Here is a 72089-nt window from a genome sequence, read left to right as displayed (position 1 = left end):
CCCTAATCTCCGAACCTCGTTACATCAGTTTGTTTGAGGTTTGTCTTCTTTTCCTTCGTTTCTACGTGTTATTTTCCGCTACGCTAACCTAGTTTATAGAAACGCGACGATTTGGTGTCGGCTATTCACACCCCCCCTCTCTAGCCTCCGTACGAAGGATCCTAACAAGTGGTATCAGAGCAAGGCGCGCTCTTCGTCGGATTAACACCCGTGGGAGCACAAGCTAGAGAATGGATCGACTCGGAGAAGACATCACGTTTCCACCCTTCTACGAGTGCTGCGACTTCGCGTATTGGAAGGTAAGAATGAGGTATTTTCTTATGACTAACCTTGAAAATTGGAGTTGTGTTCAATTAGGTTTCAAGCCTCCTATGGACAAGAAAGGAGAAACCCTAGAGAAGAAGGAGTGGACCAAGGAGCAAATCCACCAATCAACCATCAATGATGAGGTAACGAAAATCATTGAATTCTCTTTACCTAATGATGTTTTGTGTAGGATAGGTGGATATAACGATGCCAAGGAGTTGTGGAATAACTTGGCAAAGTTCCATGAGGAGAACTCTACTTCAAGTCATGAAGAGGAGTCAAGTGAGCCAAGGAGTTCACATCATGGAGGAATGGGTTTAGAAGTTGAGGGCCACTCAACATCTAAAGAAGAAGAGGAGAGTTCTTCTTCAAGTTCGGAGCAAGAAGAAGAAGCTTCTACCTCCGGAAGGGATGAAGGAGAGAGCATTCATCCATCCTCAAACCTAGGTAACTCAAGCATTTTAATTTCTAGCAAATTACACATAATGTGCTTTGAGTGTAGGGAATTTGGGCACTACAAGAGTAAGTGTCCAAAGAGGGTTAGGAAGATTCCACCGGCGCCAAAGGTCAAGAAAGCCGGAGTCCCGATACGCAAAGGCAAAGAGCACGTGGTGTGCTTTCAATGCAAGCGAAGGGGACATTATCGGAGTCAATGTCCGAGTGGGAGGCAATCTCACAAGGACAAGAGACCGAGTACGTCGATAGGGGGAGCTAAGGCAAACCCTAAGGTAACATTTAAGGCACATTCTTGCAATAATAATAAGACTCATGCTAGTAGTTTTATTGCAATTGTCAAGAATGATAAGCATGATAATCTTAGGAATCAATATATGTGCTTAGGAGCCAAACATGTAAGCCTAGATAAGGATAACACTAGGAAAGTCAACCCTAGAATTAACTCATCTAAGGCTAAGGAAAACCTAGGTAGGAATCCCAAATCAACTAGACATATGCCTAGGAATGCCTCAAAGAACAATGACAAATTAAAACTTGAGGTATTAGAGAAGGAGAATCAAGTCTTGAGGTCAAGACTTGATACTTTGGAAAAGGCTCTTAAGAACTTGGAGAAGTCATCTCTAGGGTTTAAGGGTCAAAAACTAATGTCCAAGGACAAGAAAGGTTTGGGTCATAAACCTAAGTCCCAAGTGGTCAAGCCCACTTATCATAATGTTCCATTCGATTATGGAACAAAATCTAGGGCTAGGAAGACCATCACCAAGGTCACAAGGGGAGTCACCCCTAGAGTTGATCTTGATGAGTCCCAAATGACCAAGGCTTTAAAGCCTAAGAGGGTCATTAGGAGGGTTGCTAGGGAAGTTATCTCTAGTGAATATTTAGTGAACCCAATGAGCTCAAATAGGTATTGGGTTCCTAGGAGCATCTTCTCTACCCCATAGATGGGTTAGAGAGTGTCAACTCCGATTAGAAGGGTAGTTAACCCAACTTTGAGGAAATTGACGCTCAAGGAGCATTTTCAAGGTTTTTTGGAACCTTTGAAAATGAAATGGAATATTTACTCCTTGGAATAGTAAAATGTGCCATCATGGAAAATGATGATGTTAATTTCAATTGGCACAATTTGGGAAAATCTAGAGAACTCTTGAGGAAAAATGAAACATGCCAAGATTTGAGGGTAAATTTGATCTTTAAGTGGCATGGATGAATCTAGAGTTCAAGAAGTGTCAAAATTAGGATTTTGGCATATTAGGGCAATCAAGGGTTAAAGCTTAAGTATTAGCTAAGGCTAAGGATACTTAGATAGGTAATCTAGGTATGTCTTATTCATGCTAAATCTTGCCATGATTATTTGCCCTCACATGTCATGACATCATGTTTAATTTTATCATTTGATATGTCATGATAAAGCTTAGGTTCTTTATATGTCATGCTTTAGTTAAGTTTCATACTTTATGCCATGACATCATGACATTGGCACATGTTTTCATTTATAATATTATTTCATGCCATGTCATCATCTCTTGCATTAATAATCAATGAAATTGATTTAAGGATAAAAGCACATTTTGATATTGAGATCAAATTGGTGTTTAGAAAATGCATGAGAACTTAGCCTAAGTTGACCTAAACTCATATCTCACATCAAAATTGACTTGAATGTGTTTGATACACCTTAGATGTGTGTGAGATATTAGGATGATGAGTTAGGATCAAGGTGCATAGTTCTTGTACCTAGATGAACCTAATTCACAATTGGGGGATCATAGGGAAAGCTTATGTACAAGTCATGTACATTTAGCCCTAAGATTATGGTCCTAAATTAAAAGGTTTAAAATCATTTTGAAATTGATTTGAAAAACCTTGATGAAGCTTTTTTAGTGATAGCATTCATCATTGAACAAAGTGATACAAAGTTTTTGAAACTTTGAGCTATTTCAAAACTTTTCAAACTTTGTATCAAGATTTGAAAATGGAAGTTATTTTCATAGAAAACTATTTTTCCTTGATAGTATATGCTATGAGGAATATATCCTCAAAATTTTATAATTTTTGGAATTTTCTGGAATTTGTTGTGAGTTTCTGAATTTTGGAGAAGGAAATCAGAACTCGAGTCTGTCCAAGGCTGGATCGGTCACTGGACCGATCCAGGGAAGGCTGGATCGGTCTGGGGACCGATCCAGAGGGGTCCTGATCAGGCGTGCTGAATTTGCTGAATTTCGACTGTGGTCTGAAATTTCAGCTGTGGAAGTTGAGTTTCGGGTTTCTAAAGGTTTGAAACTCTCCAAGACATTGTTGGTGCAATGGTCAAGGGGGAGTTGACTTTTAGGGGGAGTTTTTTTTACTCCTTAAGACTTTTGAGGATTAGTGATATGGGATTGTCACTAAGTTGAGTGTTGAGTTTAGTATCAAGGGGGAAATTAAGGGTTTCAATGAAAGGTATGGGACTTTCATTAGGAAGAAACTCTTGACCTTGATTCCCTCTTTTTGGTGTGTCAAAAAGGGGGAGAGATGTCCCAAGGGGGAGAGTGTAGGTTTTGGAAGAATGTTCAAGGAAGAACATTGAAAAACCTAAGTTAGGTTATCGGGTTAACCTAACTTGATTTTGGATTTTGTCAAACATCAAAAAGGGGGAGATTGTTGGTGCAACCTTAGGTCAAGGTTGACCTGGTTGACCTGACTCGAGTTGACCTGACTCGAGTTGTGTTTTGATGTTTGACGATGTTTGACGAGAAGAGAAGTTCTATTCTTGATGTTTGACAAGAATAGATGTTTGGGAGATTGTTGGTGCAACCGTAGGTCAAGGTTGACCTGGTTGACCTGATTCGGTGAAAAGTCTAAGTATGGAGACTTGACACTGGAAAAGTCCAAGTATGGAGACTTGACACGGGAAAAGTCCAAACAGGGAGTTTGGCGCAGGGAAAAGTCCTGGTGAGTGAAGCCAGGCAGATTGGAAATCCTGGTGAGTGAAGCCAGGTAAAAACCCTAGTAAGTGAAGCTAGGTGAAAGTCCTGGTGAGTGAAGCCGGGCAAGGGAAAATCCAGATGGATCAAGGGTGATCGGACATCTGGTGTTGGGAAGTCCAAGTAGATCAAGGGAGTGATCGGATACTTGGCACGAAGAGGAAAGTCCAAGTGGGTCAAAGGGATTGACCGGACACTTGGTGGGGAGTCTTAGCAGGTCAAGGGAGTGACCGGATGCTAAGCATGATGTACCAATAGGTCAAGGTTGACCGGATATTGGTTTGGAAGGTTTGGGACTTGGTTTGGGTAAAAACCAAGCTCTGGATCGGTCTGCAGACCGATCCAGCGATACGTTTGTGTATCTGATCGGTCTGGTGACCGATCAGATGACAAACAGAAGGCGATCATGGTTCTGTGGGCTTACTGATCGGTCTGGGGACCGATCATCTTGGAGCCTGATCGGTCCCCGGGACCGATCATCTTGGAGCCTGATCGGTCCCCGGGACCGATCAGGGACGCTACCACCTGAGGTGGGATCGGTCCGGGGACCGATCAGATTCCACACAGAGAGTTGGGCAACTCTCTGTGAAGCCTTCTGATCGGTCTGGGGACCGATCAGAACAGGGCCTGATCGGTCCCCACGACCGATCAGGAGGTTCCCTGATCGGTTCATGGACCGATCAGAGACGGAACAGAAGCGAAGGCTAGGGAATGGATCGGTCGGTGGACCGATCCACATGGAGCCTGATCGGTCCACAGACCGATCCAGGCACTAGCCGTTGCGACGCAACGGCTAGATTTCTTCTGTGTTTCTTCACTTTCTTCGCAGGTTATAAAAGGAGGGATGCTGCTGCGAGCCTCTTCTCTTTTTTTCCTTCTTCCTGTCCCTAAGTGCTGCTGTGCTTGAGCTTTGTTGAGCTCCTCCAAAGCTTCGCGTGAGCTTTTGGCTGGATCATCTGCTGTTGTAGGCGCTTGGAGCTGTTGCTTCTTCCAGTCGACGAGAAGGCAAGATTGTTTTTACACTTGTATTGTCTTCTGCTTTCTTGTATTTCCTGTACATTCATCTTGCTGTTGCAAGAGTATTGTGGCGAGGTTTCTCCACCCATAAGGAGTTATTTTTAGCCGATTTTCCGGGGACTCATCCACCGACGGACTGACTGGACTCGTCCACCTTACGGACACGCCGAGCAGTAGGAGCCCTAATCTCCGAACCTCGTTACATCAGTTTGTTTGAGGTTTGTCTTCTTTTCCTTCATTTCTACGTGTTATTTTCCGCTGCGCTAACCTAGTTTGTAGAAACGCGACGATTTGGTGTCGGCTATTCACACCCCCCTCTCTAGCCTCCGTACGAAGGATCCTAACAGATGACTGCGAGCAGAGATCTTCAAGCATCCCTTATTCATGAAATGGAAAGCCTCTAGCTGGCCGCCAAATCTAGAACCCGGGCCGAAGTTGCCCTCAAGCTGAAAGCTCAATCGGACTTCCAGAGCCAAGTTCACTATATTATCTATTTGAAGATGAAACACAAGGACGAGGTGACTCTCCTGAAAGAGGAAGGACAGATCAAATACGAGACCATTGGGCAACTAAAGCGCGCCATCGATCTTATTAAGGAAGATTTAACTAGAGCTCAAGCTCATCTGGCTAGAAAGGATCAAGCTTCTGGATCTGGCTCTAGCTGTAATATAAACCCTTAAAAAATGTACCCCTGATTAACAAAATAAAACCTGTTTCTTGTGTTCCACTCATGGTGTAGCCCCACACCCTATTGTTCAAGTATCATTATGTTTCTATAGAACACCTGCGTTTCTCTAATATTTCTAGCAAAAATAGCAACAATAATAAAGATAACTTGCTTACCCCATCTTCCTCTTACCTCATGACATATGAGCCCCCGGCCGGAGCAAATGAGACGCTTGAGAATGTGCCTGCGAAATTTCATATTTAGCAAGAACCATTGAAATATGGCTTACTGACCAGTCAGGCATGAGAACTTGGCTTGCTGTATTTTGCTTTGGCGAATATAAGGAGTACTGACCGAGAAAATCATTGCACCGACCGGGAAGGTCGTTGGGCGTGAGAGTCATGCTCACTTATAACTCGCACTTGGGCGAGAGTCTGGGACAGCCGACCGGTAAGGTCGTTGGGAGTGAGAGCCTTGCTCACTTATAACTCTCCCTGGGGTGAGAGTCTGGGACAGCCAACCGGTAAGGTCGTTGGGCGTGAGAGCATGCTCACTTATAACCCGCACTAGGTGAGAGTCTGGGACAACCGACGGGTAAGGTCGTTGGGCGTGAGAGCCTTGCTTACTTATAACTCGCACTGGGGCGAGAGTCTGGGACAACCGACCTGTAAGGTCGTTGGGCGTGAGAGCCTTGCTCACTTATAACTCGCACTAGGCGAGAGCTGGGACAACCGACCGGTAAGGTCGTTGGGCGTGAGAGCCTTGCTCACTTATAACTCGCACTGGGGCGAGAGTCTGGGACAACCGACCGGGAAGGTCGTTGGGCGTGAAAGCCTTGCTCACTTATAACTCACACTGGGGCGAGAGTCTGGGACAGCTGACTGGTAAGGTCGTTGGGCGTGAGAGCCTGTCTCACTTATAACTCGCCCTGGGGCGTGAGTCTGGGACGAGAGTCTGGGACAACCGACCAGGAAAGTCATTGGGTGTGAGAGTCTTGCTCACTTATAACTCACACCAGGGCGAGAGTCTGGGACAGCCGACCGGTAAGGTCGTTGGGCGTGAGAGCCTTGCTCACTTATAACTCGCACTAGGGCGAGAGTTTGGGACAGCCGACCGGTAAGGTCGTTGGGCGTGAGAGCCTTGCTCACTTATAACTCGCACTGGGGCGAGAGTCTGGGACAGCCGACCGAGAAGGTCGTTGGGCGTGAGAGCCTTTCTCACTTATAACTCGCACTCGGGCGAGAGTCTAGGACAACCAACCGGTAAGGTCGTTGGGCGTGAGAGCCTTGTTCACTTATAACTCGCACTGGGCGAGAGTTTGGGACAACCGACCGGTAAGGCCGTTGGGCGTGAGAGCCTTGCTCACTTATAACTCGTCCTGGGGCGAGAGTCTGGGACAGCTGACCGGTAAGGCCGTTGGGCGTGAGAGCCTTGCTCACTTATAACTCGCCCTGGGGCGAGTGTCTGGGACAGCCGACTGGTAAGGTCGTTGGGCGTGAGAACCTTGCTCACTTATAACTCACACTGGGGCGAGAGTCTGGGACAACCGACCGAGAAGGTCGTTGGGTGTGAGAGTCTTGCTCACTTATAACTCGCACTGGGGTGAGAGTCTGGGACAGCCAACCGGTAGGGTCGTTGGGCGTGAGAGTCTTGCTCACTTATAACTCGCCCTGGGGCGAGAGTCTGGGATAACCGACCGGTAAGGTCGTTGGGCGTGAGAGCCTTGTTCACTTGTAACTCGCACCGGGGCGAGACAACCCACCGGTAAGGTCGCTGGGCGTGAGAGCCTTGCTCACTTATAACTCGCACTAGGGCGAGAGTCTGGGATAGTCGACCGGTAAGGTCGTTGGGCGTGAGAGCCTTGCTCACTTATAACTCACCCTGGGGCGAGAGTCTGGGACAGCCGACCGGTAAGGTCGTTGGGCGTGAGAGCCTTGCTCACTTATAACTCGCACTGGGGCGAGAGTCTGGGACAGCCGACCGAGAATTCTTATGAAAACCCGTTCGAAAATAGATGTTGCTGACCTGGGGGTGATTTCCCGACCAGGATAGATGTTGCCGACCTGGGGGTGATTTCCCGACCAGGGATTGCTTGAAAAGTCTACTTCGACCTCGTCTGCAGGCAAGAGATATACAGTATCAGATGTATTATTAAGATAAAAATATTAAAATCTTACTCAACCCCTGGGAAAAGGATGTCTTGCGGCCTTGCCACATTCGAATTTATTTCCCGCCCCTTTTTTCACTGCTTTCTGAGAAAATTACGTGGCAGATGTTTCCGTACGCCCGCTTTATCTCATGATTTCCTTATCACGTCCATCATTAATACGCTTCTTAGGGGGGTGACACATGTCCCCTGCCTTTATTGCTTACGTCGTATGACGCCACCGACTCCACTCCTTTTTGTACACGACTTCCCAGAAGAGCATGTCGTTCTGTGATCGGACGACATTGGACGCTTTACCCAAAAATATACTCGACTTATCTTTCGATATTCCCTTGGTAAACCCCCTTTATAAGCCTGAAAGACAGTCCGCCGTCGTTGCCTTGAGCGTTTCGACTACCCTCGTCTCCTCGTTGCTTCACTATCTCTGGTGTCTTAGCCCTTCCCCTTCTCGACTCTTCACGCCTGGTGTTCTTCCCCTTCTCGACTGACCTCTTCTTCAACCTTCCTCATCTTGATAATGACGGACGGTAAGGCCTCTTTTTTGTATTCGTGCTACATTTCTGACATAGATGACCATGACCTATCGTGATTCGATCTAACCTGAGACTTAGTGAGGATTACGAGCTTTGAGTTCCCACACCTAACAAACATCCAGCAAACCCTCCTGAAGGCTTCATGACTGTTTTTAAAGACCAGCTTTTAGGAGGCCTTCGTTTTCCCATACATCCATTCATCTCCTCACTGAGCTGCTACTTTGGTATCTGTCCCTCTCAATTTGCTCCCAACTTCTTCAGGGATGTATGCGGTACCGTCATTCTATGCCGTATATATCAAATCCCCTTGACTGTTCAACTATTCCATCATTTTTATTCCTTCAAACGCTCTGATCCAAGGGTATTCATAGTACAGGCTAGACCTGGTTTTAAGTTCTTTTCTGATATGCCCTCTTCCAACAAAGGTTGGAAATCTCACTTTTTATTCATTAGATCACCTGACCCCTTGGTCGAGCCGACCCAATGGCACTCTGACCTTCCTACTACCCTCCCTGTGCACCAACATCAGTCCACCTACGATGCTGCTTCAGAAAAACTACAAGGCGTAAGCGTTAGCTTGTCTATAATACTTCTGGAAGGGTTTTTGTATCTTTTTGGGCTCAGCCCAGTTCCTGCGGAGATAGGGGCTCCCTTGGGTAAGACCCCGTTTTCCTCCTTGCTATTCTTCGCTAACTGAGATATCTCTCTTTCCCTTTGCAGAGGCTGTCATGCTCCGAGCTTATTCCTCAAATATAAAGCACTAATCTCTCGCTGTTTTGAGAGTCGTAAGCTTGGAGCTCAAACAAGGCTTGGCAGCTTCCTCACAGTCTGCCCCTCTTGCCTCGCCGTCTGCCCCACCTGCGTTAGCCCGAGAGGAAGCTTCCCCAACTCTCCCCTTGGATGCTGCTCCTGCGGAAGACCTTGCCACCTCGGAACAGGCCGAGGAAGAGCAAGCTGCTTCTCCCCCCTGCTAAACGATTACGGCTCCAGCGCAAAAGGAAGAGGGTTATTTCAGCGATTCAGGAGTCTCCTCCACCTCTTCCTTCTGGCCATCACTCAGCCGCAACTTCTCAATCTTCAGAAGTCAGGGCTGTTGCTCCCAACCGAGAGATTGCCTTGGGGCCAAAGGTTCCCATCCTGTCGCCCCGAATATCCACCCTAACACCCGGTCGGGATCCATCCCCCGAGCAGGTCACTCTTCCCGCTCAGGCCTTCTCTCCCGGGCAGATCCCTTTTCCTATAATTGAACAACCCGAGAGTTCTGCCACCTTATCCGCCTCACTTCCGGTAGCTACTCCGGCCTCCACTTCTTGACCCAGGGGGAAGATCTCCAAGAAATATGCCTTCACTGCCTCCTGGCGCCTGCCCTCCTCCACTGAGCCTGATGACGTCGAAGAAGCTACAGAAGATGATCTTTCTGCTGTCGGCCTGGTTCAATTACAGGGCAAGTTAGCCACGTCCTGGAGGGCAAGCAATCAGAAATTTTAAAACAATCCACCGTTGGAAGGGATGGACCAAGCTTCCCGCCAGATAGTTTCTGTGAGTTTTCTCTTACTAGGGCTCTTCCTCGGGAATTTCTTATAATCCCTCCTTGTATGCTACACGCAGGCCTATTCTGCCAGCCTTAGTGCACTTCAACACGTCGCCCACTTGCAGAGGGAGAATGAAGTGTTGAAGGCTCGTCTTCAGGAGTTGGAGCTGCCGCTCACACCTCGCGATCCCCTCAACCCGACCCCAGGGGACCTGGCGGGATATTTACGCTTGATTGGGGACTCTGCAGAGTCCGCCCGAAAAATCTCCCACGCGACTTTTGACAAGATAAAGACTTTGGAGGCGTCTCTGCAGACCAGCGAGTCCAAACTGGCTTCTGAGGCAGAGAGGTGTCGCTTGCTGGTAGTTGAGTTAGATGAGAAGGATGCCCGGTTGACCACCCTGTCCTCCGATCTGAAGAATCTACAAGAAAACCAAGAGGCTCTTCAGAAAAGTTTATCAGATGTCCAGGGTCATCTAGCTTCTAGTGCCGACCGGGAGAAGACCTTTCAAAGTCGCTGGGAGACCAGCCAAGCAACCCTCAAATCAATGCAGGCCGATCTTTTGAAAGCTCAAGAGAATGCTTCCCAAAGTCAAAAGATTTGACTTTGGCCCGAGCTAATGCTGAGAAGGCCCGGGCAGAACTGGCAAATTATCAAGCAGGAGAAGCTGATCGTCTAAGAGCGTATAGGTTATCCTACGTCTCATCTCCTTTCTTCCTGAGGAAGATTGGAGGTCTGATGAACCTTATGTTATGCTGTGGCGCGGCTGGCGGGGCTCGTCAAATGTTTGAGCAGGATCTGCTTCGCTCCGCCCCTTCAGAAGATTTCTTGGATACTGCTCGCCTGATGAACGAGCTTCCGGCCGGGTCATTTCCTTCCTTCAAAGATGACGATGATTTATTTCTCCTTCCCGAGCCTCCTGCTTATACTGAGCCTTGATGTGGCACTATATTTTGAACTTTAATGTAAAAATGAAACTGCCAAACTTTCGCTCAAACTATTTGCTTTGTAATTTCGGATTCGTCTTTGCCTTGGACTGTCTAACCTTCTTATGATATGTTAACCTTCTTATGATATGACATGACTGCTTGTTTTCGATCTTTCCTTAGCTCATTAGCTTCTTATTAGCTGCCTTGTTTGTTTCCCGACCGATATGAACCGTGGCAATATGGAGATGTACTTTGACCCTCTGGTTCAAGTTTTATCTAGCCCCGGTCGGGATTCCCTTTTTTACCCCGACCTGTTTTCCTTGCCTTTTTTGCTAACCGCTCAACTTGGCTGGGCAAATCACCCTGGTCTGTGTTTATATCCCGACCTGTTTAACTTGCCTTTTTCTGCTGACCGCTCAACTTGGCTGGGCAAATCACCCTGGTCTGCGTTTATATCCTAACATGTTTAACTTCCCTTTTTTTGCTGACCGCCATGGCTCAGCCATACCCCCTGATCTGTTCTTTCCACCGTAGTCCAGGTCAGGATAATTTCAGAGTGGGAAATCAAGGATTAAGACCAGACCGGGAATCATAGAACACTTTAAGACGGTTGCGTCTTTTCCTGAAACTCAACTCCTCGTACTTCGCGCCAACACTTTTTCAGATATACCCTCGGGCGTTATTTTCAAAGAAGATCCAACGACCCTCTTTACTCCCGCCAATTATTTTGCACCGATGAATGATGCCTGACGAAATTGCCCCTCTGCCCAGCGGCTATAAATAATCTCCTCTTGCTTTTGCCTCTCGACTTTGCGTGTTTTCTTCTTCCTTCCGCTTGAATCCAGTACTACTCCCGAATATCTATTTTTGCGTCGATAACTTCCCGCTTGATCTCTTCTCCTTCTATTTCTTTTCACATGGCATCCTCCTCCTATCTGTCTTCTTTGGCGGCGGTGTACTTTCCTGGCTCATCCACTTTCGACGAACTAGACCGGGATGATCTACGATATACCTATGGAGTTGGGGATAACACACATGTGACCATTCCCACCGAAATACATCAATTTTTTGCTCCTCCTGATGGATATTGCACCTTCTTTAAAGAACAATTTGTGGCCGGCCTTCGTCTTCCTCTTCACCCCTTCTTTTCTGACATGTGCCACCACTTCAAAATTCCACTGGGACAATTGACGCCGAATTCTATAAGGATCCTCTGTGGATTTGTAGTGCTCTGCGACGTATGCGAGCTGTCCTGGTCCGCCCCTTTGTTCCACTGTTTCTTCACCCTCCGGCAGCATGAAGAAGGCACATTCCGCTTCCAGCCTTGTCTTCGGACTGCTTTTTTCTCACCCCTACAATCTTCTGAACCAAACTGGAGGAGCAAATTCTTCTTCATTCGATTTTCCCTTGAAGTAGAGTGGCCCCTGCAATGGCAATCGTCACTTCCCCCGAGCCCGCCACTGGGGGATTTTCATCTTGATACATCCTATATAGAAGCTTCCTCTCGCTTAGCAGGATGACAACTGAACTTATTATTGTCTGAGGAATTGCTATCATACTTCCGCCTGAGCTATCTTACTCCTGAGACGCCTCAATCCCTGGGTAAGCTTCTCTTCTAGTTCTCTTATAACTTCATGCATTTTGTTCTTCTTACTGTAGTTGACCTCCTACTCTGTCTTATACAGCTGAAGTCTTAACCCGTGCTTCAGAGGTTCAACCTCTTCCTATAAGTGACATGGAGATAATGAGGCGCGGTCGAGTTATTTTAGAAAGGAGATCGCTCCCCTACTCGACCTCAACCCATGTCGGTGTGGCTTCCCCTGCAAATCCCCGACCTCGTCTTCCTCGCAGAGCCCCATCCACCGTCCGACCTGCTTCCTCTGCTCGTCCCACTTGTCCCAGTTCTGCCCCGACATCCTAGCATGTCGTCCCTGTTCGCCTCCGGGCCCCGCCTACAGCCCGGCCCTTCACCCCGACGCCTCTTCAATCCCTTAGTCCTTCACGACCAACCTCCAGCCCTGGTCGCGGCCGCGGTCAAAGATCAGCCAACGTACCTTACGCTAGCCCTGCCTTCAGTGAAGCTTCTCAAGCGGCTCGTCAGACACGTTCTGTAAACGACCGCTTGAATCGTGATGCCCCTTCTTCCTCGCGGTGTAGGGCTCGGCTGCCTTCTGAGGACTCTGACTCGGATGACCAGCCTTTGGCTCAAGGACTTCACCGCTGAGCCCCCAATCCCAGCCAAGACTCAGGCCCTTCCGCTGTTCCTCCTTCTTTGCCTCCTGTTACAACCCCAACTCCTGCTCCAAGCCCGGTAGATGTTTCCCCTGCTCCGCCCGAGGTTCAGGTCGAGCCTCCGCTAGCTCAACCTTCCACTTCGCAATAGCATCAGAGCACTGAAGCTGGCCCCTCGCATCGCCCTTCACCAGCTACCTCGCCTCCAGAGCCTTCTCAGGTGCCCCCTTCAGCTCCTTCTGGGTCAGCTGCTGGGCCTTCTGGCTCAGCTGCTGGGTCTTCCCAACCGTCGCCACCTGTTCCTCACTATTATCGTACTACTGCTCCTTCTAAGGCTGAGTTAAGGTCCCGGCAAGATGTTCCCACCAGTTGTTTGGCCACGTTATGGGAAGAAAGTATGCAACAAATGAAACTCTTGCCGCCACCTGCCTAGATGGATAAATTCTCTGAGCTGTATATCAAGGTAAGCTTCCATGATTACCACAACTATTATCCTCCCCGCTCTTATCGGTATTTCCTTTATGTCCCAGGCCTATGTATGTTGGTTGCTACTCGGAAAACCTAGAGGTTCCACTGTACAAAAATTTTGTACAAAGGTCTGAACCTTTTCCTAGCTACCATGTGTTCTTTTAAATTAAATTTTGGATCGCCTGCGGAACTTAACACGTTTGATCCAAAACTTAATCTATTCGTTCTTTTAGGTTTTGACTTGGGTCTCCTGCGGAACTTAACACGTTCGACCCAAATCACCTTAAGTTATTAATTCCATTAAATATTAATTTCCATAATTGGTTCCCAGTACTGACGTGGCGAGGCACATGGCCTTCTTGGATATGGGAGCAACCACCACCGACTAGACAAAACCTTTTATGGAAAGCTAATATTTAATTTCCTAAAATAACTTTAGGTTAACCGAAAAGAACAATCAAATCACAAGGGAAAGAAAAACAAAAGAACACTATATCGAAAACAAATTCGAAACTCTAGAATCATATGCCTCTTGTATTTAGTATTATTTCCAAAAATAACTAGTATGATGCGGAAACAAAAATTACTAGTTATACCTTTTAGAAAGACCTCTTGATCTTCTACAGATTCCTCTTCTAACCTCGGACGTTGTGTGGGCAACGATCTTCCGAGATGAGAACCACCAAGCACCTTCTTCTTCCTTACAAGTTTCGGCCATCAAAACTTCTCCTAGGATGAAGAGGTTCGGCCACCACCACCATGCTCCAAGGGATGCTAGAAAAGAGGCTTCTTTTCTCTCCTTCTTCTCCTTCTTAGATCCGGCCACCAAAGCTATCTCCACCATGAGAAGGTTTCGGCCACACAAAGGAGAGGAGAGGAAAGAAAGGGCCGGTCACACCCAAGGAGAAAAGAGAGGGAAAATAGAATAGAGTCGTTATCATTGAAGTCTCCTCTACCCCCTCTTTTATAATCCTTGGTCTTGGCAAATAAGGAAAATTTAATAAAAACTTCCTTAATTCTTTTGCCATTGAAAAGGAAAATTTATTTAATTAAAATAATTTTCTCTTTTCAAATTATAATGGCCCTCTTTCCCCAAAACAAGGAGAGTTTTAATTAAAACAAAATTAAAACTTCCTAATTTGTTTCTAGAAATTTATAAAATTTCTCCAATAATTTTAATCCCTTCATGATTGGTTAATAAAAGAAATTTTATAAATTAAAATCTTTCTTTTAAACATGTGGATAATTTCCAAAAGGAAAGTTATCTCTAAAATTAAAATCTCCTTTCAATCTACAAATAAGGAAAGATATTAAATCTTTTCTTAATCTTTTTAGAAACTAATAAAAGAGAATTTTTAATTTTTAAACTTTCTTTTAAATCATGAATATAATTAAAAGGAAAGTTTTTACCAAAATTAAAATCAACCTTTTAATCTACAAATAAGGAAAGAGATTTTAACTCTTCTCTTAATCTTTTGTAGAATCTTATAAAATGAAGGATTTAAATTTTTAAACTCTCTTTTAAATTATATTATCCGCATAAGAAAAATTTTAAAATTAAAATTCCTTTTTATTTTAATAGGGCCGGCCACATGAATTCACCCATGAACATACCCATGGCCGGCCCTAGCTTGGTCTCCAAGCTAGCTTGGCCGGCCCCTATAGGATGGGTAAGAAGGTGTGTATAGGTGGGTATAGTACTCTATAATTAAGAGGCTACGATAAGGACCGAGAGGATAAATTGGTTTTGGTCTCCCGATAAAATTAAGCATCCCGTGCTCGCCCCGAACACACAACTTAATTTTATCAATAATAATTCATTCCACTATAGAACTATTATTGAACTACCGCACCAATACCAAATTACATTTTGGGCTCCTTCTTATCATGAGTGTGTTAGTCTCCCTGTGTTTAAGATATCGAATGTCCACTAATTAAGTGAGTTACTGACAACTCATTTAATTAATATCTTAGTCCAAGAGTAGTACCACTCAACCTTATCATCATGTCGGACTAGGTCCACCTGCAGGGTTTAACATGACAATCCTTATGAGATCCTCTTGAGGACATTATCAACCTAGTATCTCTAGGGCACAGTTTCCTTCTATAATCAACAACACACACTATAAGTGATACCATTTCCCAACTTATCGGGTTTATTGATTCATCGAACTAAATCTCACCCATTAATAAATTAAAGAAATAAATATCAAATATATGTGCTTGTTATTATATTAGGATTAAGAGCACACACTTCCATAATAACCGAGGTCTTTGTTTCTTTATAAAATCAGTATAAAAGAAACGACCTCAAATGGTCCTACTCAATACACTCTAAGTGTGCTAGTGTAATTATACAGTCAAGATAAACTGATACCTAATTACACTACGACCTTCTAATGGTTTGTTCCTTTCCATTTTGGTCGTGAGCTACTGTTTATAATTTATAAGGTACTGATAACATGATCTTCTGTGTGTGACACCACACACCATGTTATCTACAATATAAATTAATTGAACAACTACATTTATCACAAATGTAGACATTTGACCAATGTGATTCTTATTTCTAGATAAATGTTTTATACCAAAAGCTAGGCTTTTAGTATACATTCTAACAGTGTAGAATCCCTGATAATAAACCAATCCTTTCATGCTGGCCATCATCAAAATAAGGTGCTGCGGGATATGGTGATAGAACTGGAGCTTCAATTGAATGACCCTGCGCAGGCTAATAATGCCTTGAGAGCTGAAATAAAGGACCTGACCAAAAGCAAGACCCATCTGGAAGTATCCTTAGCGCGGGCTAACCACAAGCTTAAAGGCCTTAAAGAAGAAAAAACCAAGTCGATGTCGTGCACCAGCAACGCATGGATCAACAAGCTTTGGTGCATCAACGAACCGTTGACCAGCTGACCCAGAAGCTACGGGCCGCCGAAACCTTAGCACAGGAGCAGGACAAGAAACTAAAATCCCAGGCGGCCTAATTAACGTCTCAAGTGGCAGAACTTCTGACAGCCCGGACTGAACTGGCTTAAGCCCGTGCTACTGCTGAAGGAGTGTCTACAGCCCTGGCTGTTTATAAGGAAGGGGAGAATGATCGATGCAAACAAAGCCGCGACCTGTACCTACGTTCTCCAGAGTTTTGTACATAAGCAGGACAACGCTTCTCCACATCTGTTATCTATGGTGCGGCCGGGGCTCTACGACAACTTTACGAGCAGGGCTACTTAAAATCAGCACCTCCTGCTAAGTTTTTAGACCATGACCAGATCCTTAAAGAGATCCCGGATGACATCTTTGCTCCCTTTAAATGATCCTTATTCACCGCCTGTACATAATGTAACTTAAAGACTTCCTGCGAAATACTTTATTTCTTTTCTTAATGCACATCCATTTGCACCTTGAAGTTTACTTTGCTAAAAAATTTTAGTCTGTCGAAAGAAACATTAGGATATACAATCTCCACTTTAACATATCCTCTTACCGCACTATCCGATCTACTTTTAGCCCCGGCCTGTTACCCCGACCTGTCAAACATTTGTTAGCCCGGTTTCTTCTTCTTTATATGACTCTTTAGACTCGGTAAGGTCGTAAGTAGTTAGCGCTCCACGGTCGGTCTAGCTTCTTGCCCTAGTTGTTGGTTGCTACTCGGAAAACCTAGAGGTTCCACTGTACAAAAATTTTGTACAAAGGTTTGAACCTTTTCCTAGCTACCATGTGTTCTTTTAAATTAAATTTTGGATCGCCTGCGAAACTTAACACGTTTGATCCAAAACTTAATCTATTCGTTCTTTTAGGTTTTGACTTGGGTCTCCTGCGGAACTTAACACGTTCGACCCAAATCACCTTAAGTTATTAATTCCATTAAATATTAATTTCCATAATTGGTTCCCAGTACTGACGTGGCGAGGCACATGGCCTTCTTGGATATGGGAGCAACCACCACCGACTAGACAAAACCTTTTATGGAAAGCTAATATTTAATTTCCTAAAATAACTTTAGGTTAACCGAAAAGAACAAACAAATCACAAGGGAAAGAAAAACAAAAGAACACTATATCGAAAACAAATTCGAAACTCTAGAATCATATGCCTCTTGTATTTAGTATTATTTCCAAAAATAACTAGTATGATGCGGAAACAAAAATTACTAGTTATACCTTTTAGAAAGACCTCTTGATCTTCTACCGTATTCCTCTTCTAACCTCCGACGTTGTGTGGGCAACGATCTTCCGAGATGAGAACCACCAAGCACCTTCTTCTTCCTTACAAGTTTCGGCCATCAAAACTTCTCCTATGATGAAGAGGTTCGGCCACCACCACCATGCTCCAAGGGATGCTAGAAAAGAGGCTTCTTTTCTCTCCTTCTTCTCCTTCTTAGATCCGGCCACCAAAGCTATCTCCACCATGAGAAGGTTTCGGCCACACAAAGGAGAGGAGAGGAAAGAAAGCGCCGGCCACACCCAAGAAGAAAAGAGAGGAAAAATAGAATAGAGTCGTTAGCCTTGAAGCCTCCTCTACCCCCTCTTTTATAATCCTTGGTCTTGGCAAATAAGGAAAATTTAATAAAAACTTCCTTAATTCTTTTGCCATTGAAAAGGAAAATTTATTTAATTAAAATAATTTTCTCTTTTCAAATTATAATGGTCGGCCACTCTTCTCCCCAAAACAAGGAGAGTTTTAATTAAAACAAAAATTAAAACTTCCTAATTTGTTTCTAGAAATTTATAAAAATTTCTCCAATAATTTTAATCCCTTCATGATTGGTTAATAAAAAGAAATTTTATAAATTAAAATCTTTCTTTTAAACATGTGGATAATTTCTAAAAAGGAAAGTTATCTCTAAAAATTAAAATCTCCTTTCAATATACAAATAAGGAAAGATATTAAATCTTTTCTTAATCTTTTGTAGAAACTAATAAAAGAGAATTTTTAATTTTAAACTTTTTTAAATCATGAATATAATTAAAAGGAAAGTTTTTACCAAAATTAAAATCAACCTTTTAATCTACAAATAAGGAAAGAGATTTTAACTCTTCTCTTAATCTTTTGTAGAATCTTATAAAAGGAAGGATTTAAATTTTTAAACTCTCTTTTAAATTATATTATCCACATAAGAAAATTTTAAAATTAAAATTCCTTTTTATTTTAATAGGGACGGCCACATGAATTCACCCATGAACATACCCGTGGCCGGCCCTAGCTTGGTCTGCAAACTAGCTTGGCCGACCCCTATAGGATGGGTAAGCAGGTGGGTATAGGTGGGTATAGTACTCTATAATTAAGAGGCTATGATAGGGACCGAGAGGAGGAATTGGTTTTGGTCTCCGATAAAATTAAGCATCCCGTCCGAACACACAACTTAATTTTATCAATAATAATTCATTCCACTAGAGAACTATTATTGAACTACCGCACCAATCCCAAATTACATTTTGGGCTCCTTCTTATTATGAGTGTGTTAGTCTCCCTGTATTTAAGATAATAAATGTCCACTAATTAAGTAAGTTACTGACAACTCACTTAATTAATATCTAGCTCCAAGAGTAGTACCACTCAACTTCATCGTCATGTCGGACTAAGTCCACCTGCAGGGTTTAACATGACAATCCTTATGAGCTCCTCTTGGGGACATTCTCAACCTAGATTACTAGGACACAGTTTCCTTCTATAATCAACAACACACACTATAAGTGATATCATTTCCCAACTTATCGAGCTTATTGATTCATCGAACTAAATCTCACCCATTGATAAATTAAAGAAATAAATATCAAATATATATGCTTGTTATTATATTAGGATTAAGAGCACACACTTCCATAATAACCGAGGTCTTTGTTTCTTTATAAAGTCAGTATAAAAGAAACGACCTCAAATGGTCCTACTCAATACACTCTAAGTGTACTAGTGTAATTATATAGTTAAGATAAACTAACACCTAATTACACTACGACCTTCCAATGGTTTGTTCCTTTCCATCATGGTCGTGAGCCACTGTTTATAATTTATAAGGAACCGATAACATGATCTTCTGTGTGTGACACCACACACCATGTTATCTATAATATAAATTAATTGAGCAACTACCACTACAAGAAAATTGGGATTTTACAACACTTAAAAGACAACGCTTTTTTCAAAAAGCGTTGTCTTTTTCTTTTTAACAACGCTTTTAGTGAAAAGCGTTGTCTATTTCTTTATTTTCTTACTAATAGACAACGCTTTTTTAAAAATCGTTGTCTATTAGTGATTTTTATGGGTCAAACACAACGCTTTTTGAAAAGCGTTGTCTATTAGTATTTTTTTTAGCGTCTACGACAACGATTTTTAAAAAGCGTTGTGTATTGTTAAACCCTCATCTAAATCTGGGATAATACAAACCGTTGGATCAAGTACCCATAGGTTTTACTCTCACAACTCCTCCTTATCTTCCCGAACCCCTCTCACAACTCCTCATCTCACGCCTATCTTCCCAAACCCCTCTCACGCCCTCTCCTTCCAACTCCTCCTCTCACGTCCTCTCCAGCAAACCCCTCTCCGCGAACCTCCTCTCCTCTGAATTCCTTCACGCAAATGCCCTAGTCACGGTCGCGGGAAGAAGAAGCAAGGATTCTTCTCGGTGCTAAGGGAGGAGGTTGTGAGGGGGTTTTATGATATGGAACTTTACCAAAAGCTGGATGAGGGTTCTAACATGTCGATAGATAGTGTTAGAAGCCTTCAGACGAGCATTGATGGTGGGTCGGCTGCCATGTCCTTGGAAAACAGCAGTGTCGGATCGAACAACTCTAGGACTGGAATACTTCACCATACTGGACTCCGTCTATTCCCGGGTGTCAATTTCTCTGTGGGGCATAGCGTGCTGAGACCTGGTAGGGTCTCTCATGCTATGAACGAAGACGCTTTGGCTCAGACCTTGATGGACCCACGGTATCCTACAGAGTCTCTCGAGAACTATGATGAATGGACCCTATATCTAAGGAAGTTGAATATGGGGGTGGCCTTTGCTCAGGGTGCTTTTGGGAAGCTCTACAAGGGTACTTATGATGGACAAGATGTTGCTATTAAGCTGCTGGAAAAGCCTGAGAATGATCTTGAGAGGGCATTGGTCATGGAGCAGCAGTTCAGGCAGGAGGTTATGACGCTCGCAAATCTCAAACATCCAAATATTGTCAGATTTATTGGGGCCTGCAGGAAGCTGATGGTCTGGTGCATTGTGACAGAGTATGCAAAGGGTGGATCAGTGAGGCAATTTCTTATGAAGAGGCAGAATAGATCAGTGCCTCTAAAGCTGGCAGTCAAGCAAGCAATAGACGTTGCCAAGGGCATGGAGTATATTCATGGCTTGGGATTCATACACAGGGATCTTAAGTCTGATAATCTACTTATATTTTCAGATAAATCAATTAAGATTGCTGACTTTGGGGTTGCTCGTATTGAGGTTAAAAGTGAAGGAATGACACCTGAAACTGGAACTTATCGGTGGATGGCTCCGTATGTGAAGTTGGCCTTTCATAAGTTTTTACCATTTTAACATCTATTCAAGTTCTCACTGAGGGACAAGTTTTTTTTCTCATCATTAATTGTATTTGTTGACAAGATAGGATATATTTTTTTTTTCCATTCTAGGTCTGTTGACAAGAGTTTTGTACTGCCATATCAGAGTATAAAAAGTGATATTACGCCAATAAAGATAGTAAAGGTATTTAGCATATAACATAGTGTAAGAGTAGGAACGAGAGTTATTAAATGCATGGACAGGGAAGAATCAACAATCTAGATCCAGTTAGGCAATTTTCAGCTAAAAAATGCTCTTGCTAGTGACTGCTGACAATTCATAATAAAAATACTATCTTAGTTTGGTTGAAATATCTTTCCTTCAATGTGGTAATGATTTCTTTGATTGATTTCTGTTCTCATGAATTGCCCATTAGAGCCAAAATATGTATAACTCATAAATATATCCTGTTTTGGAATTTTGTTTTTAGAAAAGAGAAAAAAATAACATTAGCTCTAAATCAACTTAGTTTCTGCATTCAAATTCAGACATTCTCTTTGCCAGAACAAGAGCTAGAGTATTTCCAACTAACATTGCAGGCTCGAGTAGTTGAAACTCATGTCTTGTTCTTGTCTCCAATTTATGCTTATCTTCTTCAACAAGAATCCACATTGATGCTAGAAAAGAAATCAGACCATGCTTACATTAATTTATTTATGCCTCAATCATGGAGATTACCATTTGTGTAACTAGCTCTCTTAGCTTTAAGCATGACTTCTGCGTCATCATAGAGAATAATAGGATCAATTGAATGTTGCAATGCTGCGGTTATCTGCTCCTAAGTAACTTTGGTGCTTGCATTAAAACAACATGTTACTAAGTTCACATGTGGTGGGTTCCTCATTGGTGTAAGGTTCAACCACGCATCCGCTGATGGCTTAGGATTGGCACAAGTCATTTCCGCCATTGGTGACCTTATATTCTGAAGATTGAAAAGGGCTACTATGGCAATTCTAAAGGTTGTGAGTATTTAATAGTATATAGGTGGTAATAATATCATATTTCACATGATTTACTACGGTTAACATGTTTACTGGTTCAAAAATACCATGTTTACTGGTTCAAAAATGGTTGCTGTACTGATGTGTAAAGAAGGAAGAACGACATCTTATCAAGCATATGGACGTTGTTTTGTGCAAAAGAATCATGAGTTTCAAGTAATAATTAAGATTTTCAATTTGTTCAAGGCTGCGGCCCGAATTGCATGTTAATCAACTTCCTTCTAGTGATTTGATGGAAAAGGAGATAGTGGGTTGGATAAGAAATGGTTTTCAATCAAATACGAATCCAAATATTAGTACTACATTCATAACTTTACTTATTAACCATAGACAATACCACACTGCTTTTATATTTTGGATGGCTATGATACAGAGTCAAAATCTTACCAACCATATCTAACTATTGGCTATAGCAGTAAACATGGTAATATTTTGTAGAAAATATCATGTTTATTGGTTCAAAAATGATTTTTTGCTACCTTCATATTGACATGTTGAATTTTTAAATCCTTTCTTTGCACTCTAGAATCAAAGCCATATTTTATATGAATAGTTTAGTACATCGAAAAACTACATTTGCTATTGGAAAATTTCAAGTCAAATTGTGTTTGATAAAGCTACAAGTTCTACAAACCAAAGAAACCAGAACATATGTTGATTTCGACTTTAGATCATGTGTAAGAATTCAAATGAAATATATGCTGTTCTTTTTGCACTGCATCTCTAATTATGTATTTACATCTCACAGTGGTTTCCCTAGCATCTCCAATTATACTATTCTTTTTGCTATATTTCCATGGTCGAAACAAAGTAGCACATGTATAGGTGTTTCTCACCTCAAAATATATTGGGAGAGGGTGGATTTTGTTCTGTTTACAAAGGGTGCTTACTGATGGAAGAGAAGTGGCCGTGAAGCAATTAAAAATTGAAAGTAGGCAAGGTGACCGTGAGTTCAAATCTGAAGTGGAGATTATCAGCCATGTGCACCATCGCCATTTGGTTTCTCTTGTAGGGTATTGCATATCATACGATCAAAGGCTGCTTGTGTATGATTTTGTGCCCAATGGAACACTTGAATCTCATCTTCATGGTACAATTATTATTTATTTATTGAAGTAGTCTTACCATTTTTTTTTTATTGAAAACCAATGGATCTGTTTGATTTATCTCTGCATTTTCAGGGAAGAACACAAGACCTGTAATGGATTGGGCAACCAGGGTGAAGCCGTCAATCCATTTTGATCAATATATCTAGTAGAAGTAAGCATGCAGATCGTTGTCTTCGAGGCCAGCTAGCTATTTTGTGTTTTTTTTGTTTTAAATTTGAATGTTACTATCTACTTTGAAACAGAAATATTCAGTCTTTGTGTATAGTTGAATTCTCCTGTAAATACTAATACTTTGTAGTTGAATTCTATTGTTTTGTACGAGTTTGAAATCATTAGCTGAGCTAATTAATGCTATTTTATATGTCAAATTCGAATTTGGACATGGTAAAAGAAAATTAATATTTTTGTAAATATAAAAAAATAATTTTGTAAATAGATTTTTTTTAAATTTTTTTTTTCAAAAAGACAACGCTTTTAAAGCGTTGCATAAGTGTTGTCTTTGCCAAAAACAACAACGCTTTTAAAGCGTTGTAATAATGATGTTTTTGCAAAAAAATACACAACGCTTTTAAAGCGTTGTAAAAGCGTTGTCTTTGCTACAAACGACAACGCTTTAAAAGCGTTGTCGTTGAGCAGACTTTTAACAACAGTGCCTTTAACAACGCTTTTTCAGGCACAAAGACAACGCTTTAAAAGCGTTGTCTATTAGCTTTTTTCTTGTAGTGTACATTTATCATAAATGTAGACATTTGACCAATGTGATTCTTATTTCTAGATAAATGTTCATACCAAAAGCTAGGCTTTTAGTATACACTCTAACACTAGTTATCTTGTAAATAATAAGCTCCGAACGATAATTTTTTGATAACTTTGTAAGACTCATCCCACTGCGGTGCTAACTTGGCCACATCTCCCATAGGCTTAACTTGCTTCCAGACCAAATCTCCTTTTCCAAAGAATCGAGGAATCACTCTTCTGTTATAATTTTGCCTCATTCTTTGTCGATAAGCCTCCAGCCGAGCTGCCGTCCTATCACGGGTTTCACTAATGAGATCCAGTTCAGCCAACCGCCGCTTTATGTTTCCTTCATCGTATAAGGTCCTCCTGACTAATGGCACTCAAATTTCTATAGGTACTACCGCTTCGTTGCCATAAACCAGATGGAATGATGTCAGACTGGTACTTTCTCGGGGTGTTGTACGATAGGCTCATAGGATGTTCAACAGTTCTTCCACCTAGTTGCCTCCCACATGATCCAACTTAACCTTCAAACCTCGCACTATTTCTCGATTACCACCTCGGTCTGGCCATTGCTTTACGGGTATACTACTGAAGTGAAGGCTTGCGTTATGTCAAATCTCTTACACCAGGCCTAGATTTTTTGCCCTTGAAATTGCCTCTCATTGTCTGATACCAATTTATGCGGAATGCCGAACCTGCAGAGAATATTCTTCCACAGAAATTGGATGACCGCATCTTCTGTGATCCTGGCCAATGTCTCTGCTTCCACCCACTTAGAGAAATAATTCACTGCCACCAATAAGAAACGTCTCTGACCCGGAGCAATCAAAAATGGTCCCACAATATCTATGCTCTATTGATCAAAAGGACACGAGACTATAGATGTTCTCAGCAGAGCCGTCGGTCGACGTGTTAAATTTTGATGTTTTTGGCAGGACAGGTAGGTATTTACCAGCTTGTGAGCATCCCTCTGTAAAGTAGGCCAGAAATACCCGGCCAGGAGTACCTTGCGAGATAATGTCTGACCGCCTACATGATTGTCACAGCATCCCAAATGTATTTCTCGCAAGGCCTGGTCTGCCTCCTCCATACCCAAGCATTTGAGTAAGGGTCTAGAGAAGGACCTCTTGTAGAGCTGATCCCCGATCATGACATAAGCATGAGATTGCTTCCTGACCAGCCGTGATTCTTCTGGGTCAGTCGGTAAGATACCCTGCCTAAGATAGCTGATCATGGGCGCCCGCCAATCAATAGTTGCTTCCCTGTTGTTTTGCAAATCTATCTGAGCTATCAGGAAGGTTTGTGTCGTTGACCGATCCAATACCCAAGTGGTTAAGGAATTGATCATCTTTGCTAGCTCATCTGCCTTCTCATTCTCCGCCCTGAGGATCTTAGTTACTGTGATTTCTGCGAATTCCTCTTTCATCTTTTCATAAGCTTCTCGGTATACTTGTAATTTATCACAATTTATCATAAAGTTGTCGGCCACTTGCTGAGTTACTAGCTGAGAATCTGAATAAATGATTACCCGGGCTGCCCCTACGTGCCAGGCTGCTTGCAGTCCTGCCAACAAAGCCTCGTATTCTGCCTCATTGTTGGTGGCTCGGAAATTCAATTGGACAGCTAATTGGAGTATATCCCCTTGGGGAGATATCAATAGGACCCCGACCCCGCTTCCTTGATGAGTTGTCGATACATCCACATAGACCTTCCAGGTTTCTTCAGAGTTGGTCTGATGAATTTCTGTTAAGAAATCTACTAAGGTCTGTGCCTTAATGGCTGTGCGCGGCTGGTATTGTATGCCATATTCCCCTAACTCTATCGCCCATTTAATAAACTGACCTGCAACTTCTACATTAGTCAAGGCTCTTCCCATAGTGCTATTGGTCAGAACTGTGATAGGATGTGCTAAGAAGTAAGGTCTTAACCGTCGAGCCATAAGGACCAATCAATAAACCAACTTCTCGAGGGTCGTGTATCGAAACTCGGCTCCTTTTAATAGATGACTGAAGAAATACACTAGCTGTTGTACATTATCATGTTCTTTAACAAGCACAACCCCTACGGCCTCAGGGGTGGCAGATAAGTAGACCCATAATGGTTCTCCAACAACTGGCTTGAATAAAGATGACAGAGCCTCTAAATACTTCTTCAGCTCTTCAAAAGCTCGGGTACATTCTTCATCCCATTGGAACTTGGAGGCCTTCCTGAGCACTTTGAAGAAAGGAGCAGCCCGGTCTGCAGATCTGGAAACAAATCTTGATAGGGTTGTTATTTTACCGATCAGTTCTGGGTTTCCTTTAAATTCTGGGGAGCCTGCATATCACGTAGTGCCCGAACCTTTTCTGGATTAGCTTCTATTCCCCGCTCGGTCACTAAGTAGCCCAAGAACTTTCCTCCTTTAGCCCCAAACAAGCATTTCAAGGGGTTCAGCTTCAGCCCATATTGCCGGAGAGTCTTGCAGGTTTCTTCTACATCCTTGATCAGGTTCACGGCTAAAGGGGACTTGATGAGTATATCATCCACATAGACTTCCACATTGGGCCCGATCTGCTCCCGGAAGATTTTGTTCATCATTCTTTGGTAGGTGGCTCCTGCGTTCCTGAGACCGAAGGGCATGACAGTATAACAGAAGGTACCATCAGCCGTAATGAAGCTAACCTTTTCTTGGTCCTCCACCGCTAAAGGTATCTGATGATACCCCTGGTATGCATCCATCATGCAAATCCTTTCGCAACCAGCAGTTGAGTCCACCATCTGATCAATCCGGGGTAGAGGATAACAATCCTTGGGACTAGCTCGGTTGAGATCTCGGAAGTCTATGCATACCCTCCACTTATTGTTGGGATTCTTTACTAAAACCACATTAGAGAGACAGGATGGGAACTGCACTTCTCAAACGTGACCTGCCTTCCTGAGCTGATCCACCTCGGCTCTGATTATTTTGTTCTGGTCGGCCGAGAAGTTTCTTTTCTTTTGCTTGACTAGTCGGGAGACCGGCAGTAGATGTAACTTATGCTCCGCTACCTCAGACTTGACCCCAGGTAACTTCTCTGTAGACCAGGCGAAGACATCCCGATTACGGATCAAGCATTGGACTAACTCTTCCTTGAGAGGAGAAGGAAGGTCGCTTGCCAATCGAGTTAGACTTTCAGGACGTTCAGCGTATAGTTGCACCTCCTCCCAGGGGATGAGTTCTTCGGCCATAGGCACAGGTTCTTCTTGGACAGCATGAACGCCCCCATCTTGCATCCTTTGATTCTTCCTGGCCTCTACCTGTACCATATCAATGTAGCATCGACGAGAGACCCTCTGCTCTCCCTTGACTTCCCTGACCTGCTCGCCAATGGGGAATTTGATTTTTTGATGAAAAGTAGAAACAGCGGCCCTAAATTCATGCAGGGCGGGCCTTCCCAAGATGACGTTATAAGAGAAGGGGGAATCAACCACTATAAAAGTGCTCCTTCTAGTGCGCACTAATGGCTCGGTACCCAAAGATATGGCCAGCTTAATCTGACCTATTGGCTTCACCTCATTGCCTGTAAATCCATATAAAGATGTAGCCACAGGCTGTAGTTCAGTGGCATCGATCTGCATCTCCTCGAATGCAGTCCTGAACAGAATATTGACCGAGCTCCCGATGTCAACGAAAACCCGAGTCACTCAGCTATTGGCGATGATGGCTTTGATGATAAGGGCATCGTCATAAGGCAGCTCCAGACCTTCCAGGTCTGCCGGCCTGAAACTAATAACAGAGCCAGAAGCCTGCTCCTGGCTGCATCCAACAGTGTGAACCTCCAAGCGACGCACATGTGACTTGCGTGCTCTCCCCGAATCTCCATCAGTTAGCCCTCCAGAGATCATGCCAATCTCTCGGACGACGACATTGCCTCTATTCTCGGCTTCCCGTGCTCCTTCTGGCTCTTTCCACCGACCGGGTTGATAAGTACTGGGTCCTGCTAGGTCGGGGCGGGATTGCCCGGCTTGTCCAGCTGCGGCTCGTTGCTCTTCCATCATCTTGATTACTTGAGGAGCTAGCTCGGGCGGCGGTAAGCCTAACTATGCAGCCCGCTTGGAGTACCGAGCAAACTGGAAACAATGATTAGTATCATGAGTACGAAATCGATGATAGGTGCAATACCGATTGTTCCATGGTCCAGGTCGGGGAGTATGCACAGCTGCGACTCGGGGGGCTGGTCTAACCTCCGGCTCGGGATGGAAGGTAGGTCGGGCTTCCCGAGCGCGTGGTAGAGGTTGAGGAGGTGGTTGAGGCACCCTTCTTTCCGGCTTATTGGTAGAGGGAGGTGGTCTTTCGGCTTTCCTCTGAGCTGCCTGTGCTTCTTCTACTTTAATGTAGCAGGCAGCTTTTTCCACCATCTAATCAAAATTCCGAGCGGGATTTTTGATGAGATCTCTGAAGAATTCTCCTTCCCCCTAATCCATGAGAGAAAGCGCTCATCAGAATCTCCGAAGTGGCGGTGGGAACATCTTGGGCCACTTGATTGAAGCGATTGATATAAGTTCTTAAGGGCTCGGTAGGCCCTTGCTTAAGAGCGAAAAGATAGTGATCCGTCTTCTGATATTTTTTACTGCTGGCAAAATGACGCAGGAAGGCCGTCTTGAAGTCCAAGAAATAGGTGATGGATCCTTGTGGTAACCCATCAAACCATTTTAGTGCCGAACCAGCTAAGGTATTCAAGAAAACTTGACACTTGACGGTATCACTGTATTGGTGCAATAGGGCTGCATTTTTAAACTTGCGTAAATGCTCTTCCTGGTCTTTGCTCCCGTCATACTCCCCGATCGACGGGGCCCTGTAGCCCTTAGGCAATCTTTCATTCAAAATCCTAGCCGAGAATGGTACTCTCTCATCCGGGTCTTCTGGGAATACTTCCGGTATGATGAGAGCCTTCCCTTTCTTCGAATCTCTGGGCAAGGAACTTTCAGCCATGGAGACTTGAGGTTGTTCTTTCTTAAGGCTGAGGTCATGGGGCTCTGGCTGATAATACCCCACGCCAGGCTCACGATAAGGAACCTGAGAAAACCCCTCAGGCTGTTTTCTCTTAGAGCCTCGATTTGAAACAGGGAGGGGCTCCTTGGAAGCTTCGGCAGGAGCTTGACGCGGTCACGAGACAGTCGCTTGCTTTTCAGAGGCTGCTCGCCTCTTGGTCTCCTTGAAGAGTTCATATTCTCCTGCGATCATGGTGATGTTGATACGGCCAGACTCCTCCATCTTCACGTTCCGGAACCAGTTGTTGTGTTCCAACAGACTGCACCAAATTTGATCACGTCCGGAAGCTGAGTCGGATGAAGGCGGGCCTTGATGTACTAGAAGTTGACGGAAAGTCGTCGAGGCGTCTGATCTACCTGGCACCCTCCTGGAAAGCTTTGAACGGGTGGCTGACGAAGGAAGATGACCAAGACGATGACACTGCGGCTTTGCACACACTTAGACGAGCCCACGAGTCGTTAGAGACTAGAAACCAGGGAAAAGTCCCCGGGTCAAGCCCTCCGACGCTCAAGTCAGGTACTTTTTCTCCATAAAACACAGAGAAAGGACGAAAAGTAAAGACTAGTGAGAAATGACGAGTGAGCGTACCTGCATAAGGGACAAAACATCCCTTTTTATACTGCAACGGAAGTTTCTGGGTCTGACGGGTGTCAGGGAATGTCGGCTGTCAGGCTTTGTCTGGCGGTGAATGACACGTGACACCTTCTTATAAGCTGGCGATGGAATCAAAAGGGGTAATGAGCTCCGATTGTTAGCATATTCCCTGACACACTGATTATTCTCTGGCATTCTCTGATAGGCAGTTGCGATCCCCTGACTTGTTTGTCCTGTAGTGCCTGGACGCTAGGTCTATACTCCGCGGTCTGTATTACAACCTGTCTCTGTATGTTGTTATCTATGATTTGTACGTTCCAACCTGTACGCTAGGTCTGTATCCCGACCTGCATCTGTCTGATGTTATCCATGGTTTGTACATTCCGACCTGCACACCCAGGTCTGTATCCTGACCTGCTTCTATCCGCTATTCTCCATGGCCTGTACGTTCCAACCTTCGCGTCCAAGTCTGTATCTCGAACTGCTTCTATCCGCTGTTATCCATGGGCTGTATGCTCCGACCTGTACGCCAGGTCTGTATCCCAACCTGCTTCTGCTATTATCCATGACTTGTACGTTCCGACCTACACGTCAGGTCTGTATCCCGACCTGCTTCTACTGTTATCCATGACTTGTACGTTCCGACCTGCACGCCCAGGTCTGTTCTACGCCAGGGGCCTTCTTTCCTTTACCTTTACCTGGCCTGTGGGCTCAGTCCTTAGCTGTACCTGGCCCGTGGGCCCGGTCCTTGATCGCTATCAGGGCTGGCTCTTGTCCGACTTATAATCCTATCCTTTGACTGCCCTGTCAGCTGAGACTTTGACCCTGGTCACGCAAGCTTGACTTCTGACCTCCACGTAAGCTGGACTTCTGATCAGCCACGAAGGCTGGACTTCTGATCTACACGTAAGCTTGACTTCTGACCAGCCACGGATGCTTGACTTTTGACCTCCACGTAAGCTTGACTCCTGACCATCCGATGATCTTGACTCCTAACTACATCATCTTACTGATCCCACATCTATGCACCGTATCAATGATCAACTGAAAATAAGATAGTTGGCCATGAAAAAATCGCTTGGATCTAGATTCTAATGTTGAAGCATAAAGTCGAATTTGAAGCCAGGCTCAAGTAGGTGGATGATTGTTCTGGTGATGTCACAAGGATTGTGGCAATAGGATATTGATTTCGAGAGCTAGGATGTCGATTAAGAGAGCTTGGAGGAGACAAGTTTCTTCAATCGGGTGCTGATTGAATTGCTGCACTTTAGGTCTACAACCTCCACGATGTAAGAGTGTGCTTTCTTTTCTGCCTTAAAATTGTTTAGAGTTTGGTCCATTAAACTATCAGTAAATACTAGCATTGGAATCTTGTGTCCATTTTTTCTAGCACAGTTTTTGACCTTTGATGTTGCTTGCACAATAGTGTACCCTGTACTGTTACCGTCGTCATTATAGGTGCTGTTGTTTCCTTGTTCGTTAATTTAGTTTCTTTTTTGCAATGTTTTCAAAGGAAAATATTCAATATCATTATGTGCACTTGTTTGACTTATTCCGATATTCAAGTGAGATGATCTAGAAATAAAAATACACGTAAAGAAAAAAAAAAGAAATTCAAAATGAAATACCCAAATTTATGTATTGTCGGGCTACATATTGTGAGTTGATTAATCATTTAAGATTAAAAAAATAATTAAAATCAGGACCGAAAATAGAAAAGATTTATTCATAAAAAATTAAAATAATTTAAAATCTATAGAAATTTTAAAGATGAAAAACTTTTTTTTTATTTTTTTAAAATTTATATCAAGTATTTTAAAGAATTCTTATTGATTAAAATTTGTATCTAAAGAATTTTAAAAAAAATTCATGAAAATCTATTAAAATTTTAGATAATAAAAAAATTTCATAAAATTTTGAAAAATCAAATTTAAATACCAAATGGCTTTTTAAAATTCTATAAAAATATAATTTGAATACTATTAGATTTCTAAATCCATACAAATTATTCAAAATAATTAAAAGACCTCTCTCAAACTTCATTTTCAAAATCCATAAAAATTATTCAAAATAATTAAAAGACCTCTCTCAAACTTAGTATAGACGAATTGATAATTTTGAAAAGTTAATGCTAAGGTAAAAAGATGGAATTGCGAAGTTTAAAATAACTTTGGTTAAGAAAAAAATATTACATTTCATTTCGTGGTAATGCAAATATTTAGACCAAATGGCTTGCCAACAAACAAAAGAATAAATAAATAAATAAATAAATAAACAACACGATTTATCCCACCGCCAATTTACACACAGCCCCCAACCACTCCCAACAAGATAATTAATAAAATAATAATCCAATACTATCTCTTCGCTGACCATCTATTTCGATCGGTGAACGCCGTCAATCAAAATATGTCTCACTTCGATGGACGGATCAGATCATTTTCAGCTGACGGTGAGTTGCGGAAATCCCAAAGAACGGAGAGGAGATAACGGCGGCAGGTTAAAGATGCCCGTCGTCTCCCCATCCCAAACCCCTTTCCAACTCGATGGCGTCAGGGGGCACGGCGGCGGAGCACGACCTTCGCTGCTGCCCTCGACTTCCGGCGACCGCTCCTTCTTAACCGCCCTCGATTCCACCACCCATCCTTCCTCCTCCGCCTCTCGCTTCCTCTTCTCACCGGACGACGCCGTGACAGCGGGAGCCGGAACCCAGCCGCCACCGGCACCGATCTCGTGGGGGAAGTTGAGGATCGCCTTGCGGCCGCGCATCTGGAAGGCGGCGCGGTCATAGGCCTTGGCGGCCTCGACGGCGCTGTCGAAGGTGCCGAGCCACAGCCGCGTCCCTCGCCGGGCGGGGTCGCGGATCTCGGCCGCGAACTTGCCCCACGGCCGCTGGCGGACCCCGCGGTACCGCCTCGCCTCGTTGTTCCCGGAGACGGTTGGGAAGGCAACGGGATCTCGGGGAAGGACGGATACGGTGAGGCGCGGGCGACGGTGGAGGGACGGCAGCTCCTGGGGTGCGTCATCGTCGGCGAGGAGGTATTGGCTGATAAAATCAAGGGTGAGGCAGTCATCCGTGGAAGCCATCTAGAAGAAGAAGATCCCAGTGATAGCAGGAGATGAGAGAGTGGAGAGTTGAGTGGAAATGGTTGGAAGAGTCGACACTTATAACAGAGGAAGAACGAGATGGTTCGGAGAAGGAGTCGATTGTTGAAAAAGCATAGAAAAACTAAAAGGAATGACGTTGGATCTGGTCATCTAATCCTGACTCTGTGTGCGCGCGCGGAAGGAGGTAAGAAGGAACGGGCAAGTGGGATGAGGAGGGTGCGTGGATGAATCCGGAAGCAAGTGTCGAAGTGATGTGGACGCGTGGTCCTTGCGCTGGGAGTATGATCACGGTTCGTCGTAATGTTCAACAGTCAAATGGTCGAGAATTGGATAGAGCTCCAGTGTTCAGTGTCAGCAGCAAAAAGAGAAGCGATCGATGACCAGGCCGTTTGATGGATGGGAATCGGGAATCGGGAATCGGGAATCGGGAATCGATAACGCTGGACGCTGGACCGGTTTAATTTATCACGTTTGGATTCAGTCCTCTTGGCGTAATGAATTGACTCCAGCACGTGGATGTTTTACCCCCACCCAGTTTTGACTTCAATGCGCCGGGAAATAATTCAGATTTTTTAAATTTAACTCGATTAATGTTAAGATAGATGATTTTTCTTTTTAAATTTACCGAGCGCAGTTTATATAAGATTTAAAAATAATCCGAATATATATTTAATATTAAACTTATTTAAACTATATATTTCAAGCATTCGGAGCAATCCATCTAGAGTAAGAATCAAGGTTGGAGGGGAGGGTATAATTATACTTATGAAACTTCATTAATTTTGATTTGAATTGATTGTGTCTAACACAATAATTGAGTTTCAATTAAAATTTACTAATGATCATAAAATATCCCAAGATCTAAATTTTTTTAACATAATTAGAATTATGTGAGTTTCAGGAATACACTAGTATTAGTGTTAATTATATAATAATTCAAAGTCTAACAATGAATCTGAACTCATAACATTTTATCCCAGGTATAAGGTATGAATCAGACTTGGAGGGGCATGGTTACATTTAGAAGAATCCTAGTATTACATTAGTTTTAATTTGGATTGGATTTGATAAACATAAATCTATTAGTGAATCAAAACTCATATAATATCCAAAATTTAAAATTTTAAAATGATATTAGTATTATTGTTAAGTGAATATAATAATATAAGTCCAATAATAACTTATGCTAAATTTACTTAAAATTGTATAAAATTTTAAAACTCACAGCAACCCTATTTAGAGTGTAAAATAAAGGTTGGAGGGCATAGTTACATTCAAGAGTGTTCTAATAACATATTTATTCTTATTTGAATTAATTTAAATATTTCCAAGACCAAGTTTTGATCAAAAGTAATTGATGGTCAAGGAAGGACGAATCTTTTTAAGGGTTGTCTTGGGCTTTAGTCCAATCCAAAGAATTTTTTTATTACCTATTGTAAAAAAATTTATTAAAAAGTTTTCACTATTAAATTTATTGCACATTGATTTTTTTTTTAAAAAGAATTACTTAGCTCATCTCCTTTTTCCGTCCTTTGATGGTCATATAGTGAATAATGCCCATATTTATAAATTTCAATAGGGTTGGAATTAGGAGAATTCTAGGAATACATAGGTGTTTTTTTCGAGTGAATATGATAAACTTGACTGCATCCGTATGTGACAAAACTATATAAGGTTGATTTTTTTTTTTATAAAAAAAAAGTAAATTAGAAGACTAAATAGGGTGTAGAATGAGATGAGATCTTCTGTCTCAAAAATAATGTATCCTCGTATCTTCTCGTCGATCGAATGGACTAAATCATATCTCAAGAATACAATGTACATCACGAGAATATTATGACCATTTGATCGACGAGGAGATATGAGGACACATCATTTTAGAGACAGAGGATCTCATCTGTGTAGAACCAAGGTTAAAAAGCACAATTACACATAAGAGAGCTCCAAAAATACATCAATCTTAGTTTGAATTAAATTTAATAAGCTTAAATTCAAAAGTGAATTTTTGACAAAACTCACTAATGGTATTACATAGTCCAGATTCAAAAAATTTGAATATGGTTAGAGTCACAGTTTTAGAAATAGAAAAGTATTGTGATTACGTGAAAATGATAAATCTAATATAAAGCGCTAGTGGGGGAGTAGCACTCGTAGTTTTTCCATGATTTTAAAAAGCACTCGCGTAAAAAGTAAGTGCAATGGAATAAAAAAAGAGACGAAAAGTAAACAACACGCTAACAACTAAAATTTATTTGATTTGAAGCCTGTGACTACCCCTACTCCAAGGTCCGCACTCATTCAGTGTTTTCGATAGATAATCTACTAGTAATTCGAAAAAGGTTACAATAATGGAGTATAAGAACTACAATGATTTAAAACAGTAAATAAAACTATACCAACAACTTTTAAAGATTTGAAGTTGCGAGTCTTTGGCCGTTGGAGCACCATTTAAGCATCGTAGAAGTGTTTTTCTAAGTAGCGCGCAAGAAATAAACTTCTTTGAATTGATGTACTTGAGCTATTGGTCAAAGCCTCATTTTATAGTCTCATCCATGTTGGTGCGGGAAGCATCCGATGATTAAATCCAAGTTTTGATAATGGCAAAGGGATTCAAAGTTAAGATTCTTTGTTATCTAACGTGCTTAAATGAGGTCTCAGGAAAGTCCTAACTGCGGTTAGGCAGGTGAAACCCCCTAGGGGGTGGTAACCCTAGGTCCTAGAGGGCGGTAATCCTAGGTGAAGGAAAATCCTAGGGGGCGGTAACCCTAGGTCCTAGGGGGTGGTAACCTAGGTGGAGGAAAACCCTAAGGGGCGGCAACCTTAGGTTCTAGGGGGTGGTAACCCTAGGTGAAGGAAACTCCTAAGGGGGGGGGGGTAACCTTAGATCCTAGGGGGTAGTAACCCTAGGTGGAGAAAATCCCTGGGGGCGGTAATCCTAGGTCCTAAGGGGTGGTAACCCTAAGCTGAAAAGTCCAGTCGGTCTGGAGGACCGAACTGCATCAAGTAATCTCTCCTGAGGGGAGTAGGCGAGGACGCGTGCCCCGCAGAGGGAATAGTAGGCGTCGGGTCGACCTAGGGTTTCCGGAAGAAAATCCGAAGTCAGAATTGGACAGTCCAATGACTGTCAATCACTTGATTTATCATATTTATATCTGTTCTAACTTTGTCTTGCAGGGGTATGTGATTGTTTTGGGACTAAAATGTCTTGCAGGTACAAAAGGAACAAACTAAGCCTCGGATGAACAGTGTCCGGGGTGCCTCCGTGGAGCTTGGAGGCGCCTCGGGTACAAGGCTGGAGTTGTCTACGCAGTGAGCTCGGAGGCGCCTTAGAAGACCATGGAGGCACCTTGGACTGCTTCTTGGAGGCACCTCCATAGGGCATTGGAGGTGCCCTCAGGCGGATAAGAGGCAACGGCGAAGGCTTAATCGCAGCGGTCAACTCGGGATCAGATTTCATGTTGGAGGTGCCTCCATGGGGCATTGAAGGCTCCCTCAACAACCAATAAAAGGCAGTCTCGAGGCAGCAGCACAATAACAACCTTCTAAGACATCTTTGAGTTGCATACTGCTAACGAGACAATCTGGCTGAGCTACGACAAGTCCCCGACGACCAAGAGTTTCCAGATTTCTATTTTTGAGTTGTCAATATAGTTTCTTTTATTGCACTCATTGTAATAATCAATTGTATACTTTGCGATATTATAATTGTTGCACACCAAAAGTGATCAACGATCACGGGCCTTGGAGTATGAGTCGTCCTAGGCTCCGAACCAAGTAAACCCTTGGTGTCTCTCTGTGTTGTGCTTATTTCGTTTATCATTTCCACTGCTTTAACTCGAACGTTTTCTAAATACAAAAAAAGTGAAAGCCACGAGCGCTATTCACCCCCCCTCTTGCGCTTCTCAATCAAAAAATCCAAATGCCTGGATCCCCTCCTGGATGCCCCCACAGGGCTGACATGGCGTGCTCTTGTTGAAACTTGATCCCGCAAAACTCATCCATCTTCGGGTGCCTGGATCATGACGTAGGCCGCCCAATTGACGTGCTCCAAGTCAACTTTTGGATGAACTTTGCTGGTTGGGGCGCCTGGACATGCTCAGGGTGCCTGGACCCTCTAGGTGTCTATGGTGCAGCCCAAGTGCTGCTTCGAAGCGCCTGACACGGGCACTTGGAGCATCTCCGGGCGCCTGGATCGTCCAAGCGCCTGGACAATCTCTAGACGCTTGGATGCCTGATTTCTATTAATCTTTATCTCACACCACAGGTTAGTCCAAGCAACAATATAAAGAATAAGTTTTGACAGCTTTCGGACTGTCCGGTTCTGACTTTGAGTTTTGTTGAAATTCTAGGTCGGATTGATGCCTACTGTTCCCTTTTCAGGAAACGCGTTTTCACCTACTTCTCTCAGGAGAGATTACCTTTTGCCAGACGAGTCCTCCAGGCTGTTTGAGCTTTTGCTCGGCACTCAAGACCAAAGGACTTTCTATTGGACGTCCAAACCCCGACCCGTCCAGTCTTCCACATGATGTCTACGACCCCCAGGATTTTCACATAGTGTTCTCAACTCTAGGATTTCGTCCGACATTCTCGACCTACCAAGACTTTGCCCAGTCTCCAGACCAAGACTTTGTTGCCTAACCGCAGCTAGGACTTTCTACTTACTTAGTATCCGCTAAGACTTTCTTTGTCTAACCTCAACTAGGACTTTTACCTTACCTAAAATCACTTAGAACTTTCTTGCACACTCAGCAAACATGTTAGAACAATAAGAAGCCTTAACTTTGAACCCTTTACCATAATCAAAACTTAAGTTTAATCATTTGGTGTTTTCTACACCAACATCTAAATCTATCTTGACTTTGTGATAAAATTACACAAGGTTTTGTTTTGTTTTTTTGTTGGGAAACTCACATTAGGCTAAATAAGGTGTAAAACCAAGGTTGGAGTGCACGATTATAATTATGAGAGTCTAAAATCTAAATTTACCAATTTTGATCGTTACAAAGATGACGACTTCACCTTTGATGCAATTTGTGGAGATCAATATTCAAAAAATTTAAAGATGGTCAAGGTCATGAGAGTCTTATAAATACATAGATTTATGTTGTTGAGTAAATATTATAAGCCCAAATCCATCAACAACTTTATGATAAAATTGCATAAGGTTGTTTTTTTTAAAAAAAATACTAAATAGGGGCGTGAAATCAAGATTGGAGAATATTTTTATAGGAGAGTCTTAAGAATATTGCTCCTATTTTGAATTAAAGTTGATGAGTCTAAGTTTATTATATTCACTCAACAAGATCATCTATATATTCTAGGTACTCTCATGGCTTTGATCATCTTTAAAATTTATGAATGTGAAAATATCATTGAGTTTTGGCCCAAACTCATTAATATATTTAGGTTTATCATATTTGATCCAAAGTAAAATCAATGCATATATAAATATATACTCCTGCCATATAGAATTTTAACTCAGTGACCTTTATAAGTAAAGTAAATTATATAAGAACCAAGTGAGAATGTACAATCTAGGTGTTCAAAGATCTAAACACACGCATTTGAATGTTTATGAACATTTTGTCAAGACTCCGTACCTCTTCTTCAAAATTACACCAGTTCCTAGATTGCCAGATAAGGTATATCAGACCAGAGATACTCAAAATCCTCATATTTGTAATATACCCCGAGCCTTTAATCTCCCCTTTAAAAACTCATAACATCCTTGTAGCGCTCATGTCCTACCGAAAATCCAACCACAAGGCTCTGTTAACTCTTGCATAGGGGAGCAGGTCTTGCATAACACATAAGGAAATTTATCCTTAGTCAGCGTCCATGAACTAGTAAAATATGCTTTGCTTGTGTCGGTCGGACATATGCATGACATTATAAGCATAGACAGATGGATGAATATTTTAGGAAAAAGGTTTGTGATTTGATAAATTTAAAAGTATGATGCACATTTATTTGATTTAAGTATTTTTTAAAAGCTGAGTGTGTGGTTTGATAAAGTAGTCAAGTGTGAAAGAAAGAATGAGATCTCTGTATATTTTAGTAGTCCGGGTGGTGTTGTTGGTTAATATATGAGTATATATTCTTAGAATTTTTTTCATTCATAATTATTTGACGGCCGATTTTAAGTTAATCCTATACTTTATTTTTATTTTTTTATATAATCTAAAAATAGATTGCGAGAGACATTTGAGATGAAATGTACCTTTTAAAATGTCTAATTTAGGAATAATGAAAGTCATTTTTCTAAAAAAAATATACATTTGTAAAATATTTGCTCATATTTTTTTTCTTCAAAAACTAAAATAAGGCCATTAAGATTAAATTGGGAAAAATAAATATTTATCATACTATTTACATATGATGAAATCGAGGTGTAAAAAAAAATCAATACTATTTATTTTTTCCGAAAACAAAATAAGAAACTAAAAAATATCACCACCATTAGTTTTTTGAAATCACTCAGGGTACGTTTGGTTCGGATTATTTTTGATAATCTTGATTATCCATTCAAGATTATCAACGAAAACTTTATTTGATTTAGATAATCGATAATTCTGAAGTAATGTTCCATGCTCGACACGGTAACAAAAGAGGCATACAACTCGGAATCGGAAAATCTCGAAAAACTGAAGTTTTTTTTTGATTCCGGAGTTAATGAATTTTTTTTACCTAAAATACCCTCGAATAAGAGAAAAATGTGATAAAAAAGAGAAAATGTAAAGAAAAAAAAATAACAAAATATTTTTTTTTTTAAAAATAAAAAATAAAAAATGTAAAAAAACATTTTAAAAATTTAAAAAAAAAAAATAATAAAAAAAATAAAATGTATATAAAAATAAAAAATATAAAAAATATAAAAATATAAAAAAAATAAAATAAAAAAAAATAAAAAAACATAAAAAATAAAAAATAAAAATAAACTTTATTTTTTTTTAAAAAAAATAAAAAAATAAAAAAACGAAAGGAAATAAAAAAATAAAAAAACACATAAAAACATAAAAAAGAAAAAAATAAAAAAATAAGAAAACATAGAGTTTAAATAATAATAATATATATGATTAATTTTGTAACTAAAGATAATATAATAAAATATTAAATTAAATTATTTATTAAAAATTTTAAACAAATAAATTTTTATTATATTAATTAAGTTAAACAAATAATATTTAATTATGTTTTATTCCTTATAATCTAGATAATCATATGATAATTTTATCCAAACGCACCATTCAATTCGATTGCTTCATGTGAAATCCAGACTTTGTTCAAACACTGAAAACAGGGAAACTGGCAAATTGAACAAACCCTACACCTCGAGCCGATTGATCTATCTCTCGAGAGGGACGATGGATATCGAGCGCAAACAATCGGAGGTCATCGATAAATTCGTGAAGCAAGCCGCCAGCGTCGATGCGTCAGCTTCCAACCTCGCTGCCCTCGTCCTCGAGGCCACTGCTCACCCCTCTCTCTTCGCCTTCTCTGAAATTCTCTCCGTCCCCAACCTCGCCAAAGTATCATTTCTTCCCCTTTTTTGGTGTAATTTTTTTTTTTTCTTTTCGTTTTTCCTATTTTGAGGCTAAATATCGGTCGTGCAGCTGAAAGGAACGCAATATTCATCGTCTCTTGATGTGCTTCGCTTGTTTGCCTATGGTACATGGAGTGATTACAAGCGTAAGAGTCAGCTTGAACGTTCTTCTTCTGTATCTTCTTATTGCGTTTTCCTTTTTATTTCGCCGTTTTTTCCTAATGGATTGATTGACATGAAAAAATTTTATGCTAAGGCGATGCTTTCCAACTTGGTTTTCAGGCATCTGAAAGTTTTGAACTCTTGTGTTAACCATTTTGCACCAACCTCTTATATAAATGATTATTTGTTTTGTATTGCTGATTTCTAGGTCTTAACGATATGGAATGTAGCTACTGTTATGTACTTATCAATTATCATCAGCAGATAATCATATTTATGCCTACTTATGTTTTATTTTTTTTCAAAACTGTAATTAGATATAATAGCGAGTCAGTCTACCATAGATCAAGCTCCAATAGTTAGTTTTTTTTAATATTATAAGTGGTCCTTATAAATAATTTTCTGGACAAATCTTCGTTGAAGGAGAACTATCAAAGGAACAAGAGAAAAGGATAAGTTTTCACTCACCTTCTATGGGAAATTTATAAAGGCTTAACTAGAGTGGAACTTGTACAATTGTAAAGCTTGAATACAAAAAGACCTAGCAACCTATCCTATTTATAGATACAAGAGACTCTTGGTTCTAAGATATGACTCCTAGAATAGACATGTATCTTTTTAGTAGATGACTCTTTGCCAAGACACATTGCCTGAATCTATCATGGTGACTTAATTAATGTCTGAAAGATAATTACAAAAATTAAATGTCTATCAAAATCTTTTTTAATTATTTAATATCCCCCCTTAAAGTGAATTTCTGGATACAAGTTCAAGTTTAGCTTGAAATTCTCCAAAAATTCCTTTGGAGCGAGACTTTGTGAAAATATTCACCACATAACTTTGCTTCTCACTTCCAATGCTTGAATAACACCATCTAGCACCTTTTCACCAATGAAATGATGCTCATTCTCAATTTCATTTTGTTATTGCATGACATACTGTATTGGTTGCTAACATTAATGCACTTTGTTTATCACAATGAACAATGATGGGCTTGTGAACTTGGAGTAAACCTCCTCATCCAATTGCTTTAGCCAAACACATTATTGAGTCACAAATGAAAAAGCCTTGTAGTCTGCCTTGGTGATAGAATGGTGGTTGGGATCTTGGTTCATGTTACATGAAAAACACATGCTGGATAAAATATTAAAACATAATCTGAAGTAGACCTCTGATCATCCAAACCACCACCTAATTGGCATTGGTATACCCGTGTAAAACTAGATGATTACCCTTCTTAAACAATAAGCCAAAATTCAGAATTAATTTACATATTTCACTATCCTCTTTGTAGCACTAAGATGCGGCTTGAAGATTGCATGAACCAACTTAAGTTCAACCCAAATAGATAAGACTTCCATTGGAAGACTTTACCATCATGACACCTCAACTTGTGTTTACATCCAGTGGAGTAGAATATTTATTGGCTTGATAAATCATAAAAGAAGTAACACAGACTTGTTTGCCCACAAAAATGCCATTTGATCTTTTGTATTCTTTACCAAGAAAGGGATTTAGGCTCCCATGTGTTTCATCTCAAATTGAATAAAAAACTAGCACTATCTATCCCAATGGCTCCTAATTCCAATTAATGGGATGGAATTCACTTGGCACTATGACAATTCCATCAACATTCTTTGTGTTGGATGTCAATCCATGTGCTTAGGCATTATACGATGCATCTACATAATGCGACCTGAAGCTAATGACTAGCATTGAATGCATGAAAACAAGTGTATAAACACAATTAAGTAATTCAAAGACTAAAAGAACTTTATTCATTCTAAAATATTTAAGTATATATTGAAGAACTTAAAACAAAAATAAAGCATCAATTAACTACTAAAATAAACAGTTAAATAAATAAAGCAAAAATATAGCAAATGATAAATCCTTGATGAGCAATGAATAAGTCTCTAGAAAAGTTTAGCAACAAAGCATGTCTTAGAGCAATCTATCATATGGTAATGGTACTCAAATGTGAATATAGAGGCAAGATAACAAGAGGTGTCAGCTAGGGAAATACTAAGTAGGGATGCTAAAGAGTAGGAAATTAGGCAGCGACAGGATGTTTCATGCTAATATCATATTATTTTATTAATTTAGCAAATTTTATATTTTCAATAGTGAAATTAAATGTTGAAAACACAAACAAAATTGAGCATGGAACCTTTATGTTTTCCCCTATTCTCTAAAGGAGAGATACTCCATATATGCACACTGTGTTGCTGCTAATCCATAACAACTTGCACACCCATCAATGTCTAATCAAGTGTGAAATGGTTGGCAATAAGCAAATTCCCTTGAGATAATCTACGAGCTAGTGAAAGTTGATAATAAAATAAACTGCTAATGTGCTTGAATCAAGTTAGCATGTGAGATGTGCATATATGTTATTTCAAGAACCAATAGCAATAATGTGATTATATAATGATTCTAAATAAATCAAATATGTGACACATGGTTAACTATGATGATGTAAGAGATGCAAAAAATAAATCATTAGTGTCATAAAGAGGATCAAAGTATAGGAACAACATAAGCAGTTAAGATAATCAAGGTTAAACATTCTCCCTCTATTGAATTTGGGTATCCTACCAGACCCCTTTAACAACCCAAAATCCTCTTACCCACTACCCTATAGAAGTCAACATCATAATAACAAGACAGTGTTTTAAGTGAAATACTATACTAGTATATTATGGGGCCATAATGTGTACCATTAGAACCGCTAAACTCAAAAGATCACCCTTGATATGTTTGTCCCTTTTGGTATAGTAGTCAATAGCTCTTAAAACCAAGTGATTAGCTTCATATGTTGGAAAATTGATTTTTGTAACTAATAAATCAAATATGGATATGAACAATTATTTCACGAGTATATCATCGTAAACCAATGTCTCCAGTGAATGGGAAATTAATCTCTATGATTATTCGAATAATAAAGAGTTGATTTGGAATAATCAATGGAAGTATTATCTCGCACATGTGCTGAGTTAATGCGAATACATGAATGCTAACTCTAGTATGCATGAATGTTAATCCTCATGAAACCATTGGGGTAAAGAAATCAGAATTAATTTATGAGAGGCAGTTGCGAATTGGGAGAAATTAATCAATTAATTATTATGAATTAATTAATCAGTATGTTAATTAATTGATTAATTAATCAATTATATGCTGGTTAATTAATTAATTGTGCATACATGCATGATAAAAAATAAATAAATAGTTAACTTAATTAAATTAATTAAGTTAATGATGTTTTAATTAAATAAACACATCCATGTCTTTTCACCCCCTTAAAAGTGACTTCATTTCTTGGGAGAAGTTCTTCGTACCTATAAAAGGAACTCCACTCATTCGCCTCAAATCACTCAATTCTCAAGTTGTAAGTTCTCTCTCCCTCTCCCTCTCCCTCTAAAGAGTTCTAAGACTTTGAAAGTTTGCTTGAACTCGAAATTTGGAGTGCTTCTATTTCGAGTCGTAGGTCGTTGTATTTTGGGAGACGATTGCCAATAAACCGTAAGCACTTGGGCAAAGCAATATCGTTTTAAGGAAAGAAGACCTTACCTTTACCTCGACTTTAAAATTTTTATCCGTAGGGATAAGTTTAGCTGAAGGAGGTGTGTTGATATTCGAAGGAATAACTTGATTAAGTCAATGACGACAATGCCAAAAAGAGTATGTCTATAACTCGAAACGGTGTCTCGATAACCAAAATGGTATATAAAAAGATATAAAGGGGATATGATCGATGTCGCCGTATCGAGCTCCACTAGTTTGAGCTGTCAACTTATCATCGAGCTGACTAACCAGACCTAGGTTGTTGGATCTACACTGACGATATCCAACAATAACATAGGAATCACCTAAGTTTCCATTAGATAGCGAACCCTATTACGCCTCACCAGGAACCCTAGGAACAAAAATAATCTCAAAATATTGCTGTCCATTTAGGACAACAACTAAACAAGTTTGAAATAGAGGTCAGGTTAGTGTGACTCTTTGATTTCTTTTTCTTACAAGCTATCCCTATATATTTTCTTCCTTAAAACCTTTCTTTAAAATGCTTCATATAACGTTGATTTAAAAGAATTAACCAATACTAAGGCAAATCATCCTGTTGGCCACAAGTTAACCCATCCATTAACCTTTCTTCCTTAAAACCATTTGATGGAGGAAGATTCCAAACAATGAAGGAAAGGATCCTAGATCAAGTGAAGTTCACCAAGATGTAATTCATGAAGAAAAATTCCCAAGAATTCCTCAAAAAGTTGTTGTCCTTTGCAAAAGATAGAGATTCGAGACACCAAAGCTCCTAGAAGGGAAAACAACCTTTCCATGGCAACCACCACAACTTACTGCCTAAGGACGTCTCACTGTTTGCTCCATTCAGGACTTTGACTAAACCTGGAGTCTTACTATGATTTATTGCTTACAAACGGAAAGAACATTTAAGATAATGGTTAATTATTGAGAGCATAAAGGGGAGGAATTCTAAGATCTCACCTACTGCTTCAAGGTATCGGAAGGAAATCCAAAGCTAGCCAACAAAACTCGCTGCTCAATCACAGTTGCTGTAGGCCTTATTGATTTTCTGCCACCATATGAATTAAAGAAACTCGAGAGAGTAAATAAGAAGCCTCTAATTGCAGAGGAGAAGGGCCTGACACGGTCCAAAAGAAAATATGAGGATGCTTGATCCCATGCGGGGGAAAAAAATAAGGGCGTGATCATATGAGGCTTCTGACCATATCTTCAGTGCATGATGGATCGTATGAGGTAGTTTCCTCAAGGATTGGGCATGGATGAGGTGGTCACTTGCTCCTCGTGCAAGTTGTACGTAGTGAGGTGACGCTTGAATGGGAGAGAAGACCGTAATGCAAAGTTGACAAAAATAATAACTTTTGGGGATAAGCTTGTGAAGAAGGCAGGTCGAGGAAGAAGTTGGAGTGGAAATATGATTGTGTGCTTACTAATCTCTCCTCGAGGGGATGAGGACTTATGTTCTCATCTGAGAGGAAGAAGATGAGATTGTGATTGCGAGTGTGAGTGGATAGGGTTGGGGAATTAGTTCCCTGGTTGGTTGGGTATAGAGTTCAATGGGCTATTTACATAGATAACAAGCACAAAGCTTAAACATCCTTCTCATCATCACCGATAATGATCATAACATCTGTTTATAGAAGGATAAAAATATTTAGATCATCTTGTCTCTTCCTTGATAAATTTTGATCTGATGAGAAGAAACATAGCCATAAAATGTAAAATATTGAGCAATCTTATGATACCATGCTTGAGGTGCTTTCTTTAACCCATAGAGGATGTTTTTGAGGTCGCTAACATAATTTGGATTAGCCTTTAACATCCTTGTCTATCCCACCATATAAGAAGACATTTATTAAATTAAATGGCCAAAGTTTCCAATCAATATTTGCCCCCAAAACAATCGCCATATGTAAAATTGACGTCATTTTAGCAATGCGACTAAACAAGGACTAAAAGACTCCTATTAGTCTTTACCATATTTTATGAAAATCCTCTTGCAACAAGTCTTGCTTTATAGCAGTCTATACTTCGTTTTCTTTTGCTTTTTAGACCTTTGATTTTGGTAGAGGATCTCAAGTCTCATTGTTAATGAGAGCTTTCATTTTCTCACCCATGATCTCCTTCCATTCTTTGACACTCTACTTCAAATCAAGCAGACTTATGATCATTTAAAGGACCATAAAAGAAATAAGAATGAACGCTTACCGCATCACCGTCTCGATAGTAAGCTAGTTTAGCCCTTTGCCTTTTAGCTATTCTTTAAGCTATTCTCAAGGCACTGCTATCATTTTCATTAGTAGACACATTAGTTGAAGTTCATGATTGCTCCCTTATCATTTTACACCATCTCCGTTGATGAGGAAGTACATTGTGAAGAGTATGATTCCAATTCTATAGAAACTCTGCTTGACAAAGGCAATTCCACCATCAATGTTGGAGAGTTATTACTTTCATTGGTTACGCTAACCTCCTTTAAAATAAAACATGAGAGAGGGAAATTAGAAGACATCTCTAGAAACAAATTTTGTGTTTCAGATCCTTGCACTTCTATACTTTCTTTATTTCATGATAACCAATGAAGACACTTCATGGCCTTTGAATTTAACTTGCTTTGCTTAGAGGCTGACACCTTGAAATGATCACAACTTTTCTCTCAAAAATAAGCTTGAAGGAGACCATATTTATTGGACTAAGAGGACCTTTATTAATAAGATAAGTTAGTATATGCCATACCTTTTGTCCATAGCTCATTTAATAAATTCTTTGCACATTCAAGTCTCCATATGATGATTAGTCTCTCTGTCACACCACTTTGTTGTGATGCATAGGTTACCTCTTCTGATGATACATTCTTTACAAAATTATAATAACTTGAAAGTGAACTTGCCACCATTATTGATGCTCAACTTTCTTATCTTCTTTTTGTAGTACATCTTCAATCATTATCTTGAACTATCGACATTAGAGAAAATATCTTACTTCTCCACAAAATGTTCATAGTGTATCTTGTGAAATTCTCTACAAATAAAAGCATATGCTGAGAGCTGGAATAGAAGATGTTTGCATAGGACCCCTTAAATAACTATTGATAAGGTTCAATTGAGCCTTTCATCTTGAAAGAGAATGATCCAATGACCTTCGATGTGCTTTTTCATATTGACAACCCTCACATACATTAGAGAAAATATCTTACTTCTGCACAAAATTTTCTTAATGTATCTTGTGAAATTCTCTACCAATAAAAGCATATGCTGAGAGCTGGAATAAAAGATGTTTGCATAGGACCCATTAAATAACTATTGATAAGATCCAATTGAGCCTTTCATCTTGAAAGAGAATGATCCAATGAGCTTCGATGTGCTTTTTCATATTGACAACCTTCACATACGCCATCATAACTAAACGTAGAATTGGAATCTCACAAGCAAGACCCTGACTAGATTTTCTTCAGCATGTCTATATTGATCTTCCATGCCAAAAACTTGCATCCTCATATTTGCGCTCCTTCTCAACATAAAGAATTTGATGCAGAATAACATGCAAATCCTTGAAATATTAATGATGTGAACAATGTTCTTCACCTCCTTGACATTGCTTTGAAGTTTCACATCTTTTGAACTAAAAAGAACATAATGGGCAACTCCATTGTATTAGCTGTCAACTCCTTTGTATTAGTCATGGAAAATAATTTTGTTCTTGGTATCTAAATATGGTATAGTGATGGTGTCACAATCACTAGATTGGATGCTGACACATTTTCTTATGTTATTTATCGTGATTATTACATCATTACCTTTATAATGATAAGAACTTGTGAATTTAGAGATGATGGCAACATACTGAATCAACAATCTAGTCATCTTTAAAATTGATAGAAGATAAGGCTCAACCATTGTTGTCTCTTTCACTAAACATTTATTTAGTTATTTGGAATCACCTTAAGTTTGGAACATTTGCTTCATTGAATTTGACTATACAATCCCTCCTTGTATGATCAAGTTTGCTACAATGATAGCACTTAATCTTGATCTTTTAGTTGCTGTTAGTTTTATTGGAACAGAATTTCCTCTTTAAAAGCATCATAGAAGAGAACTTCCTTTTCTTGTAGCATAATCCTTTTTGTAGTTCTCCTTATTGAAGCCCTTCTTTTTCCTGGAAAAGCACATCCCTTTCGTTGTCCCCACAAAAATTTGCATTCTTTACAGTGACTTTGACGATTTTTTATTGTTTATTGAGCTTATTTCTCCAACTAACCTCTATTCAATAACTTCAGATGAGGATGTGGTTCTATTCAGAGGTTTAAACTACTGCCTCACATCAACTGAACCATCAGTAAGAATAGGCCTTAAGATTGGTTGTAACGCCATTATACATGAATCACATAATCATTTGGAATGAAAAACAATATAAGTTTATTGAGTGGTGTTTCTCTAGTTTCTTTTTGTTAGATGGCAGTATGTACTATTTGAACTATTGCCTCATATCAACTGTAATATCAGTAAGAATAAGTCCTATAGATTGGTTGCAATACCATGATACATCTATCATTTAATCATTTGGAATGAAAAAAAAAGTTTATTAACTAGAGAAAAAAATGATAATATAGGCTGTCTAATGGAAACTCTTCTACATGTAAAAATGGTTAAACAACAATCATGCTTCCTGTTTATCTAATGACTGATTTGTAACATAAAAATATCTGGTAATTTGTTAAATTGACCTTCTTACAGGTAATGTTGGTTGCCTTCCAGCTCTATTACCTGATCAAGTCCGTAAGTTGAAGCAACTCACTGTCTTGACATTGATTGAGACAGAAAAGGTGGATATGGTCCATCCTTTATCTTGCTATATTCTTAGTGGGGGCAATTACTCCCATGTAATAAAATGATCATAACTGCACTTTCAGTTAATTTTACAAATTTTTTGCTGGTGTCACTTCTGGTTTCTACAATTTTCAATCTTTTTATCTTTTTGACTTAGGAGTAATTGATAGATCTAGCAAAATTTTTTGAAAATAAATCTATCACAAATGCTCATTTTAATAAATCTGTGCAAGAACTCTTGTATTTATAACAAATTCTGAAGTTTTCTATCTTATTTCTAGACAAACTATCATGGATTGTGTATATGCACTTCAGGTTTATAAATATAACTTTGTTTTGAATAATTCTTGACAATTTTTTTCATTTGAACATGCATCTTTAATTTCTACTGTGTTTTGTGGTGATTTTATCACACACAACATGTTGCTTGCAAAATGCTTTTTAAAGTCTTCTAGCATTTTTTTTGGGTTCAATTGGATATGCAAAACGAAAAATAATGTGGATTGTTGAGTTATACCATGTCATCAATAGTCTAGGCAGTGACAAGCAAGATTTGAAGTATTCTAATCCCAATGACATAGATTTAGTATCATATAATACCCAGTGCTTCTTTTCATGCTTCAAAGCTTGTTGCGTTCCCTTTATTCCATCATTCTTTTTCACTTAGCTTGTTTATTTATAAATATAAGCTTCTAGCAATTAAACAGTCAATTCAATTAAAATTTTGAAGCAACAGGTTACAAAAATATTATAATATTCTCAATTAATTATTATAAAGTACTAATGATAAGATGAGTATCACGTATTGGATGAGACCATTGGTTTTTGTAGCATCCTAGTGAGATCAGCCACATAATTTTCTAAGAGCAAGAATAAATAACGCTCCTAGGAAATCCAGTACTAAAACTAGTTTTCCATTGTGCCCATTAATGTACTTGGCTAACCCCTGAAGTTGGTCTTCAAGTAACATAATTGGAAATGAAACAAGCACAATTAGAAGAAATTGTTACATATCTACTTCAACTCAGTTGTCATCCATGCTCTTTGTTTCTCCTGGCGCTTCCCTTCTTTCCCTTCCCTCTCTTTATCGTTTTTATGTCTCTATGATCAAAGAGAATCTTCTTGTCTTCGTTGGGTTCTTTCTTAACTAGCTGAGATAAGTCAAGATAGGTCTCTCTCAGTCAGTGTCACCAAAATTGTGTTGGTACGTGTTGCACGGTGACCTTTAACCTTACTGAGCAGCATTATTGGTCCAAGGTTGGATCCACTACTGATACCAATTGACACTTGAAACCACTGTGACAAGTGTTAGATGCTTACAAGGCTTGGTGACAAACATTTTCAAATTCTTTAGGTCTTCTATATCTTCTTTTGGTGCCACTGACCTTTTCTAGGCTTGGAGACATGTCTTTGGAGTATGTTATTTTTTAGTTGCTTGATTACCATCTTATCCTCGATTAATTTATCCACTTGCATTATTAATTGATTGAACTAGTCTGGTGGTTGCTAGGTATTGCCTTATGATCAACTCATGGAAGAACTAGATGTCTCAAATGTGAGGGAGTTAGAAGACTTCCTTATAAGTGAATGCATGTATGCGGTAAGTTTTTGCATAATATGTTGATTGAATAAAAATATATATGCATCTCATACTTTTTTTCTTCTTATTACTCACTAAGAGACAATGCTCTCCAACTTTCAACTTTTATTAGTCTATGCCAATCATTTAAATCTTCAAGCATTCTGTCTTAAAGCTTTTATTTATGTTTGTCAACCATTAAAAGCTGCGTAACAGCTTTTAACTTTACCATTCATGGAATCTACCATGTATGTTGGAAGGGAGCGCTTAATTACCCTAGGTTAATGAAGATTTTAGAAGATGCTAACGTGATGATGTTAATTAATGTGCTCATGCAATTTTGTGATTCATGAAGGGTATTGCACGGGGAAAACTTGATCACTTGAGAAGATGCTTTGAGGTTGGACACTTTTCCTTTCCTGATTTTTTTTTAAGTTGAAACAAATACCTATGGTCTTTTTATTTCTTCTTTTATATTTTGTGCTATAGGTGCAATTTGCTACTGGAAGGGACCTTAGACCTGAACAACTTGACAACATGATTCATACGTTGAGTAGCTGGTAATTTCCTTGATTATTTTATAAATATGGATAATTTCTGGTTTTCTATTTGAGAATAATCCCAATAATCTTTTCATTATGGGAAAGGTGCTATTTGCTTTGTCTTACTAGTAAATATTGGGGCATTTTTATGTGACACTCATATTTTCTGTGACTGTTTGCATTCTTATTAGAAACTTTTCCTTTAGAGTAAGCACTCCCTGAGGGTGTAATTCCCGCACATCGGGTGATACCCACTTAGTGACAGTATAATAAAAGAGACCTAGGAATCATATAACAGGAAAACTACGAAATTCATCAAATTTATATGTATGTCATTTGCTTCGTATACAATGAAACTGTACGCATAAAACAACATATGAAACAAAACGTAAATACAATGAAACAAAAATAAGCAAACCAAGAATCAGCCGGTCATGATCTCTAAGCAACTCTATGTAAAGCTGAAACTAACTATAATATCAAAAATGTGTTTGTGCTTGCAAAATTGGAGGCCAAGGGAAGCAGACAATAAGCACAACTTGCTAAGTGGGTAATTAGGAATTTAATCTTATTTAAGAGGTCAAGGAAACACAATTTCTTATTACAATTTTAAGTTCTCAATTTATACATGAATGTATATTCCTAATCATCTAGCATTTGTATGTTGGAATTTCGAATTATCATCATTTGTTATAATCAATTAAGATAAATTCTCAATTCTTATTACTTAATCAATAGGTATACAGGTCATCAAAAATATAATCTCAACATGAATAAATATTACAAATCATGTGTGCCCACATGTATATATATCAATGGTCTAAATCTAAAAAATCAACTAAGAAGTGAATCATTGGAGCCCGTATCCTCAGTGTGTAATAATGTCATACGTCTTCTCACGTATGGGCTAAAAGCCCTCACCGGCGGACTATGACAATAAAGCACCATTGCACAAATAAATACCGATCGCGAGCTACTCACGCCACTACAACTCATATGTGCGGTCAAATACCATGGTATAAGGCTAGACTTAGAGTTTGCACTTTTAGTATTCCATTTTCTCCATTTATCATAATTGTTAAATTTTAAATTCACATCTTATCGGTTAGTCTAAACGACCAATCCAAGTTAATCTGTTCATATGAATAATGTTAATTAATTTAGGTAACATCAATAAGGTCTACAAGTATCAACAATATGAAGTGTCAACAATATGGAAGGTCAAGTCCCCACGGGTTGACGCAGTTGGTATCTGTATGGGTGGTTGCTCAAATAGGTCTTAGGGTCAACTCTTGGGTGCAAAATGTTTTGCTGGGTGCTTGACCTCCCCCATGCAAAGGGCTGTCGCGTAGGGCAAATGCCGCCCCGTGTGATTTATTCCCTTCCAGAGAGTATGAGACTGGGCTGGAGGGGCCTATAAGGTGATGGCTTCATCTTGTGCTCCAACAATATGGAAGGTCAAGCAAAATTAAAGACAAATATAACGGAAGAATAATTCAAAACATTCATTTAATTTTTAAAACAACCTTTTCCATTTTAATCCTCATATAAAACCCACATGTGAACATGAAATAACATCAATTATTTACCTTTCAATGATTTAATTATTTTAATCCATTTCGCTATTTGTGAATCTGATTTTAATCCCATTTGTGAAAACAGTTATATTAACATATATAATCCATTAAATTTTATTCATGCACAAAGAAATGTACAACTAGTTAAAGGATAGAATCTACTCAATTTTATAAATACCAAAAGTGTCAACAGATCACCGTGCTCCTCTAGAACTCGTATCTACAAGTATCATATGAAAATAACCTAAATAATCAAAATGTTAACTAATAGGATAATAACACGAGATGGATCAAATCTTGATCTAGGTACCTTGTAATATTCCTTTAACCGATAAAACACTGGAGGTGTTTCGTTGATACGAAATGCTCGAGCCAATCGAACCTATACAATGAATCGTAATTAGTCCAAATTAATTAATTATCAATATCGTGAAATAATTATTTATCAATTCTTACCCTCCACTAGTCGTACACATGACAATCGCCTTGACTGAGAATACCAAAAGATTCAAAAACAAGGAAACACTATGATTCCCCTTTGTTTGGGCAACACGAGTGTTGTTGGCTCTCACCTTTGGTGCTCCGGTAGCAGTGGCGGGAAAATAGCATTGCTTGCTGCGATGATTAGCAACAACAATATTCGCTACTGTTAGTTGGAACAAGGAAGAAGAAGATGAGGAGTTGGATTTCTCTTGCTAGACGAAGAGAAGAAAACTACTGTCTTTGCTCTTGCTAAAATAAATGACAAGTAAAACCTGTTGCTCTGTTGGCCGGCCAGAAGATGATTGAAAAGAGATAATACTTGATGCGGTTGAAAGAGGGCTGCACCTTAGAACAAGGGAAGGGAGGAGAGCCTTTCTCCTCTTTCCCGATGGCCTCGGCTAGCTCTCCTCCCTTCCTTTTGATCAAAACCCACTGATGGACCTAGAGAGCTCCGATTGCACCCATTTCAGTTCTTATGGATTTCTGATGTTGCAAGGAGTTCAAATATGGTGTTTATTATTTATTTCGGCTTTTTATAGATGTTTATACATAAAATCAAAGAATCGGCAAAAACAACTCATGTTGGGCCTGATATGGGCCTGATATGATTCCATATCAGGCCCAACTTGGGCTTTTTTGTCGATTCTTTGATTTTGCATGTTAATGTCTATGAAAAGCCAAAATAAATAATGGACACCATATTTGAACTCCTTGCAATTTCAGAAATCCATAGAAACTGAAATGGATGTAATCGGAGTTCTCTAGGTCCATCAGTGGGTTTTGACCGAAACCCACTGATCGACCTAGAGAGCTCCGATTACACTCATTTTAGTTCCGGTGGATTTCTGAAATTACAAGGAGTTCAAATATGCTATTCATTATTTATTTTTGTTTCTTCAAATGTATTAAAATGTTATTAAAAGATTAACTAATATTATTCATATGTTCTGCAAAAAAGAGATGAGAGAGAAGAGAGAGAAAAATAGTGGAGAAAAGAAAAAGATAAAAAAGTCAAATTGTCAGGAGGATAAAATAGGAAATGCTTTTAAAAAGGTGCGTTCTTTGGTAAATATCAAAGTAGAGTGCGTCTTTTGGTAAATTCAGATTTCTATATACGCCCTTTGGTAAATTGCCGAAGGAAAAATGAAGGTTGCTGTGGCTGGCTGGAAAGCAACAAAAGAATCGGGAGGAAGGGCTGTAGTGTTTGTTGCCGACGGGGCTATAAACGAGCTGAGCTGAGCTTTAGGGTGTTCAATCTTGTTTGATAAGGTAACTGAGCTGAGCCGAGCTTAAAATGAACTAAACTTTTGAAATGATTGTTCAAGCTTGGCTTGGTTTATTTTTTATGATCTTGAGCTTGTTTGAAGTTTGGCTTGAACTTGGTTCGTTTAGATGTTATTGAGCTCTCAATTCAAGCTTGGCTTGAGTTTGGTTCGTTTAGATGTTATCGAGCTCTCAATTCAAGCTTGTTTGATTGTTTGAAACTTTTAGTTGTTTGCTTGGTTATTGAATTTGATAATTTAAACTTATTTGTTTATTTTATTTTATTATTTATTTAGCATATTAAAAAGAGTTTATTAATGAATATGGTTCGTAAACATTGTTCGCGAACGTTGTTCATGAACGCGAACGTTGTTCACGAACGTTAACGAGCTGAACACATATATGTTCAAGTTTGTTTGTTTAGTTTAACGAATTGTTCAAGCTTGTTTGTTTAATTAATCTTGTGTATATTGAACAAACATAAACAAATTCTTACTAAGCCGAACACCAAGCTTGTTCACGAACGCTTGCCCCATTGACAACCCTAGTTGTCGTTGAAGAAGGAGGGGAAGAGATGGGGGAGAAGAAAAAGAAGAAGATAGGGGGGTGTGTCGGGTGGAGTTGCTGGCGTGTGGAAGAGGGCCGATGTGTGGAAGAGGGCGGGCGGTGCGTGAGGCGGTGGGGCTGCTATGTACGTGGATAGAAAAGAGGAGAGAAAAAGAGGAAAGAGAAGGTTTCGTCAAAAATATCCTAATTCATTTTAAACCGACGGAACCAACCAGTTGATCCATTAAACTTGGTTCGGCTATAATTTGACCAAATCAAGTCTAAATCGATCCCGATTTGAACCAACATAATTCTTATCTCTGCGCCTACTTGTTGGATTTAGTTCGAATCCAATCCGATTTTAATTCTGCCCTCGTTTCATGTTCAATGATTTAGTTCGTCTATTTTTTTTTAATCAGTACTTACATTTTCACTTCACTGACAGCAGTTGAATTCAGTTCATGTGTCATTCTTCTCCTTGATAGTAACCAAACTATTTAAAACTTCTCCCTGATAGCAAGGAAACTCTATTACAAGCCATTCTCTACCCTTTCTAAGTTGATTTGGGTGGTAGAGATTTGAGAGGAAGTGGGAGAAAGATCTCTCTCTCTCTCTCTCTTCCTACCATTTCTCTTATAGGAATCCAGGGAATGTAAGTAATGTTCCACCTTCCATTCCCTCAACCAAAGCATGACATTAGAATTGATTCTGCTCATTGATTAATATAACTCTCTGTGGAGGATCTTATTCTATCCTTTGTATATCTAATAAATTAAACATTTTGCCAATTGCGTATGCTATCATATATATGTTGCAACACTAAAATCGAACCAAGACTGTCACAGAAATGAGATGAAATTGAAAGGTATAGTTATCTCATACAGAGAAAGAAAACTAGGAATTTTAATTCAATTGATAGATCCATATTAACAAACTACGAAATAGTAAAATGTAAATTAGGAAATACACAAGCTAATTAAACCTACATAGAATTCTTTTACCCTCTAAATCAAAACATAACAAAACTTTTTAACAACCCCAAAATTAAAGGATTTCCAATTTAAATACTTCCTTAAAAACCTAATCTCCCAAGTATATCGAACAAAAATTAATCCTTAAAAATTTGCACTTATAATGAAAATCAAATTCTAATATTACATAAAAAATAACTGTTTGATTCATCCGCTACAATTGTGGAAGTCAAGGATGAATGTGAGCAACATACAGTAAAATTAGTCATACTCTAGCACTAACACTGTCGGCTATACTATGATATTTAAGAAGTCAATAAAAATGCAAATCTTCCTCACTTTTTTCTTTGGTGATTGTAATAGTGAACATTTTATTCTGATAGTATCCTTATAAACATTATTGCAGTGCATTCAAGATAAGAAAGGAATATTTAGTTAGTAATAACGTTCATGTGACCAGAGATATGTACAATAATTTGGTAAGTGTACTAGTGTTGTTATTAGGAGCGTGACATGTTTTTTGTTTGTCTGTAGGTTAAGAAGGATCTGCTTTGATGTATGTTATTTGCCAACAGTATACTGTTAATAGATGAGTGTAAATGTTACTAAAATTGAATTATAGGAAATTGATTTTATTAAGAAAAAATGAATTGAGGGAATAGATGAGATAAATGAATAGTAGATATCTTGAATATACTATTAATAAAAAAAGATATTGATGAAGATATTAATAAATAGGACAAACAGAAGTTGGTTGAAATGGAATGTGACTTCTGTTGCTGTTTGCTCCATAGATATGTATGAGAGAAAAATATATGATTGTGGTGCGCCCCCTCATACTTAAATTAGAGTGTTGGGACTTAAGAAATGTGGAAAAATAATGTAATAGAGATGAAAATATTATGATGAATTTGAGGTTTCTAAGAAAGATAAAATAAAAAGTGCTATTATCAAGGTGAAATTTGGGTTATTTTCAATATAATTTAAAATGCAAAAATAAGTCCAGATGATATGGACTTGTGTCAAGGGCAAAGATTTAAATATTGTATCAGTTGAATTAATTGAAGTTGAACATAAAAGCAGAAAAACTAGTTAATGCTGTAAAAACTAAAAACTGATCTAGTTTATTAGAATATACCAGACTAGCAATATAACCTTGAGTTAAATGGAGTAATAAAAAGTCCTTGTTGTTGATGCTCGCACAACTTGATGATTATGATGGATTTGAAGATGGGTCGGTTTGTGATTTGATATCAATTATGTTGAATATGCTTCACCAAAAGAAGGAAAACAAGTCCGTACCCGACCCCCATTTTACCTAAAAGAGAAACATAAAAATTTCAATTTTTGTGTAATTTAGGATTCTGTTTTGTGAATTTATGAACACGCATAAATGTAGCATTCACTTTTTGTTTTCTTACTCTTTTTACCGACGTAATGTTGTTTCATACCTTCATGTTCGCACGCTTATGGTTTCATCCATGATAATTTCTTTCCATTCTATATTTAGACTTCAAATACCAAAATTTATATCCATAATTACTTATTTGTATATTTTGCTTATCACCAACTTAGTTTCTTGTAAATTTGAAGTGCTACATCTTCTAAGGTGGACTTTCTAACCATATCTGCTGCTTTGGGGTGGTGTCATTTTAGCCTAATGTAACTTTTCTTTCTGTCCTTCCTACGTCTGTCCTAGTCTCCAAGGCCAGTAACTAAAAAAAAATTGACCTAAAGGTTAAAAATGATATAACTGATTCACTTCTATTTATTCGTAGTTTCACTAGCAAATAGGTTTCTGGTTTTTCAGAATGCATTTAATTCATCATGTAGGCACTCCGAGTTGAATTTCCTTGGTTATGGCCTTTTGAGGTACTTTTTTGTTGCTTGCAAAATTTTATATATTTAGAACACTACAAATTTAGGTAAGATTAGTTGTATCCCCTTATGAAAGTGCAGATCATATACATGTTGTCAAATTCCTTTAATTGTGTGACATCTTTGTGGTTGTTATTTGACATACAGATTATTTGAATTTTGAAGTTCACCAATAACAGAATGTAGCATTCAGATTCATAGTTTCATTCTGCTGGACTTTTGCTTGATTTTTTTTTTTTGGAAAATCAAGAGTAGTTTTTCAGTTTACATCCAGCAATAGTTGCCTTTTTTCAGGAACTTTTTTTAGCTAGGAGCCTATAGCGTGCTTAGACCTTTTTTTGCACTAGGTTTACATAATTCTATATGATATTTCTACAGGTTGGGCACTTCAGATAGTTTGCTCCACATGATCCAAGAGAAAATCAAGTGGGCTGATACAATGAGTGAGGCAAACAAGATACATAGGAAGGAAATCGTAGACAAGGTAGAAGAGGTGAAGAAATCCCTCAAGGTGAGCTCGATGGTTTATGAACAAGTGCAAAAATGTTTGCCCCCATGTTTATTGATATACATAATAAATTATACATGTAAAGTAAATATAGCTTGCTTATGTTGCCTATCAACACATGTTTCAATCTAAATTCAGTTATGTTTTGTATGATTAAATTGTGTTTATGACCGTATACACTATGATACAACTAAATCACAATTAAAAACTTTTAAAAACTATATTCTAGTAATATGGAAATGTTGGTCGATGTATCTTACTTGGTGGCAGAAGTCAAACTCCAGGTTGACTTGGACTTGCGAGGACACGAAGAGAGCTTTTCTGAATCTGGAGGAATGATGGATTATGAAGAGGATCGTGTACGACCAAAGAGGTAACTTTTGTTTTGTTGCAATGATGGAGCATTTCTCTTTTGACATGATATTGACATCTATGCATGCTGGTATGAGCAACATTTGTGCCTAGTTGTGATCTTGTTTGTGATCCAACAACTTTTATTTCCATGTGGTATGATTCTATTTGATAGGGTCTGTTTAAGATTGTGTTTTCTTGAGGAGAAGGAAGCCAAAATAGAAGGAAAAGCATGGAGAAAGTAGTTAGATTACTTTGTCTACTTGGGTAAAAGAAGAAAAAGGGGAAGAAAGGGAGGAATCTGGAACTTGTTTCAACTATTGTCCATCCAAAAATGGATGGTGAAGGCATGGAAAATGGAAAAAAGTTATGCAAAGACTAGTTTACCACTTTATATCTTGAAAATGACAAAATAAAGGTAAAGTTTGTTATTTTCTCTTATTTTTTCCTTTTAAAACAAATGACATAACACTAAATTCAAACCTTTATATGTGACACAAACAACAACAACCAATCCTTATCCCACTTGGTGGGTTGACTATATAGATTCTTTTACTCCATTGAACTCTATCCCCTACTATAATCAAGTTTTTTTGGTCTTCCTCGTTTGATATGCCCATTATCATCATTTCACATCGCCTAACTAGAGTAACTATTGGTCGTTTATGTAAATGTCTGTACCATTTTAAACATGTCTCTTATAGTTTTCCTTTAATAGGTGCAACCCCGACACTTCAATATTTTCATTTCTTCTCTTATCGATCCTTGTATGTCTTCACATCCACTTTAACATATCTCCGTAATTCGCATCTTCTGCCTATGTGCTCGAGTCATAATCCAATAATTCCATATAACATAGCAGGTTAGTCTAATCGCCTTTTGTAACATTTTCCTTTTAATCTTAAAGGTACTTTACGATCACAAAGAACACCTGATGCTATTCTCTATTTCAACCATCCTGTTTGTATTCTATCTAAGAAATCTCTCTCAATCTTTCTATCCTTTTGAAAAAATATCCTAAATACTTGAAACTTTTAGTTAAGACAACTCATCATATCTTATCTTAACAATTATCTCATTATATTTAATATTATTAAACTTAAATTCCATATATTATGTCTATACTCTTGCCATTACATCCTCATTTTTATCTTTAATTAGTTCAATAAGTTATGATAATATCTCTCTTTTCTAGAATTATCTATATAATTTTCCTTGGGATTCTATCATAAGTTTTTTTCCAGGTCGACGAATACCATGCATAAGTCTTTGATTTGTTCCTAATATTTTTCAATTAGTTGCCCGAGAAGATTTATAATTTTTATTGTCGACCTTCCAAGCATAAATCCAAATTGATTTTCAGTCACCGTAGTCTCCTTCTTTAGTCTTTTTTTGTTACTCTTTCCCAAAGTTTTATTGTACGACTCATTAATTTAATACCCTTATAATTTGCACAATTTTACGTCTCCTTTGTTTATTATAACATGATCAAAATTATTTAAACTTCATTAAAATCACTTTAAATTAATCAAAATTACTTGCCAACTTAAAAAAAAAGTAAAAAAAGAGAACTATAGTCTCTACTCTCCACTTTTTAGGCATTCTTTTTATTTTCAATATCAAGTTGAATAACTTTGTAAGCTATTGAATATCTTATTTTCCTTGGTACTTCTGTACCTCTATCGGAATTTCATCAAATCCAATTACTTTTTTATTTTGTATCCCATTTAAAGCTTGTTCTACTTATGAAATTTAAATTCTTCGATAAAAATTTAAATTTTTATACTCATTTCACCTATTTAAATTACCTAGGTTAAGTTGTTCACCTAAACTATTATTAAAAAGTTGGTGAAAATACGTCTCTCATCGTTATTTCGTATTATTTAATAGTACACATCTTTAATGCATTTTATTTGGATAAAATCTCTTATCTCTCTCTCGCTTTAGCTATTCTATAGATATCCCTTGCCCCTTCTTTTGTATCCAATTTTTGATATAAGCGTTCATAGGTTTTATTTTTTACTTCATTCACTACTTTCTTAGTATTTTTCTTGGATACTTATACTTTTAAAATTTTTTCTCATTCTTAGAAGTGGTATAATACCTTACAGGGTGCACGTCCTGTTGACTCATCAAGTATACTTTTGACTATTATTTTCAACTTTAATGTCATCTTATCCCATGTCGTATTCGAGTCACCGTGTATTTCTCCGAATACTTGATCTCTTACCCTCTCCTTAAATATGTTTTGTTTCCCCATTTTTAACTTCTATCATTTAATTTTAGGAGTTGTGCACATTTGCCTTTTATTGAGATTATTCTTGAGGCACATATCCAACATTACTAACAAATGTTGGGTAGTTAAGCTTTCTCCCGGGATAACCTTGCAATCTTTACAAATCTTTCTTTTTTCCTAACCAATAGAAAGTTAATTTACGACTTATTATTCCCACTTTGAACGTGATCAAGTGTTTTTTTTTCTTTAAAAATATATTTACTAATATAAGGTCATATACTATCACAAAATCCAATATAATTTTCCCTTTTTCATTTTTTGTTACAAACCTATAACCCCATGCACCTTATCATACTTATTTTTGACTTCGACATGCCCATTTAGATCTCCTTCTATTAAAATTATTTCGGCTGACGGAATGTTTTGTAATACTTGTCATCCCAAAACAAACTTAGATTTGATGTTTTTATCTAATTCTTCTTGAGATACATATATGCTAATTACATTAATAGTTTCTTTCGCCACCACTATCTTTAGAGCTATAATCCTATCTCCCTTTCTAACTACTGCTATTTCATCTTTTAGCGAATTATCTACCAAAATACTTACTCTATTTCTTGTTTTACTCCTGCCCGTATATCATAACTTAAAATCTGAATTCTCTATCATCATTGTCTTCTCTCTTTTACACATAAAATATTAATTCTTCTCCTAATCATCGTATCTACTTCTACCATGGCTTTACTGATGAGCATTCCTAGATTCCATGTTCCAAATCTTAGACAATTATTGTCCTATAATATTTGTTTTTAGTCAACATATGGTGTGAGAATCACGATTTGAAATACCGTGCCGTCCGAACGGATGATTTTACCGTTCCATCATGGGATCAACATCCTACCAGCACAACACACGCGTGAGAAGATTTACCTGGAAGCATCAACGAATGCGATTGATGAGAGATTAGGTCAGCGGCGAGAGATCAATAGCGGCGAGACGACGAGGAATCGTCACATAACCAGGTACGATAGTAAATTTTCAATTTGAGGAGAGGGGAGATGCTGGCAGTCGATGAAAAGACAGCAAGATTGAGCCGAGGAAGGAGGCGGTGGAGTTGGAAAAAAGTGGAGTTGTCAAGAGAAGCAGGATCGCGAGAAAGGAATAGGGTTTATTAAAAAAAATTATAATATAACAGTTTTAATTAAAATTGTTATATTTAACTAAAATATAAATTTAGATGTTATAATTACTGTTATATATATAATTAATAAATAATACTATATATACTGTATGTATATATAATATAATTATAATATATAACTTTACTTGTTTTTGCCTAACAATATTAAGTTAGTAATTGATAACATGTACCAAATCAATATACAATTTAATTTTAAATTATACACAATAAATATATTTTTTAATAATTATTATATATATAAAAATAAAAAGTATCGAAATCACATCAGCACGGCACGATACGGTACCGAAATTGTATCGTTTCGATCTAGGACCAAAACCTCGGCACAAGTTGAGATTTTAAACCTTGGTGAGAACTCTAGTATATTTAACACTATACCCAAATTCTCATGGAGATTTAATGGTTCTTGCAAAGATGTTACAGTTTAGGGAACAATCTAGCATTAGCACAATAGTTTGATGGATCCATTACACGTTGACTGCCAACCTAATGCGCAACCCTCGTTTTTTTTATTCAGGCTTATGACTGACATTGGCAAGTTTTTTTATATGTGACACAAACATGGAGACAAAATTTATAAAGCGAATAATGATAACTATCCTACAGTGAATCGAAATGGGATTTATTTATTAACTAGAAAAAGTTCTAATATAAGATTCTAACCTCCTTTTATAACTTGAAAGTAATGTTCATTCTTCCTAAAATAGTGACTCAGTTTATCCCAATAAAAATCCTAATTAACATTTAAAAAAAAAAACTAAATAACTTTTAAAAATATAAAAAATACAAAAATTTTAATGACTTAGGACATTTTTGAAGATTTTCAATAAATTTAAACAGTATTTTAACAATCTTTAGTGCATTATTGTCACCCACTAAGGTGAATTCGACTCAAAGCGAGTTGTCGACATTTTTCTTAGTTCATTCTTTCCAAGTATAGGGACTTAGGGAGCATTGACCTCACTAATTTTATTTAAGAATGTTTCCTCAGTATTCTTTTTCTTTAGATGCCCCTTCTAATAGGCAAGAAATTAATGCATGCCATTTCTCTTGTTGTGCTTTGTCTTTGTGTTATTTCTTTCGGCCGTCCTTTCCAATGAATAACACATTTGAGTTTGTTGCAGGGAGAGAATATTGTCCAAACTTTCATTGAAATCTGATGATGAATTCTCATAGCATGTAACAAAGTCAATGTACAATGATGAAATGAAGATCAGCGCTTGAATTTTTTTTCTAGCGAATACCGTAACCAATTGCTCTTGCAATATGGCTAAACAAAGTAGATATGATGCATATGAATGCATGAGAAAATTTAAATTCATTAGTATTAAAAACTTAACACATCACTAGACACTTTATAATGATTATTAGGCAGTAAAATTTTATTCCTAAAGTTTGCAAATATAAACTCATATGCAACATGGAGCTCTTAATTTGGTAAGTAGAAGCAAATAAAGAATTTAACTTAGCTAGTTGGCAAACATTCAAATTTATAAGTAACTACTTGAGGGATTATGTCAAGTTATTTGCATATTTTTAAGATGATATATAGCTTTACTAGTTTATGATGTTTGTTTTGATTAGTTACCTTTTGACTTCTTTGAGTTGTGATCTAAGAGCTTAAGCCATTAATCAATTATTTCCTAAAGGGGTCAATTCAATAGGAATTTCTTGTAAAATTATATCATTTATGGGCCTATCTAAGTTGCCATTAGAGATTCTTTTATAATGTTATCGAAGGCTTCATCTAAGGTTGCATTTTCAAGGAATTCATTTAAGGTGCCATTATGAGGACTTGCCTTGCCTGTTACCAGCAGATGTATTTAATCCTTTCATTTTAACTATAAGTGAACTAAGGTCTTAAAATGTTTTTGAGTTTGGTGCACTTTAAGGGCAATTTTTTGTGCTTACATATTTATTTGATTATTGCATCTTAAAGTTTGGTGGACATATCTTTCATCATTTTGTTTTATTTCATTCCAATGTGTTATTATTTGTTGTTTGTTTTAGTCTCTAATGGCTTAGACACAATACTAATAAGTTTTAGTGGGTCCACTTTTTGATAAATTGTATTTGATCAATTCACTATAAATCATGTTATGTCGAATAACCTAAGTTTTATTGTTGTCTTAATTAATCAAGAAATACTTTTATTCTTTCTCTATCCAAACACTTCCTAACACGCATAGTTTTACAATAATTATCATCTTTAAAATCATTTGGTTTTTCTCTAGATTTGTGGTAATCTAACTTTATGTCTATACATCTTTCTAAATTTAAAAGTACATGAAGAATAATTGCTAGAATAATCTAAATACTTTTTTTGGATAATCAGAGTACAAAAATCAGTCTTTAGGAGTTCCTCATGTCTGACTAAGTATCAAATCAGAGAAAACACCCAGGGACCGGTATACATGAGTTTGCACATACTTGAAAATCCTTTCAATATCTAATTGTCCCACACCAAAGAAACTTCTATTTCGATCCTTCCATACAAAATGATCATAGATGATAAGGCAAGATGGCGAGCCTTTGTTAGCATCTGACTCCCATGATAATGTCTTCTAGAGCCTCTCAATGTCTGTCGATTTGTTGACATCTTCGGTCGCATATGGAACTAGTCTCTGATCCTCCTCCATAATTCCGCAATAGGGGACACCCAAAGAATAAGTGCTCTTGTGTGCACTGTTGATCTTCTATATAATCCTTTTTGTCTCTGGTGGAGAGACACCTCTGTGCTAACGTCCAAAAGGTGGTTGCATGACTTGGCTGAGTTTTCTACACTATCCGAGCGCATGACTTCTTAGGACTAGGATGCTTAAAAAAGTCATATGATCGTGCTACCCCTCCATTGTGATTGAACTAGTGTGTCAGTCTATGTCTAGCAGCCTTTGGGATCCTGCAACCAATAATATAAGATCTCGTATCTGTAGTAGTCGCTTGATCAGAGGGGAATCTGAGTGGGCTGCCTCCCATGTCCATATATATGATGGACCCATTTGATCCAAAGGGCGTCTTTCTTCGTCTGTATCTGCCACAGAACTTTAGCTAAGTGGCCTAGGTTCCATGTGGTAGTGGCAAGATGGGATAACTAGTAGCATCCCACTCCTTGAAACACAGAAGTAATGAGTTGTACCTTGCCAACATAGGATAATGTTTTCTATGGCCAAACGTTCATCTTTCAAACCAAAGACTCAAGTAGAGGGTATAGTCAGAAATCCAAAGTCACTAAGCAACTAGCGGTATTCCTAAATATTTGAAGGCATTATGCCCTCCTAAAAATCGGTGATGGAAAGCAGTCTCCCGCGTGTCGTGTTATCAACTCCTATCAGATAAATGTTCGACTTCGGTCTATTCACTTGAAGTCCCATTGTCACCCCAAACTTTTGTAAACAGGAAGATAATATGTCCACCGAGTTCGTATCTCCCCTACAAAAAAGAAGTAAATCATCTGCATATGCGCCAAGTGTGCTAATCAGAGGTCGGCACGCTGAGGGTGGAACTTGAAGCTAGGTTATAATGTACTTTGTTGTATCCGTCTCCCAAAGATCTTGACACAGATACCAAATAAATATGGTGATAATCGATCCCCTTGGCACAATCCTCTCTGGCCCCCTTGAAGAGTCCAAACATCCCCCCGTTGATGGCCACGAAAAAGAAGTGGTGGTCACACACTCCATAATCCATGCAATAAACTGCTTAGGAAAATTAAGTCCAAGAAGAGCCTTAGGACGAAATCCTAATGTATTGAGTCAAATGTGTTCTAGAGATCAATCTTCATAATGGAGAGGTGGGTTTCTTATATTTTTGAAAAAGCTCCCGTGCTAAGTGGATGTTATCGGTAATAAGGCGGCCTTGCTTATAAGCTGCCTGAGACTGGTGAAGGATGCAGTCCTGTATTTCGGAGATTCGAGGTGTCAGAAGTTTGGAAATAACTTTGTAGAATACTGTACAACAAGAAATAGGTCTGTAATCTATCGCCTTACTTGCATGTGCTGATTTTGGAACTAGGGCTATCAAAGTATGATTTCATCTCCGCAACAATTTGGCACTATTGAAGAACTCCAAGATTGTTGTAGTAAAATCTGCCCTTACTGTCTCCCAAGCTTGTTTGAAAAACTTGAGCCGTATCCATCTGAGCCAGGGGACCGCTGATCTCCGATACCAAAGAGCTCCTTCTTGACCTTGTCTATTGTTGGTAACCAAACCAGCTGAGCATGCTGGTCTACTGAAATAAGCTGGCCAGATTGCATGCTGGAATGTGAGAAAGCTGTTCGATCAGGTGCTGTACCAAGCTGACTTTGAAAGTGGGCTGTGAATACATGAACAACCTCCTCAAATGACGTTGCGATGCTGCCATTTGAGGTCTCAACTGCAGTGATTTCTTTCCTCTGGTTGTTCCTTTTAACTAGAGCATGGAAAAAGGAGGAATTGCGGTCTACTTGTTTGAAATACCCCACCTTTGATCGCTGCATGCAGAGGCTGTGTTTGGTGGCGCTGAGACGAGCTGCAGTTTGCTGGATTTCCTTGTAGTTGTCGGTCATGTTGCCATGTGACAGTCCGACATCCTGGTCCTCTTCTAATCTCTGACGAGCAGCAGCCGCTCTTGCTGTGATGTGTTGGAAGTGTTCAGTATTCAGCACCTTAAAATCTTCCTGCAGCAGCTTCAAAATCTGCGCAAGATGAAACAGATGAAACTGCTCCTTGCTTTATTGAAACTGCTGTTTGTATGCTATCCACTTAGACTCCAACTGCAGAAAGGTGGCGTGTTTAGCCCACATGTTGAAAAACTTGAAAGGCTTAGGGTATGTGAATGCCACCTTCCAGGATAGAGACCAAGCAAGCTGAATGATCCGAAAGACATCCAAGTGGTGTGAACTCTGCAGAAAGATAAGAGTTGAAATCCCCTAAGATTAGCCACGGCAGCCCGTCATCAGTAGGAAGTCATTGTAGGCCATTCCATAATGGTTTCCTCCCTGCAATAGTCAGTTTTCCATATACAAACGTGACCACAAAATGTTTTTGAGACATCTTGCACGTAACCTTATAGTGAACAAACTGTTCATGCCATTCCTTCACCTCTAGATCAACTTTTTGGTCATCCCAAATCAATAGAATTCTACTACGACTCCGAAGACCATCTTGTTGTTCCACTTATAGTTGTTGAAATCATTGGGACTTCAATTTTTGATAACCCGTATCCAAGAGTTTCGTCACCAATACTCCTAATACACTTAGCTTTCTGCTCCAAACGAGGGTATCCACCCCCTTTTGCTTGAGGCCTTTGTTGAGGCCTCGAATATTCCCTGAGCCAACCTTCATCGTCCCTGAGATGGCTTATGCTGTCCAGAATTGCCAGATCCCTCCCCCTCCCTCTAACTGCTGCTATTGCACCTGCCTGCCTAGTGGATGGAACAATATAACTTTGTGAGGCGACCTCTTTGTTTTGCCTAACATCCATCTGTACTGTGCCACTGAGTCAGGGACCTTGCTGTTGCTGCAGATCATGGGAGGAGGATATGTAACCTTGTGTTCAGCACTTTGTTTCTGTTTGCTACTGCCCTTCCTCCTAGTGTAAGTCTCCCATTTCTCCGTGACATTTTCCATACTGTTGCCACAGCAGGTGTCACTTGCTCGAGACACCATGTCCTCTTGTATTGTGGGTTCAAGAACAACTTCTTGTACGTCGTCCATAGCTACTGTGACCGGGAGCTTGCTAGCGAATATTGGATCTGTCTCAACAGTATACTGCACTGGTCTAGCAGCCTCCACAGCAGGAATAGACATTGTCTTAGCAACGCCCACTCCAAAAGAACCAATTGTTCCATCTCCCACCTCAATAACTGATTGTCCTTCTCCAATAGGCAGCAATTCTGCAGCTGTTGCATCTTCCTCGTGTATTTGCTCATTAGAAGCAGCTAATGCAGCCCCATCTGACATCTCTGAATGACTGGCAGTAGGTACTGCTGGTATTGGTTGATGAACCATGAGTTGGGATGGCTGCCCTTGCTGTTGATAGTCCGGTGCGTCGCAGTGCGAATGATAATGCCCCATGCGCTGACAGTTTAAACAAAATTTGAACTTAGATTTATAATGAAGTGGAAGATCTACCTCCATGCCTCCAGGGAGTGTTGTAGGGATGACGACTTGTGGTTCCTTGGTAATGCCCACCTCCACTAGAACCCTCACATAGTTGATGCGTTCCTGTTTTCTCGTCATTTGGTCAGTGTATAGCAGCCGTCCAATCAACGAGGCTACATTGCTTAGCGCACGAACCGTCCATCATTCCAGAGAAAGATTAAAAATTTGTACTCAGACCAGCAAGCGTTGAAGCTCCTCCCTTTGAAAGAAAAACCCTGTCGGCGAGTATTTGAGGTATAAGGGGCATCCGTGCGCAGTGTAAGGACCATCACGCAAGACTCTCTCACAGTCCTCAGCATTCTTAAATTGGAACAGAAGCCACTTGGTCTTATGAACCTGGACTTCATACTCTACTTTCCACCGCCTTGCCATGGCGTTAATGGTCGGCCAACCAGGAAAGTGCCCAACGAAGTATCCGACCAAGCAATCTCCTACAGCAGCCTCAATTATGTCCACATAGTCCATCTCCAAGCTAACTCAGTATCTGATCGAACAAATTGTAGGACATTTTCGTGTGCGAATAACCTTTTTGAGGATAACAAATCTGTCCACTGCCTTCGGTCATTGCCCTTTGGGTTTTGGGTTGCTGCTGGTTGATTCGTTTCCTCCAGAGGTTGGTTCGTTGCAGCCCATCTCGGCTCCACCCCTGTCCCCTGGTCCTCACCATCTTTGGCAAGGTAACAGAGATGGTGAGTTATGAATGAGCGCTTGCCCAATTGGTATAGAATGAATGCCACCAACAGGCTTCCAAATTTGTTAGCAGTTGTCGTTTAGATCTGGAGGAGCACAAATTTGGATTCAATGCTTGAATAGGTATGGATTAATTGGCCTCAGCGCGTTTCCAGCTTGAAACTAAAATTGGCCTCAGCGCGGTGGATTAATTGGCTTCAGCACGTTTCCGATGGAGGCTGTGAGTTTCCCACCGATAGAGGCTGTGAGTCTTCCGACCATATACGGGTGAGGGGACTACCAGCTTGATGTGAGACGCTGCCTTGCAATGCCTGCATGGCAAAGAACTATAACATTTGGCGGATGCCACTTGCTGCGAAGGCACATACACATTAATCCACTACTCGGATGTATGACTTCGTTAGAGGCGGGAGGATAGAGGACATATGATGATCAAACTATGATGTGGAGGAGGAGGAGACACAGGAGCACATCTTCCCCAACTGGCTGAACATCAGTTAGCCATGTTTGGTGACTACTGGTGGCATAGGAGACGACTACATAGCGGCAGATCAGCTCTTGGATGTGAATTGGATGATGGCGACACTAGGCTGTAAATGAACCAAATGTTCGTGAACAAACTTGATGTTCGGCTTGGTAAGAGCTTGTTTATGTTCGTTCAATATACACAAGATCAATTAAAAAAATAAATTTGAACAACTCGTTAAACTAAACAAGCAAGCTTGAACACATATGCGTTAATGTTCGCGAACAACGTTTGTGAACTATGTTCATTAATAAAACTCTTATCAATTTGCTAAATAAACACAAATAAATAAATAAGTTTGAATTATCAAGCTCAATAATCAATCAAACAAATAAAAGTTTCAAACAATCAAACAAGTTTTTATTGAGAGCTCGATAACATCTAAACGAACAAAGCTCAAGTCAAGCTTCAAACAAGCTCAAACTCATAAAAAATAAACCAAGCCAAGCTTGAACAATCATTTTAAAAGCTTGGTTCATTTTAAGCTCGGCTCGCTCGATTACCTTATCAAACAAGCTTGAACATCCCAAAGCTCGGTTCGGCTTGTTTATAGTCTCCAAATGAGGGAAGTAGTTGAAAGAGAAGCGGAAAGGGACATCTTGAACTCCGGGGGAAGGGACCTTAACTTTGACCAAAGAAGTGCGTGCATTTCCCGATCTTTTAATCCCTTGAACTCACCTTCATTCAACAAAGAAACTTCACGCATGAACTCTCGTCGGGATTGGACTATTTCTGACAGCCCTGAAGCCAGCGTAGCACATTGATTGGTGCATGGAAGCGGGGAATGAAAAAGACCGAGTGGCTGCAGGAAAGCTGACATAGGAGACGACTGGAGGATGCTGCAGGCAGGTGCAAGCCCGACATCTTGTCATGTCATCCATGATCACCATGTATGACAAACAAGGGACCACAGTATGTTTGACAGGGGTCACTTAGATGCAGAGTTGCTACTTATGATAGTACAATCACATGTATACCGTACCTCGGATGCCTATTTAGATATGATATTTCATCATACATGACATGAGCAAGTATCGTTGGTCAGTTGTATGTTTCTGTGTGTTTTTGATGATATGCATATTTACCTTTTATAAAAAAAGCGATCAGCATTTATTTAAAACTCTTCTAACACGCCGCATGAAATTTGTAGTGCCTTTGCATGCATCTATTATACAAGGTTGAATGAATTATTTGTTTGCTCTTTTTTGTCAATCTATGGCCAACTAAAGCAGCAAAGGTACCAGCTCTTAATTATCCATTTATACGATCTGCCTTGAGCAGTTAATGACATTGTCATTCATTTTGATGTTTCTGCTCCTCAAATGCCTTGCTATTCAGTTTTTTTTAATCGGCGCACACATGATCTGCTATCCATACTCCAATTTTTTGATCCTGAAAACACGTATTCATATGATTATTCACCATCTCTAATTGTATATCCAATTTAGCCTGGCTTTCCTAATAGGTGAACTTTGGAATTGCCACTGCAGGAGGCGGCCCCCAATGCCTTGAAGCTAGAGATTGATCGATTGGCCTAATTTAAAGTAGTTCTTCGACTCTTGATTTAGTTGGCAGTATTTTGAAGTCGATGACATTCTTCAGCCAGTCTTCTCGTCTTGTATCCCAGATTAGTGTGGGTATCTGTCGCCAGTGTATTTGCTGCTTGTTACGCCACCCTGTCCAAATGCAAACTTCAACTCGCAACCACATTGTTTCAATGGATGCTGTTTTATAGAGTTGTATTTAGATGCCATGCTTTGCAATAACCAGCTTTGAGATCACTCTTGTGCGCCTCTAATTCTTTACACTGTGGTTTTGAAGGTAGTTTTGCTAATTTATGAAAAAGTTCGTAATTGTCTGTTTAGTTTTACTACTCCAATTGAACAAGAAATAATCAGCAACGTCCGTAAATTGAACTTACAAAATAGTAGGATATTTAATGTGTGATTGCAGACCAATTGGTATACACGAGAGCAAACTCAGTATAGTTTTATGTTATAATTCATGGTGCAATTTGAACTCTTAAAGAGAGTCTGAGTTTATCATTCCCAGTGAAATTTGAGAAATATCTGAGCACTTTCTGAATTTGGGCACTAACTAATTGAAATAGAGATAGTAGTATAGGGAAGTGAATTAAGTGCAATCTTGCCTATTTTGTTAGAAAGTGGATTTAAAGATGCCAAAAATGGGTCGATGGGTTTGTGTAAGATACAAGCCTTATCAGTATGTTTATTTTATGCGACTATTAGCTGGGTGCTTGTTCTCCTTCATATGTTATTTAATTATCCGAGGTTAGTAGTTATTTGTGATTTATCTTTTCTATGTTAGTCTAGGGAAGGGATGATAGAGGCATTGGGAGCTATAGAAATTAAGAAAAAGAAAAATTAGTCATATTATTGAATTCAAAATTGATGATTGAAAATATAGAGTATAAGGTCTTTATATAATTTAGTTAAGAAATCTTAAATTCTAAATATAAAAGGAAAAAAGATCAAATTGTCCTAAAAGTTATAAACAAATAAATAAATAAATATATAATCTAACATCCCTCTTCAAACTCACGATGTTAGAAGCATTGAGAGTTTGTCGGATAAGAAACGAAAGTGTGAAACAGAATGTGACTTGGTAAATATATCAGCAATATGTAGCTTTGAAGGAACACAAGACAATGTGATGATGTCAATCTGAAGATGGTGACGAGTAACGTGACAATCAATTTCAATATGTTTCATCCGCTCATGAAAAATTGAATTACGTGTAATTTGAATAGCACTATTATTATCATAATATAACAGAGTAGGTTGATGAAAAGAAATATACATATCATCAAGCAACTAATGCAACCAAACTATCTCACAAGTAGTTGAGGCCATGACACGATACTCAACTTCTGTGGAAGATCTAGAAATAATATCTTGCTTCTTACTCTTTCAAGAAATGAGAGAATCATTAAGAAAAATGCAAAAGCAGTGATAAATTTACAATCCCTAGGATCATCAACCCAATCTGCAGCAGAGTATGCACACAGTTCAAGAGATGAAGTAGAAGGAAATAAAAGACTTTTAAATTAAGTGCTCCGAAGATACTTAAGAATACGAAGAACAACCCAATGAACTGTAGTT

The 72089-nt window shown here is 39.1% G+C and overlaps 3 protein-coding genes across 5 annotated transcripts; 2 read left to right on the top strand and 1 right to left on the bottom strand.

The window, feature by feature from the left end:
• The first annotated feature begins 19720 nt into the window (after positions 1-19720).
• LOC121989287 (serine/threonine-protein kinase STY13-like) lies at positions 19721-23252 on the top strand. 2 transcript variants are annotated; one of them, XM_042543230.1, is made up of 3 exons: positions 19721-20767; positions 22581-22922; positions 23014-23252. In XM_042543230.1, the coding sequence occupies exons 1-2, from the start codon at positions 19932-19934 to the stop codon at positions 22723-22725; spliced, it is 981 nt and encodes a 326-aa protein (XP_042399164.1). In that variant the 5' UTR covers positions 19721-19931; the 3' UTR covers positions 22726-22922; positions 23014-23252. The 2 variants fall into 2 exon arrangements, with proteins under 2 accessions (XP_042399164.1, XP_042399165.1); XM_042543231.1 differs by lacking the exon at positions 23014-23252 and having other exon boundaries at positions 21644-22718.
• Positions 23253-31437: 8185 nt separating this feature from the next.
• LOC121989286 (ethylene-responsive transcription factor ERF105-like) lies at positions 31438-32444 on the bottom strand. Its single transcript, XM_042543229.1, has one exon. It carries the CDS (start codon positions 32372-32374, stop codon positions 31730-31732), a length of 645 nt encoding a protein of 214 aa, XP_042399163.1. The 5' UTR covers positions 32375-32444; the 3' UTR covers positions 31438-31729.
• Positions 32445-39636: 7192 nt separating this feature from the next.
• LOC121989285 (COP9 signalosome complex subunit 7-like) lies at positions 39637-70748 on the top strand. 2 transcript variants are annotated; one of them, XM_042543228.1, is made up of 9 exons: positions 39637-39924; positions 40009-40084; positions 48383-48471; positions 49986-50075; positions 50410-50454; positions 50544-50614; positions 57693-57825; positions 58093-58195; positions 70458-70748. In XM_042543228.1, the coding sequence occupies exons 1-8, from the start codon at positions 39760-39762 to the stop codon at positions 58159-58161; spliced, it is 738 nt and encodes a 245-aa protein (XP_042399162.1). In that variant the 5' UTR covers positions 39637-39759; the 3' UTR covers positions 58162-58195; positions 70458-70748. The 2 variants fall into 2 exon arrangements, with proteins under 2 accessions (XP_042399162.1, XP_042399161.1); XM_042543227.1 differs by having other exon boundaries at positions 39639-39924; positions 58107-58195.
• Positions 70749-72089: the final 1341 nt, after the last annotated feature.

The sequence above is a fragment of the Zingiber officinale genome, chromosome 6B, assembly GCF_018446385.1.
Source record: "Zingiber officinale cultivar Zhangliang chromosome 6B, Zo_v1.1, whole genome shotgun sequence".
NCBI classification, from domain to species: domain Eukaryota; kingdom Viridiplantae; phylum Streptophyta; class Magnoliopsida; order Zingiberales; family Zingiberaceae; genus Zingiber; species Zingiber officinale.
This window is presented reverse-complemented; position numbering and strand designations above follow the sequence as displayed.

Excerpts from the sequence above, each read along its gene's own strand:
- LOC121989287 (XM_042543230.1), top strand. The coding sequence starts at position 19,932 with ATGGAACTTTACCAAAAGCTGGATGAGGGTTCTAACATGTCGATAGAT. Across the intron at positions 20,768-22,580 it reads ACTTATCGGTGGATGGCTCC|TGGTTTCCCTAGCATCTCCA; the intron begins GTATGTGAAGTT and ends TACATCTCACAG.
- LOC121989286 (XM_042543229.1), bottom strand. The coding sequence starts at position 32,374 with ATGGCTTCCACGGATGACTGCCTCACCCTTGATTTTATCAGCCAATAC.
- LOC121989285 (XM_042543227.1), top strand. The coding sequence starts at position 39,760 with ATGGATATCGAGCGCAAACAATCGGAGGTCATCGATAAATTCGTGAAG. Across the intron at positions 39,925-40,008 it reads CCGTCCCCAACCTCGCCAAA|CTGAAAGGAACGCAATATTC; the intron begins GTATCATTTCTT and ends TCGGTCGTGCAG. Across the intron at positions 48,472-49,985 it reads CATTGATTGAGACAGAAAAG|GTATTGCCTTATGATCAACT; the intron begins GTGGATATGGTC and ends GGTGGTTGCTAG.